Consider the following 71,012-nt stretch of genomic DNA (forward strand, 5'->3'; position numbering starts at 1 on the left):
CATGTGTAGCCCATTATGCTGTGACACTGTGTCCAGCATGGTCTCCAAAGCAAATGGATCTCAGAGAACAAAGCTGGTGGCTCCCCACTTTCTGCGGCAGGGGTGGACACAGCTTTATAGCACCCCAATATCCCTGCATCCAGCTCTGCCCTGGATGGAAAGGAGGGAGAGGGGGGTTTCACGATGGAGAACTTCTTGCAGACCACCATGGTGTGAGAAGCCCTCATTTGGTTTTTGCCTTCAGTAATGCTGAAGTAATGCACTGCAACTGGCTTCAGTGCCTTTTCTTCATTTGGAAAGGTGGGGAGACACAGGGCAGGAGTGGGGACGGAGTGATTGGGACCGTACTGCTCCTTATTTGCCATGATTTGGACTATCCAGAGCCCTGGGGAAGCAGCGATGCTCTGAGCCTGGTTCTCAGCAGCCCAGCTGAAAGCAACGGGCATATTTTGACCACATCTCTACCCCCTAAAATCATTGACCTTGGCCACAGGGCTGGGTACTGGGTGGGATGGGGGGAAGGGGTGGAGGTATAACACACCACCACATTGCCTGAGGCTCAGAGCTTCCCCAGGGTGACTCTAACTATATTTGAGTCTGATGGAAAAGAAGCGAGAATCTGGCTTCCAGCCCGCGTGTGATCACTCAAAGAGAGGAAACACCATGGAAGTCCACGTGATGGCGAAAAAAGGGTAACTGGAAAGAAAGGTGGTGGCAGCAGGGGGGACTTGCATGGCGTGATCCCTGAGATGGTGGAATAAACTACATCCCGTGGGCAGGAGGCATTCCCAGGTCTTGTCTGTTATTTCAGACAGTATCCAGACGGCAGATAAATGCCAGGCCCACTTCTAATTAAGGAAACTGAGGAAGGGAAATGTGAGTGGCTCATCTCGGAGGCGATTTGTTGAGAGGAAACGCAGCTGAAGGCTTCTCAGCTATCCCGGGCGCAGCCTCGGATGCCCAGCCCAACCCAAGCCTGGTGAGGTCCCCACCTCTTGCTGCTTTGCTTGAGTTACTCTGATCTGGGAACGAGTGCCAAGTATCTGGTGGGGAACCCATGCAGGACTGGCAGCGAGGGATGAATGAGATGACCTCATGGGTATTTTCCTTCCCTCTCGCACTCCTATGACTCAACCACCCCGGCTGAGTTGGAGTCACTGCCCTGGAGAGGTTTGGTTCATGCAGTGAGACCTCAGTGAGCTGGTCAAAGTCCTCATCTCTCTAACAGGAGCTGCTTGGAGGGCAGATGGAGCCTGGCTCTGTGCTGCAGAGAAGAGCACCTGGAGCAAAGCCATAGAGAGGGAAGGGGAACCCCAAGCAAAAGAGGTGCCGGGTTTCCTGCAAAAACCATAAGGAGGATGGTGGTGAGGGCTGCTCTGGGGTGGGGAAGCCTCTGGAGCGATGCAGAAAGGCTGAGCCCTGCTGGAGAGCTGAGTCATGGAGAAGGAAAACTTGAAGTCACCCTCCAGATCCTCCTGTGGTCTAACGTGCCCGGGAAGAGCCTGACGGGGCGGCCGCAACAGCCTTGTGGTGTCTGAGGATGTCCCGTTGACTGTGGTCACTGGCTGTCATGGGTCGGTGTCACCCATGGGGCTGGGAGGCAAGGCTCACCCCGGCAGTGGGCACAGGGTGCCAGACCCATTGCTGGGACCCTCGCAGGTCGCTCCCTTGACTTCCTTGCACACAAAAGCCCGTTACGGAAGCACAGCAGTGGGGTTGGGGTTAGGGGGAGGATGCAGGGTTTCCACTGATGCCAAAGCAGAGGCAGGTCTGGCAACAACTGCTCTGGGGTTCCTTGCCCAGCATTAGGATTGCACCCCGACATCTTCTTTCAATCCTAAAGAAGACGGTGTTGTGCTGGCAGTGGCACCATTCCCTGGTGAGGTTATGGCCCTTTGAAATTGTCACTCGAAATGCCAAACTCCCGCTTGGCCGCTTCGCTCTGGCTACGGTGCATCCCCTCCATCCTGGATAGAAACCACCCTGCTGAAAAATGCCCACTTAAAAAGCCAAGCACACGCCAGCGTGTCCACGCTGCCCGTGCCAGCACAGCACTGCGCCTATGTGGCACTGCCCTCTGCTGTCGGTGGCTATGGGGACACCGGCCAAAGCCACCACCACTGAGCAGAAACACCCAGCTTTTGTGTCACCCTGGGGACTGCTGAAGGACTGGGAAGGACACAAAGCTGCCTCGGGAGGATGCTGTGCCCAGGACCGGTGCACGGTCCCCAAGCACGACAAGCAGCATCCATGGGCAGCAAAGCCCTGGAGGAGTCAGTACCCGCTTGGGCTTCCCTTTTCCCCCGGCTGAAAGCAGAAGTGGTGACTATTTTCGGTGCTGTCTCACTTCGGAAAGAGTCACGCACTCCCCGGAGCATCACCCCGGCTACGGCACCTTGCTCCGGGCAGAGGAAATGAGTAACGGCGAGGGTCGCGCTGCCTTTCCATGACCCTGCCCCGGCTGCGTGTCCCGGAGCTCTGCCTCGGGGATGCCTGGAGTAACCGGAGTTTCCTTCCACATGCTGGGCACACCGGCTCCTTGGGGATCCGCCTGAAGAATGACTCTTAAACTGTCTTTTCCAGCAGAGAAACACTCAGGCAAAGCCTCCCGGTGATATATATACATATACATATGTATATATAACCTTCCTTGTCCTTCCCTCCATCCGCGGTCCTTTACTGCCTTTTCTCAAGCTGGAATTGCTCGGGTGGGAGGATGAGGACACCCAAAGTGATGCCAGAGCTGGTCCTCGTCTCCCAAATTCTCCTTAATGAAAGGCCTCTAGATGGGGCTTTAATGCAATATTGCTGCTGGTCTCTGCCAGGCTGTGGTTGCCGGCTCCTCACCTTCCAGCACCCATGGGGACGTACGGGGTGGTGGCACGGTGCCGCTTTGCCCCAACCATCGGGATAAGGGAACGGAGGTATTCCCAGACCCTGGTGAATCACATGGATTTGAGGAAGCCTTTTATTTGCTGGATTGGTTTTGATACCCCCCCCCATCCCCAGCATGTTTCAGTCCCCACCCCAAGGGGTGTTGAGGTGTGTGATGCGGAGCCGCACTGGGAGCCCCCAAACCTGTGCACGAGTGCGTGCAAAGCTTTGGATGGTGCTTTTCCACAAGGATGTTTTGCAAAGGGACTGGGCTGAGATGTTTTAGACGTTAAAAATCAAAGCATCTCTCTTCCCTCCCCCCTCCCCCCCCCCCCCCCCCATGATTTTATTCCGAAAAGAAGCAAAACCCAAATATTTTGCACGGTGCTGAGAAGGCTGGAAATGCCCAAGTGCATGGCCAGTGGTGAAAATAATTCACAAATAAGTGAATTTATTCACAGTGTGGCTCCAGGGGCTATTCCAGGACAAAAGGTTCATCCCCATTAACCCACCCCCTGAGTGGTTCCTGAATCGGTTTGTCCACAAACTACCGGGGTCAGAAATGCAGACAAACCCCACCATGGTCATCCGAGGGTCTCACTGTCTCGTCACGCGCCCAATTGTCACCTGCTGGGCACAGCTCTGCGGAGCTGAACACCTTAAAGCCCTGGGGACGGTGGCTTTTGAGATGAGAGTCCGGTGCCAAGTACCCGCGTGTCCTCCTGTCTCTGTCCCCGCGGGGACACGGGGTGGTTCAGCAGCATGACACACACGCACGCTCAGGAGGGAAACCTTTTTGTTCTCAGGTGGCAGCGGGTGCAAGAATTGCCTCCAGGGTGACGTAGAGAATGACAAAGAGTGACGTAGACTGAGCTGGAACAACGCTGCCAGCGGGCACCAGCCTGAAGGGCTGACATTTAGGGCATTAACTACTTCCCAGCCAGGGTGTTCATCGTCCCGTCCATGCACTGGGGTCCCTGTGCTCTTGCACAGGGCTTGGGAGTGTGTGCACAGGAGTGTGTCACGCCTGTGCCTTTCCACGTCCAGCCTTTGCACCCCTGATCAGCTCTCGCCTGCTGGATCAGCCCCTGCCCATCTTACCTCTGCATGGATGCCTGCCCATAGCACGTCCAGCCCTTGCACACACAGCCCTTACACATGTCTGGCCCTTGCACACTCACCCCTTGGCCAGTGGCCCAGCCTTGGCACATCCAGCCCTTGCACAACAGTCAGGCTCTTGCCTGGCTGCCCAGTGTTGGAACATCCAGCTCTTGCACGCTCAAGCGCTGTACGACTACCTGGCCCTAGCATAGCTGTCCAGACCTTGCACACCTGAGGCTTGCACATCCAGTCCTTGCACAACTGCCTGACCCTTGCACAGATGTCCATCCCTGGCACATTCAGCCCTTGCACGACTGTCCTGCCCTGGCACATCCAGCCCTCGCATGCCCAGCACTGGCATGACCACCCCTTGCACATCTGGCCCTTGCATGACTGCCCATCCCTGGCATACCCAGTTCTTGCACACCCAGCCCTTGCACACCCAACCCTTGTATAACTGCCTGACCCTTGCACAGCTGCCCATCCTTAGCACACCCATCTATCCATGGCATGAGTGCCCTGCCCTGGCATATCCAGCCCTTGTGCGATTGCCCAGTCCTTGCACAGCTGCCCAGATGTGGTACACCCACCCCTTGCACGTCTGGCCCTTGCACAACTGGCCTTCCTTGGCACGTCCAGCCAGCCATTGCCTGATTTCCCTGCCCTGTCACATCCAGACCTGGCACACACAGCCCTTTCATGACTACCCAGCCCTTGCGCAGCTGCCCAGATGTGGTGCATCTGGCTCTTGCACAACTGCCCATCCCTGGCACATCCAGCCCTTGTGCACCCAACCCTTGCCTGCCTGGCCATGTTACACCCATCCCCTGCTCACCCAGCCCGGGGACACCCACCCCCTGCACACCCCTTCCCGGGACACCCAGGCTGTATCACACCCTCTCCCTGCACAACTCTCCCCAGGACCCTCAGGACATCCCCTGATCACCCATCCCTGAGATGACCATCCCTGGGACACCCATCCCGGGGACATCCAGGCCGGGGACACCCATCCCCAGGACACCCCTCTCGGGGACACCCAGGCCAGGGACACGCGGGAAAGGGACACCCAACCCCTGCACAACCCTGCCCAGGACATCCAGACTGGGGACACCCATTCCCGGGACACTCAGGAAGGAGACACCCATCCCCGGGACACCCAGGCCGGGACGCCCCTCTCCCCGTGACACCCATCCCGGGGGACACCCAGGCCGGGACACCCCTCTCCCCGCGACACCCATCCCGGGGGACACTCAGGCCGGGGATACCCCTCTCCGGTTCACCCCTCCCCATCCCGTCTCTCCCTGCCCCGCCGCTCCGCTGTGCCCCCCCCCTCTCCCCCCCAACCCTCCCCCTCGGGACCGTCCCCAGCTCCCGCCTCCCGTGGGCGTGTCCCCACCGCCTCCCGCCCCGCCCCGCCCCCTTTCGGCCGCGGCCCCGCCCCTCCCGCCGCGGCCCCGCCCCGGCCCCGCCCCGCCCCGCCGCCGGCCGCTCGCTCTCCGCCGGCCGCGCTATAAGAGGCCGGGGCGGGCGGCGGGGCCGCAGCGGGCGCGGCGGGGGAACGAGATGAGCAGCGCCGGCGCCGCCGCTGCAAGATGCTGGATGGACACGTCCTGCTGGGATGGCTCTCCTCCTGCGCGCTCCTAGGGCTGCTCGCCTGCGCCCCGCGGCCCTCCGCCGCCTACTTCGGGTAGGTGCCCCGCGCCCCCGCTCCTGCTTTGTAACTTTTATTTTTTATTATTATTATTATTATTTTATTGGTTTTTTTTGTCCGTCCTGCCTGGTTTGGGGATGCTGTCTGCACCCTCCTTCCCCCTCGGTGCGGGCGGGCATCCCCTCCGCCGGCGCTGACAGCCGGTCCGGGGAGGGACAGCCCGATCCCCGTGTCTCTTTTTCCGCCCCCCGTCCCGCCGCTCGGAGCCGGGCCACCCTAATCCCCCCCCCCCCCCTCGGCGTGCGCCTGGCACCGCTGGGCTCTCCGCGACCTTCCTTTCCCAGGCGGAAACTCCGCGGGCTGAGGGAGAGCTTCTTTTCTCTTTCCCCTGGCCCGCACGGAGGGGACCCCACGGAGCGGGGGGACCGGGGGGGGTTCCCTGCTGTAACCCCCACCAGCATGGGACAGCCCCGAAAATACTCTTTTTTTCCCCCCAATTTAAGCCCGTGCTTCAATATCAGGTGCTGCAAGCGGGGCCCGGCATCACCGCGGCAGCGCTGTTAATTTTATTTTTAAGTTTGTTTTCTTTTTTGGGGCGGGGTGGGGGGGTGCATGCTGCCGTTCCCGGTCTGGGACGGTATAAAGAGGTGAGACTTTCCGCTTTGGGCTGAGCGCGGAGAGGCGCGGAGCCGCCGCATCCCGCGGAGCTCACCTGTGCGCGGTGCGGAGGCGCAGCCGGCAGGGGGAGCTCCCGGCCCGGTCCGCACCCGCGCAGGTGGATCCCGCTCCCTCCCATCGCCCCCCGGACCCTATTATGCCCCCTTTATCCCACTTACGGATTGGGGGGCGGGGGGGTGTGAGCTGGTGGAACCAAATAAACCCTCTCTCTTTAAAGCCCCCAGCGAAGGGTCCGCCGCCTTCCCATCTGTGCACACACACCCCCCCCCCCCCGCTTTGTTTTTTTGGGGTGTCAATGGAACAGCTTCTTGCCTTTTTATTTTAGAGATTTGCCCCCAAAATGGGGCTGGGTTTGCGAGGGGAGGGGGATGCGAGCACCCGGTTAAGACGTTTCGCTGCAAGTTTGCTCAAGAGTGATGGTTCTTGCTGCTTTTTTTTTTTTTGGGGGGGGGGGGGGGGGGGGGGGGGGGAAATGTTGTGTTGTGACCGCTGGTAGGAGCCACTGGACCAGTCCTGGAGAATGTTTTAGCAGACTTGAGGTTTCTCTCCACCACCCCCTCCCAACTTCTTTCCAGTAAAACAAATCCTGGTGTTGAGGCTTGTCCATTGCTTGTGGTCTGGCAAAGTTTTCCAAACGCTGCTACTTACATCTTCTGTTTCCAACTCGAGAACCATTTAACTTCCTGCTCCTGGGGCTGGTTTTATGAGGAAACGGCCCGTCCCCCCGTGCGTAGGGTTTTGGGAAAAGCCCTCTTCTTCCCCAGCAGCACAAGGAAGGCTGCGCCGAGCCCCGTTGGCTCGTGTGGCCGCCCAAGGACCACCGGCACTGTGCAGTTCTACTGTGCCTCGGGGACTGACGGGGCTTGTAAGGAGTTTGGCTGTAACTCTCCTATTAATCCGCGCGGTGCTGGGACCTGCTTTCGTGCAGCAGGTAACTCATTCCAGTTGCCGGCTTCTGGGATTTCTTTCCCGGTCTCGTGTGGCTGGTGTAGATTTTTAACTTCGGCGGGAACACGTTGAGCTGAGGGGAGCGTGCTGCTAGGTCTGTCCTGACCCCTTTGGGTTATTCCCTCCGTCTCCGTAGGGCTGCTGTTTCTGATTTGAGAGACTCCCTCTCCGGCAATAAGGAGGGGAGAGGAGATGCTGCCAGATGTGCGCCCAGCCAGATGTGCGCTCCGGGGCTGCTGCGGCGCGCGGTGAAGTTTGCTTATGCAAAGCATCCTGCTCTCTGGTTAGAGCCCCAGCGAAGGAGCAGCATCTGCTGCTAATCTCCTCTTTGTTCTTCCAAGAGGCCTAAAGCAGAGGGTGCACTTGCTGAGTTGCTGGGGACACGTTGCGGGGGGTGGTGGTGGTGGGGGGAAATAGTCACTGCTGAGGTCCAGGGTCCCCGTTAATTCCCCAGTGATACAGGATCTAACAAGTGTGTGTGGAAAAGCCGAGCTCTCCTTGCTGTGGGCTTCTGGATATTGATAAGGAAAGAAAATCTGAGCTGATAAAAGCTGTGGGTTCCTGCAGGGCTCTTGGTGCCTCTGCAGGTGCCCCGTGAAGGCTGGTATTAGCCCTTCTCGCTGAAAGGTAGCCATGGAGGGACTGCTCCAGGTGGGGAAGGACATCTGTTTATTCTGATAAATCTTTCCTAAAAAAATCGGGATGCATCACCCTTTGCTCAGGGGCTGAACTGAAATACTGAAGTGGGCTCAGTTAATGCAATACCCTTTCTAGGCAGGTGAAGGGACGCTCCTTCCCAGTCCAAAGCATCATCAAAGCCACCAGGACATCTCTTGGTGGCCGGCTAGACTCTGCTCCGGGTGTGAACATCCCGGTCAGAGGAGGTGGTGGGGAGCAGGGCTCAGCAGGCGGTTGTGTTAAACAGATGTCACGCTGTAGCTGCGGCTTCACCGCTCTGTTCTACGGCCTGGTGGGGGACAGGGACAGCTGTGGATGATCCCTTCCACTCCATCCCCAACGTCTTATTTCAGGGAAAGAATTCAGCGTCTCCAAATGCGTGGCCCGGGGGGGAATTAGTGCTCGGGGACGGAAATCGGGCACGGTTACATGATAACAAGGTTGTGTCAGCGTGTAGTTATGTCTGTGTCTGCCCCACTGGGGCAGCTCCCGAGTGGGAGGGGGATGCTGGGGTGAGGAGGCCATGGCTGGGGGCTGCTGCCTCTCTGTATGTCTGGCTCCGGTGTCTTAGAGGGATGCACAAGCAGCCAAAAATGATGAATGCCCTCTGAGAGTAGAGTTTGGTGTATGCAAAATAAAGCGTTGGTGCGGATGAGGCTCTTCCTGCTCGCCCCATCCCCAAGCTGCCTGGTTAGGACACGTGCTGGAGGTCACAGTTCGCTGTCTGGCGTGAAGGGACAGGCTTGTCCCTTGCCTGGGGTCACTCTGGCAGCCTGGGTGTTGCTGACCTCCTTCCCGGTGCCTGCTTGGACGTGTTCCTGTCCAACCTGCTCTGGGTGGACCTGCTCTGGCAGGGAGGGTTGGACTAGATGTTCTCCAGAGGTCCCTTCCGACCCCATATCGTCCTGAGACCTGGAGCAAAGACAGAACCTGAAGGGATGCTGATAGGAATCGGTGAGCGGGGCCGGGTCCCTGTAGGCACCTACTCAGGAAGGGTCTGAGAGTGCTAATTACCGGGAAGCAGCTGAAAGAGGCTGGTTTCAGGCATGCAGTGATGCTACAGCTCCTAAGCCTTGTCTGATAGGAGACCTCTCGGTGCTAGAGAGGGGAAAACGTGCCTGCAAAATGGAGCAGGACCTTGTGGCTTGTGGTAAAGTCACCCATCAGGATGCCTGATGAGGATGGGTGCGTTTTGGGGTAGGAATACGAACGGGAGACTGTTATTGGCTGAGTCCATACCAGAGGGGGAAGCATTGCATTGAGATAAGCGTCAGCCGAGCCTGGCTTGTTGAGATGCACTGGCTGGTCTAAAAGTGAGCCTGCTTTTATGTTCGCCTGTCTCCTCCGCAGCTGGGCTGTCTGAAAACTAATTTGCACCATATTACAACTGGCTGGTGGGGGTAGCTTGGAGCGGCCCCAGATCGCCGGGATCCCTGAGAAAGCATTGCATTTCACTTCTCTCTCGGCTTTTCTCGAGCCTGACAAGCTTTGGGTGTGGGTACCTCCCCTCCCTCTCCCCTTCCTCTCTCAAATGTGACGAGGGGGTGGTGGAAATGCCATAGCGGCATCTGGGAATTGCGTTGGGTCTTGCACTACCGGGCTTTGGAAGTGGTAGATGACAAGATTAGCCATGCTGGGGTGACAGGCAGGGCTGATTAACTTCGGTCCTGCTGTGCCCCAGTGCTAACGGGACCGGCAAACTGGGCTGTGAGAGCTCGCCGCTTTCCTGGTCGGTGACTCCAAGGTTCCAACCTGTCCCGGCCATAAATCGTACTCCCTCTATTTCTTTCTGGGTGTTCTGATTTATAGCCTGACTCAGTTTTGATGCACCCTCTCCTTTTTTTTTTTTTTTTAATTAGAAGTGTTTTTTTTTTTGGAGTTTGCTCGGCTTTCTCCCAGCAGCTCTGCTCCCTCCCCAAACACTTGTCAAGACAGTAGTAACGTTACAAGCGGCTCATGCTTACATAGTGTTTATATTGACAGATTGCAATGTTCTTCATAAACGTAACCGATCTGTCCGCTGCACGCAGGCAACAGGAACCCTTAAATGCTTGCGGAGAGGGGGGGGGAAGAGGGAGGGAGGGGAAGCATAGCTTGCCCTAATTTACCAACACATCGCTAGGGAGAGCAGGTTCCTCACTGCGTGGTGTTTTTTTTTTTTTTTCTGGTGTTAGAAGTGGAATATATATTTATTTATTTTAATATATATAAATATATATTAAATATATAAACAAAATATTTTTTTCCCCATTAGCAGGTGCAGAATAGGTACCCTGCTACCCTATAGATCCTGCTGGGGTGGAAATATTATAAGCCCTGCAATCCAGGGTGTGATTCTGCTAAAATGACTTCGGAAAGATCTGAATAGTGGACTCGAAGGGATATTCTGGGGTTGTGACCACCCCGATGGGGTGGGCTCTGAGAGTTAGCGTGAGTTCCTGCACTCTGTCCCTACAAGTGTGTGGCATCGGCTTGAATGTCGCCTCCAATAAAAGCAAGCCCACCGGGTGCTGGCAGGCTTGGCTGCCTCTTTTTTTTTTTTTTTTTTTCCCAGCCGGTGGGATACTCTAGGTGCTAACAGGGCTGTTGCGTATCAAGGATTTCTGTACCTGTCACTTGATGGTAGTGTGGGGCCACATGCCGGCGGCTGCCGCTTCGGCCGAAGGCGTGTGAACTTCTCGGGAAGCTGTTGCGTAGCCAGGCCACAGCGTGTTGGCTCTCCAGACACACCAGTCGGCTCTGGCGCGTGTGAGATGGAGCAGCTGGTTCCCAGCGCAACCCAAAAAAACAAAACCTGGACGCGGGTGGCGAGGGAGGAATGTGGCACGCAGGCAAACACAGCTGGAGCGTAAGAAGGCAGCTCCTGGGACTGGGAGGGTGGCTTTGCCATCCCACCCTGGGGTGTTCTGCCTTTTCTAGATGCTGATACTGGTTTTTAAGGTGCTGGATTTCTGGTTTTCCTTGTAATAGGCAAGGTGTGCCCGGCTTGGTTTGGGTTTTGGGGTTGTTTTTTTTTTTTTTCTTCCCCTCCTGCTTTTGAGCTGGGTGAATTCTCACGTAGAGACTGATCTGTCTGAGTTCTGACTGGCTTCTCTCCCAAAGTTGGCCTCTCTGGGTCAATTAAAAGCAGTGTTTAACCTCCCTTCCTTTGTGAAAGGGGAACCCCGTGCCCAGGAGAAGCATTTGCTTTGTAGGTGTTTGAAGGTGGCACTGGAATTAATGAAGTGCCATAAGGGTGGTGACAAACCCAAGAAAAATGACTGTGCACACAGCTAAGGTCCACCAGACCTGCATCTTCAGCCCTGGGGACTGGGATTTATCCCAGATCTGGCTGGGAAGTACCTGAAAGCTCCTTCCACCCGCAGAGAGCTTGGTGGATGGAGCAAAACTTTATCCAGCCGGGGATTAATAGGACTTGGACTCAGGTACTGGCTCAATCATGTGGCTTGAGACTTGAAGACCACTACTTTGTGCCTCAGTTTCCCATACTTGGAAAGACATTGGGGCCATTTCTTTCTGAACTCAATTCAATGGTGAGCATTGTATGTGGGCTCTGTGTCTAAATATTGCATGGTGGTGTGTTTTTTTTTTTCCAGGGGTCACCAGTGCTACAGATGGCTCCCTAGGGGGAGAAGATGGCTCGTTAAGAGAATATTAGGTGTATACTGGGCAAAGCAGGAGGAGGCCAGTGACTTTCTTTAGTGTGACCGGTGATGCAGGACTAAAGACCAGGAATCTATAGGACTCTGGTCTCCTGGTGAAATGCCTGGTCAATGATTAACTTGCTTTCTGGAAGCTGCTAACAACAATAAAAGGGAGTCCAGCCCCACAACCCCAACACAAAAAGCCCATGAGTGTTTAATAATTAAAGGCCTTGTGCTTTATCGCAGGGTAATGAGAATCGCCTTAAGGCTTATTCAGTGGTTGGTAATTGAATTAGGTTGTGGGATTGGGAAGGGGGAGGGTTAAGTGGAAGGTCTGGGAGACTGCACAGAGAAGCTGATGTGATGCTCCTTAGCTTGAGTCTCTTTGACTGGACTGAGTTTTGTCAGTCTTTGTTGCTTTCGTCACTTTTCTCTTTGCTTAATCCACTGTGCTTGCAGACTTGGTGTAATTTGCCTCCTGGAGAAGATGTTCCTGTCCCAGGGATGCTCCATTCCCTTCATTTAGGGAGATGTTCACAGTGTTTTTATTCCTGGCATTTTCCTTGGTGAAGTGTTGGTATTTAAAGACTCATTAAGACTTTGGTGGAAGAGCCAAACCAGAAGATGCTGCTGAACTCAGCTGTTTGTATTTTTGGAGGGGTCTGACCAACCAGAGGAGGTACCAAACCAGTGAACATCACCAGTGTTTCCACTGCATGAGGGAGTTTCTGGTGCAGAACTGACCAGAGCTGCACAGAGGTGATGGGACCTAGAAAGTTCAGAATAGCTGAAGACTAGACTTGCCTGCCCTGTCTCCCTCTTATGTCCCTGTTCATGGCTACTTTCTAAGATAGACTTGGGTTGGAAGAGGGGGTTTGAAGCTTTTCTTGAGACTGAGGAGGTGCTACACTGGAATATCCCTGTGGGAGAGATTGTCTTGAACATGGTCTTAGGCCACCATGGGTGTAAGGACTCCTGTTGCTGGAGGCACCATGTAGATCCTCTGCTCCAGTTACATGGAGCAATGCGACACCTCCAAGGCTTGGGTTTTCTGGTCATTTGAGTTTCTGTAGAATACAAATGGGACAGTTCTTTTCCTAATGTTTGCTGAATGAGACATTTGAGAGGAGAGAGCTCAAACTGTCCAGAGCTGCTCTCTCCATACCTAACCACACAGCTTACTGCTACCTCCTGGCACAAACACTCTTGGGTGGGATGGCACTTGTTTAGTTCATACTAAAGCCTATGTTAGACACAAACTTCTTTACCCCAAATTCCCTGAGTGTCCAGGTAGGAACCTGCCAGCTTCCCTGAAGGTGTGTGTTGAAGCAATCCAAGAAGTCTCACATACCTGGCTTTCCAGACTGCAAACATCCCATGCCTCTGGCTTCCTTCCATAATGAAGCAGCCTTTCCCTCTGCAGCCAAAAAAACCCAAAGCTCTCTAGTGGCTTGTAGCATGCTAATGCAATTGGTTTCTCAATCTCGGCAGCTCTCAAGCAGAGGGACCAGTTACGCTGTTAAATGCTGATGGGACACTGCTGTTCCTGCAGAATGTGGCTGTGGGGAGACTGGTGCTGCAGGTCCTGGACCAGCACATGGTCTGGCTGCAGGTGGGGCAGGTAGGATATGTTTTCCTGACTTATTGGACCCAGAGCTAGACATTATTAGGATGTTGGGTAGAAAGGGTTAACCCTTTGGAAGCTGATTTTTTTTGGGGGGGCCTAGTCTCAAATTTTTTCTCTTTCCCTGTTTTTAACTGTGCTTTTTAAGGTTCCCCCCCTGATTGTGGCTGTAAGTGCTAATGAGTCTTATCTCTTGAGATACTGTCATAAAATACACTTATGAAGTTTATCAGCTCAGTAAGCTTTACATTTTATTGTAATGGGTGTTTGCACTGTGCTAAGTGGAACAGGGAGTATTTTGACTACATGGATAAACATAGCAGTTACAGGATTTGCTTTAGCTGATAGAAAAAAATCTATTCTGACTTTCTTTTTTTCCTTTAGCTGTTGTGGAGAACTCCATTTCAAATGGATCAAGCAGCTTCCGTGTGTGTTGCGTGGTCTTCCAGTCTGCTTGTGACCTTAGATCATTCTTCTATAAGGTGTGGGGAGTATTTTGTTAATTCGGTTGCTGAAGGATTTCTTTTGGGGGAAGGGGAAATGACAGGTTAAAAAAACTTGAACTCTTCCTTTGGAAAGAACACAGAGCAAAACAGCTCTTCTATACATCCACTAGAGAACATGCAAGCTCAACAGTATCTGACATTAATGCTGAGTCTGTGCTGGCTCGGAAGGTAGCATGGAGCGTGCAGTCCATGTTGATGGGATGTCAGGCTGTATGGGTGTTGGCATGAGTTTTATGAGCAGATTCATTTGGCCTAGCTCATTAAAATAGCATTAATTGGATAGCCAGATGCTTAGGGAGCATGTTGGGGGGGAAAAACTAACTTGCTCTGACTTCTGCATTTGCTGTGCGCTGGATAGACAAGTTTCACAATTGTAGCAAAAGTTTCCTTTCTTGGAAAAAAACCTGTTCTGAGTCTTCCAGAGGCTGAAGTAGCATAATTGGCCATTTACCGTGCATAGCAGGAGGTAGCTTCTTGTGCTGTGGAGCAACATGTGATTTCCCCTAGATGTGAATGAAGTACTGAGATGCCTATAGGAATATTTGAGCTTTGCTTAGAAACCTGTCAGATGGCTCTGTGTGGCTAAGGCAGTACTGGGAGGAATGGGCAGAAGTTTAGCCAGAGCCTTGGTTCTGCCTTTGGCAAAGAAACATCTCTGAAACCAAACTGAAGAGCAGCCTCCCAAAGCAAGTAGGGTCAAGCAACTCCTGCTTTCAAGACCAAGTGGTTTTGGAAGAGGTCAGCTGATGAGCAAAGGAATTGGCTTCTATCTACTCATGGTCTACTTAATTTTCCTCCGTTGTTAGTCCAGCAAAATTAACAGTTTACTTTGAGATACACAAGGGTGTGTCTTGGAGGCATCACCCATGGGTCAGACTCATGTGTAACATGCAGGTAGGCGAGACAAGCTGTCAAGATGAGTTACTTTGATGCCCAGAGCCCATGGCTTGATACTGCGTTTCTTGCTTCTGTATCATTAGAACCTTTTAACTCCCCCCAAAGGAACTGGTCATGACTCTGCTCCAAAAGCATGAGCATCTGCTGAGGTGGCCTCGCCTGTGTCTTCCAGAATACCTGCTCTAACTTCCAGCTAGAGCAAGCTATTACCCTTTAAATAAGGCACTTTTGTGGAGGTGGAATTTATGTTCCCTGCTGTCATCAATCAGCTCTATGTGACAGCTTCCCAGCTCTGCGGGTGGGAGTGTGTGGAGTGTTGCCACAGCCTGCGCAGGAGTGCACTGGTGCTAGCTGACCCCTCCGTAGGCTTGGCTTGTCTCTCATGGTCTCTGTAGACTTCCCCACCTGGTTGCTTGAAAGAAACAGCACCGAGCCATTGCTGTGCCCTAGTCCTCATGGTTTGCCTACAGCTAATTCCCAGTGTAGATCTTGCTATGCGAATCCCTGCTGAGTTGGGGGCATTGACTGGCTTTCACTGTTAGGGTGAGCTCAGACTAAACTTTAAATATCCTCATTGTAATGTCTTCTCTGTGGGCTGATTTTAATTTTTATTTTTTATTTTTGATTGGTGATCTCATGCTTGGTATGGCAATGAAACGAAGGCAGGCAGACCTGGTGGGGGCAAAACTGCACTTCTGTTAGAGATTATAACTGAAGATTGTAGGTGAAGCTGGTCCTTCATGTTGCAGAGGACCTCTTGTGGGGTTTTCCGGCTCTGTCTTTTAGGATTAGTGTTCGTAAACACCTTGTTCTTTGAAGTTGAAGAGTTCAATCTTCTCGGTGTTCAGTCTTGGGTATGCCTGAAGGTGAGCTTCTAGGGGCTTCATTTTACCCTGGTGACCAACACAATGCTTCACTTTGGATCAGTGTGAAGACCTCCAGTGGCTGATTGCTGGTAGGGTGTGTTTTTTGGTGGATCTCTACCCTGCTTGGCCTTAATACCAAAGCTCCTCACTCTGCCTGCAGGAAGGGTAGATGTCTTGCCTGCAGGAGGTCTGCCAGATCCTTTCCTGGATGGCTTGCTTCCCAAAATTTCTTGCTTTGACTTCAGCATCTACTGATTCCCATGGAAAACCAGTCAGCCCTGTCTGCTGTGGGTGCCAAGCCTCTCCTAAGGCAGTGCCTTTTACTGTAGGTGAGGGCACATCAGATAAAGCGTTGCAAAGTACTCAGGCAAGCAAAGAAAATGTGCTTCTGCTTGAGTTTTTCATAGGAAAGCCACTGTGTATTTTGGTGTTTCTCAGCTTATTTACATCCTACTCCTCTCCAGCCTCAAGCACAATTATCCCAACCCACCTAGATCTGAAGAGGCCTGGACACCTCCATCTTTCAATAGTCTCAAAGGAGACTCCAAGTGTCCCCCTCTTTAGGGGGAGGACCCCACTGATGTGGGGCATGTCACAGCACTACATGCCACTGCCTCTTGTGGTGAGACTGCTTGTAGAGCTGACCTTCTACAATGTCTGGAACCAGCTTTGGCCTTCCTCAAGGGTGTGAGTTGTTATGAGTGAGCTGTGACCTGTGCTATGACGTGGGAACGTTTGGAAGCCAAGTTCAGCTCAGGGTGGGGTATTCATCTGGGAGCCAGGGCAGCTGGTGGGACTGGGTACCTGGGAGACAGCTGAGTGTGGTTGCACTTAAGATGAAGATCCAGCTTGGGCAAATCCTTTTGGGCTGACTCCATTGGTGTTGGCTACAAGGACCTCTCCCAGAGCAATCGATGGCTTCAGTGGAGCTTCCCCAGCTCAGTGGCAGAGTTCAACTTACTCCACTGCTGCAAGCCCTGCTCTCCAGGGCTGTCCATCTCCTTTGATGGGAAACTCTATCCTGGAGCCCAAACCCCTCTGGGGACAGTTTACCAGAATGGATACTTTATTTTAAAAGAACGGACTTGTTTTGCTTAATCTTGAAAAAATTCTTTTCTAGCCCTAATCCTCTTCCAGTGTAAGGTGAGATCTTGAAATACCTGGCAAACTCGGAGCATAGCTCTCTTTCTGCATCTCTGGGCCTCTCTGTAATCAAAGGTGGTGGTGGTGGGGGGCAGGGATGTTTTCAGCCCTTGCCAAAGATAAATCTCCTGCTGGGAGCTCGCGGGGAGCTATTTCCCAGTCTGTGGTTAGCAAGTTGATCTGACAGGCCAGAGGTGAAACAGCCACTTGAGCTGAATTACAGGGTCTAACCAAAGATCCAACACTTCCTTTGGCTCATTAGCACGGCCGTGTTGCATCCCTGGTGACTATTTCTATCTTCTGGCTTGTCCCATGTTGACTCTGGAAATCCAGAGGCTTAGCATGAGTTTGAAGAGAGGGCTGAAGCTAAAGAGCTGCTCTTGGGAGAGCGTGAACTGGACTAAAGAAGGCTTCGAGCAGTCCCTGTGGTCAGTGTGACGTGGCTATTCTTCTTTTTGCCTGATTGAAGCCATAATCTCCACACTGGTTTTGGAGCTGATTAAATCCAGTTTATAGGCAGAGACTTGTCTCTGCAAGGTGCAGGACAGATGCTGGGCCAAAGAGAGAGCTTTTTGGAAGGGAGGGGTACCACGCATAATTCCATGTTATTCTCCTGAGCTTGCAGAGGGATCAACAGCCATGCAGAAACAAATCTCAATTGCCCTAGTGGAGATGCCTTGAAACTAACTGCAGTTTGCCTCTGGGGAGCTTGTGGTCCCAGTCTTCCCTAGTACATGGACTGGGTTCCCTGTGGGCTGTCCCAGATGCTGCATGTGGGAGATACCAGGGTAAGAGGAGGGCATCCTCCTGCAGCGCTGCAGCCCTTGAGGCACTGGCTTGGGCTGCTGCAAGGCTCATGGAAAATCTGAGAGCTGGAACTGGCACTGGGGGGGGGGGGGAGGTGAGCCCAAAGGCTTGGCCTCTTCTGACTCATCGGAATTTGGGACTGCACCAGACTTGATGACCCGGTGACACTGGCCATATTTTTACCGTGTCCCCTAGCAGTTGCCTGGGTTTGGATGCTTTCCCTTGCAGACCATGGTGCTGGGGGCGGAGGGGACGACACCTGGTGGCAGGGAGGTGGATGGTGACCCCATCTGCTCCCAGAGGCTGTCTGCTCTGGTGTTGAGTGTGGTGAGCTACTCTCAGGGGTGCTGTGCTTCACTTGCTGTTGGATGGATCAGCAGCACAGGGGTGGGTAGGTAGCCTTGTTCAAACAGATGCTCTGCGTGCTGGCGTGGGGCTGTTTACTCTGTTACCAGAGCTCTCTGGAGCACTCATGTCAAGTGCTTTCAATTGAAGTGGCTCTAGAGCTGGTGTCTGATCTGTCTGGATGTGTTCAGAGGCCATGGGTAAGGTTTTGTATTGTGTGGTGTGTTTTCTTTTTTTTTTTTTTTTTTTAACCTCATTTCTCCATGAGGGTGAAGGGAGCAGAGAGATTGCCAGGCATCTGCGTGGCTTTGGGCATCTCCGCTAGTCTCGGGGTACTTCAGCTTGTTCTCCAGGGGAGCAGGCTGTGAGCTGACTTGGTGCACATCCCTTGGCTCTTCTCAGGACCCCAAAGGGTGGTTGTACTAAGGACCATACCTGGAAGTGTCTTCTATAGGTGCTTGATAAAGCAGAGCCCTCTGGGTTGGAGTTTCTGCTCCTGTGGTTTCCTGCTCCATGGTTTCTCACGTCCAGTTTCTCACATCCTGTTGCAGCAATAAAGTGTGTGGGTGCAATAAGGACAAATATATGAGGTATCTACTGAGGGCTTGGTGGTCTGGGAAATCCTAATAAGTAGGAAGCCCCTGCATGATCTTGCTGCAAAATGAGCCTTGGTGCTGAGGCTTTATTTGAGGGATGCAGTGTGGCACCCGCTCGCCTTTCCCAGAGCCTTGCTGCGAGATGCACAGCTGGATTTTCAGTGCAGCTGCTTCCCTTGCATAAAGCACTAGCCAGGCATCGCTCTTGCTACTGTCAGCTGCCCCAGCACCTCTGTTTATGTATCTTAAACTTGAAGGCTGGAGAAGGAAGAAATCTGACCAGTGCAATGGAAACCTTCAATTCCCCGCGGTCCCAGGAGGAGAAGAGTAGCTTCAGGCTGGAGTGAGGAATGAACTTCATTTGTACGCTTGCCTCGCCTCTCCAGGAGGATCAGCCAGGAAAAATATCAACAGTTCCATTAAAAAGTCTGCTGCTTTGCTAAAGTAGTGGAATAAACATACCTGTAAGGCATAACGGCCTGAACCGCACAGGAAACATTAACTAGAACGAACACACGCAGACTTGCTCCCTCTCCCCCTGTACATCTACCAGATAAAAAACACTGTGTGTCCATGGTAATGTGTAAATCAAACAGCAGCTGGGGGGGGAATTATTCTTAGCCAGGGCAGAACTGGTTTGGATCAGACAGAGGGGCTCAGTGCTTTCCTAGAAAGGCAAAACCTGTGCAGGGCGCTGCTGCCTGCTCTGGTGGTGGTGGGGGCTGCGGTAGAAATTGGGGCAGGATGGGGTTTGGGGTGGTTGGTAGCCCTCTCTTTGATGTTTGTTGCCCCTTCTTAGCTTTCTTTTCCCTATTTCTGTGGGAACTGTGTAGGGTTGAACTGGTTTTCCTCTAACCTGTTGAAAAGCTGGGCTGGAAACTAGTGGGATGTGGGTGACATCCTGGGAGCTCGCAGAGGAGCATGATGGCATGAAATGGGGGAACCAACCACCCCCAGCCATTGGTGTGGGGTGGAGATGGTCCCTTCAGTCCTCCTCTGAGTCCACAACACATCCCCTTGACATCTCTGGGACGGGGGAGTGGAGACCTGCAAACTTGTATTCCGTATTTCAGCGAGGGGATGTGAGCTTCAAGCGTGACTTGAATGAGAGATGCTGCCAGCGCTTTTTGGACCAGCAACCTGGTCCCGGAGCTGCCCATAAAAAAAACAGCTTCCCCCCTGCTCCGCTTTGGCCATTCCCAGCGTATACGGTATGCACAGAAAATACATGTGGAAAATGCCTTTGGTAGCAACCAGATGGCACCTGTCAAGCACAAGTAGACATTTCTATTAGTGTTCGTATTTGAGTGTCTTGGACCACTCCCAGGCTCTGCAGAGCAAAATAGCCCTGCTGTAGCTGTCCTCCCAGAGCAGCCCTGGAGGCAGATTGATGTGATGATTGCACGCTAGAGACCGTCCTGGTGCTCCCAGGCCTCATCTTGCACAGCCACTTAGCACAACTAATCTGAACTGACTTTTAAAGTGGATTAGTTCAATTACTCTTAACTAGCCCTGGTGGAAACACTCTTCTAGGGGCTGGGGCGGGGGGGAGGGATTAAAGATCCTTAATTCACTTTAACATACATGATTTCAATGCAAATCAGGCTAAACTGAATTAAGGGCACCTTAGAGCCTTGCACGGAGGCACTCCTTCAAAAGCGGTGCGGTTTAACCACCCCACTTTGCATTCCTGTGCTCAGTTCGTTCCAGTTAGCATTGCTGGAGTGTCCCCTTACAGATGACTAATATAGGCAGCCTCTCGGATCTAAAGCTGCAAACGCATTACCTAGGCTAATGTGCGAACCAGCTCCTGTGAAGAGCCCCTGCCTCTGCTGATTCAGTGCTTAAAAGTGCCCAGCCAGAGTATTTTAGAGGCGTTTGCTCTGTTCTGTTATTTTCACTCTTTTTTTTTTTCTTCCTCCTTTTCCACATCTTGCTTTTTTTTTTTTTTTAATTCTTCAAACCAAGCTGTTTGCTTTTTCGCTCAAAAATGCAGGGCAGTGAGTCACGCCCCGGCTTTTCTCTGCTGTCCTTAACTCGCTGGATAAAACGGGAGGACTTTCACCAACAGTGCGCTCATCCTCTCAGCTCAGTAATTTAACTCCCCGTCGAAGATGAGCTGTGGTTGGGAAAGAGATTGGCCTCTGCTTCCCTGAAGCTTGAGCGAAAAACAGTCATTGCATGCGATGCCCTGGGTGACCGGGCAGGATAATTCTTGCTTTGGAGAGAGTTGGGTGGGACAGAGGTTTTCTTCTGTGTTTTAAGCATCGGATGATGTGTGTCTTGGGGAGAAGAGGCGAGTCCTGCCGGCACCAAGTGAGGGGAAGGTCCCTGAGCAGGGGAGAAAAATTATCACAATCTATTTTTTTTTTCTTTCATACTGACCCTAAAAACTTCATCTCTGCTTTCCGAAGAGGAGAGGAGGTAGCACTGACCCCTCTGTAGATGAGGCTCTCTGTCCCCTTCCCTGTATCCCTGCAGTCCATTTACTGATTTTAATGCTAACCTGAGCCCGTGGGCTTCACCTGAAACCCCTGTTTTACTGCTCTGGGTTTAAATTTAAGCCCCGCTGAGCGGCTGCCAGCAGGCTGGGGAGGGGATGGCTATTTGGCACAGCTTTGCCATCTTTCACAGGGATGGTGGCTGAGGAAATGAAGGGTTAAACCCAATCACAACCGAGTGCCAACGTTGCTCTTGGTACTTCTTCTTCAGCCTGCCAGAGCCAAGGTTTATTTTGCTAATAGCCCTGTGTAACTTCACTCTCCCCGTCTTGCATCTCCCCCTGCTTGTGATATTTCAGCTCCTCTTAGTTTAGCATCGTTTAAGAAATAGGTGAGCAGTTTGGGTGGTCACAGGAGCAGCTGGAAGCTATATGAGTTGGGGTTTTTTTTCTTAGGGGGAAACAAACTATCAGTTTCTTTAGATCAGGTTTTTCATGGCTCTTCATGAAAAGTCCCCTGGTGCCCCGCAGGCTGCAGAGAAGGGAACAGGGATTGCACGCAAGTGGGATGCAGATGCTGCTGCCGTGCTGGGGCTGTGAGACCGCTCTGCGCTCCTGTGCTGCAGCTCTGAGATCCCTCAAAGGACCCACTGTGCCTCCGTGCAAAGTCTGTCTCGCTTGTGGTCATGGGGATGATGGAGAGACACACTTAAAGCTGCTAGCAGTTCTTTTCTAACCCAATATTTGGAGGTGTTCTGGTTCTGTTAGGTTTTATTTGGGGATGCGGAGGTGGAAGAGCACAGCAGCCCGCTGTGGCTGGATTATAAATTGGGTCTGGAAATGCCCCTATTTGTAAGGGTCTGAGCAACCACTGGCAGACACTTTCCCCCACCAACCTTTCAAATGCTCAATGAAAGATGCTCTCCTGTGAGCCTGGCTGCTTTCATCAGTGCTTCGCTTCCTAGCAATGAAGGTTTTCCTCTAACAGGTGATGGATAGTTCTCTGCCTGAACCATAAAATGATTTAATCTTACTTTCTTACCACCAAGGAGCTCCTCCTTCCCTCTTTGTAGCAGCTTGTGCATGGCTGAAGAACATCACCACGTTGCTCTTCAGTTCCCAGCCTTCTTCAGTTTTTGTCATGAGGTGGGCACAAACAATGACAACGTGGGCATTTGCTGACGTAGTTGTGTATTAAATCTGGTTTCTCTGGCTAAGTTTCCTAGAGTAGTAATGTAAATCAGTGGTCAGGTCTTGGGAGGCTTTTTTTTTTTTTTCCTCCTATTCTTGCTCAAAGAATACCCTCAAAAGGAAATAATCAGAGTATGTGCTACCAGTATGGGTGAAAAAAAAAAAAAAAGTCCTATAAATTTATTATATCCTTAGGTTTTTAATTATCTGGGCCAAAACCTATATCTAACCACAAGGACTGGTTTACGGGATACCCAAAAGAGAAATTTCTTTGCAGGCTAAGCTCTTGTCCGGGTAGATGATGAGGCCAATGTCTTCTCCGACACTTAAAAATACACCTTTAACAGAAAGATGGTGTTCTTTTAAAAAGAATTGAAAACTCTTAAAATCAATACAAATCCCTGTTGTGGGATTTTTATACATCCTGCTTAATGGGGTCAGACTGGAACTGTTTCTTGATCTCTTGCTGCCCTGTTTTCAGCAGCCTCTGGCCACCCTGTGGCCTGTTGCATTTAGATGCCGGTATAATTTGGTAAGGATTTGTCCTTTTAAATGTTTTTTTTCCCACCTCACTTTTTAAAGCTGCTCTAATTCCATATTGCCCTAATTGAGATATGCAAATTTTAAAAGGAAAATCGCAGCCAATGTATTTTAAGATCCTTATGGGCAAGCAAGCTCCCTGCTTAATGTGATAAATTTGGACAGCTTTTCTCACTAAGGAAAATAAAAAGCCTTCCAAATCAAGAAAATTATGTAAGCAAATCCGATGTGTGCTCTAAAATTAAACCTGCCTCACAAGCTCTGGGGCCTTGAGTGTGAAACCAATGAAGGTTATTTTGGGGAGGCTGTAAAAGCTTGCCTGGGGGATGTCCAGAGGTGCCCTGAAATTTTCTCCCTCTGTTGATCCATTTGTTGTGACCAAATGTGTAGGAACCTAACCAGGGACCATCTTTGCTCAGAACCAGCTCCCCAGCATCCTCAACGAGCCACGATAGATATTGAGCCCAGAAACTTTGCAGAAGCACTGGAAAACTTGTCCCCTGCCCTTGTGCAACTCCTGCCACGCACCATCGTAGTTGGAGGCATGACTCTGTAGCACAGATGTAGCTCAGTGTGGCTTTGCTGTGGTGGAGCGAAGCGATGCCTCGTCTGTGACCAAAGATGTCTGGTGTGAGCTTCCTAAGCCTGGAGTTTGCAGGCACTCTGCAAATGATAGTTATTCTAGGATGAAGTTGGCAAACTGAGTTAAGAAGGCTTTTACTTGTTTTGCCATGAAACTCTTGTCTTCCTTGTTTCATGTGGATTGTGAGGAGCACTGCTGTGTCTTCATCCTCCCTTCCCTCCTGTTGTTTGACCTAAACTCTTCTCCTCTTTGCAGTAGCATAAAGCATGTTTTTCTGGGGTATGTGGCCAGCGCTGCATTGGAGACCTCCCTTCCCATGCCGTGTTTGGAAAGGGTCAGCACTATCCTCCAAGGATTTGAGTGTCTCCGTGAGATTTCCCCATGGGGACTCTGGTGCCAAACTCCCTTCTGGTTTGGGATGGGAGAAGAGAAGATCCTCATCTCTGCACATGGTTGCTCGCGCAATATCTCCAGCCACAGGGGGATTTAATTGACTGTCTTAGCATTTGTGCTGAGATGGCTTTGGGCTGCTGATGGGCTGGGGTGATCTTAAGGGGTTCATGGCACTTCTGCCTGAAGCCAGATATGAACACCTGGAAAGTCTTACCAAAGATCACCTCTCATCTTATGCTCTTAGTTCTCGTTAAGCCCAATAGATCTGTCAACTCAGCTGCACAAGGTATTTCCATCTGGGGAAAAATCTCCCCTAATTTTCTTTCACTCTTTTATTTGCAGACTGACAACAGGTTTCTAGCAAACATAGAAAAGATCTGTTAGCGTTGCTATCCTTTCCCTTTGCTGGAGTCATTCTTTCTTTCTTGGCCTTTGGTCCTCCTGAGCTCTTCCAGCCAGGAGACAGTGAAATCACAAATGCGCAAAATACAAGATGGATAAACATCTTAATCTCATGGATACTTCAATCTAAATGTTTTCCGAGGCCCTCCTTCAAGAAGGATTAGCCGGTAACGGCGTCTGAAAGGTCGTAGCCTTGCTTTGACTTGCTCCGCTGCTCAAGATGCTAAACGTGTGTGAAAGCTTCAGCAAAAGGCCTGAGATGCCATCAGTGTTCTCTAAGGCTCTGGGGAGCATCTGTGTGTCCTCTTGGGCTTTGGACATTCATTTTGGAGCTCTGCCTGCCTGCATTAGCCATTGTGATAGCGTTGCCTGGAGCGCCCAAATGTGACATGTATCAACTGGCATTTTGGCTGCACTAAGTGTAAGATTTTTCCAGTGTAGGTTTATATCTGTGTGTTTTTTTTTTTTCTCTCAAGTGTGTGCATATTACTGTTATGATTTATTTTCAGGCTGTAACTTTGGTTTTATCACTTGAAATACTTTGGAAACTTGGAGGGCTTTTTTAATTAGTTGCAAGCCCTCTTTAACTTAGAGGAAAATTCCAGTGCGAAGAACGCTTTTGATTCACAAAGGAATTATGTTGTAGAGCTCTGTTAGAAAGGTTTCTTCTCATCTTTGTGTTGTGTGGGTCCTACTTTCTTCTCTGAAGCTGCTGTTTGCTTTGATGAAGTTGACTTTGCTTCTTGACAGCTCCAGAATAGATCAGAGTCTGTTACTGAAATGTCAAGACTATCAACATGGAAATCCTTCAGCAGAAAACTGAGTGGGAAATCATGAGTCTAGGAAAGTAGGTCTTGAGTACTTGCATAAACTCTTTGACACAAGGTGGAAGAAATTAATGCAAATAGTGGTTTTAATGATAAGTAATAGTGATAGTTGTGTGCTAACATGGGTTATTCTTGCTCCTTCTGCCCTGAGACCTACTAGTCATACTGTAACAACAAAAAAAAAAGTGAATGTCTCCTGGTTGTTCTTTTGCTACAAAATAAAATGTCTTTCCCTGATTTTAGTTTCAGTATTGCTTACTGCTCCAGCTGTATGCAAGTTATATGCTGTTGGGGCACTTTCAACCGCTGCTATTTTGGGGCTGGAGAGGGGTAAACTAGAGGGATTCCTTTCTCCACCACGGAGAAAACAAACGTTACTCTGGGGAGAGTGGTGGAGAGAAAACTGGCAAAGCAAGCGAGATCCTGCCACTCTTGTTCCTGTGGTTCAGCCTGCAGAATTGCAAGTGGAACCCACGCTCGTGGGGTTTCAAGGAAGTGAGGTGTGAGACTTGTGGGTTAGCGTCCCTCGGGGACGGAGGTCAGGGAATGCTGGATGCCTCCGTAACCTCAGGGAGGGCTGGAGGGAGCCGGGGAGGTCGGTGGAAGTCTTGGCAGAAGTCATGCACTCTTGCAGGGATGAGAGACCATGCCCTGGGGGTGGGACAGTTTTCTTGACGTGGAGCCAACTAGAAAGTCTCAAGCACAGACGAAGAAAGGGGAAGGGGAACGTGATACCGTCTACCAGGGAAAGACGTAAAACCGAAGAGAAGGACGTAGCCAAGTTTTGTGGCAGTGCTATAGGGTTTCAGCTGCTGCTTCAGCAACACTGTTTTGCAGTGATTTGCTTAAAACGCTGGGAATTCTAGTTCAGGTTGGTGGAAAAGGCCAAAGAAATATCTCATCTTGGTGTGTGTATCTGTTTAAGACTTCCTTGAATCTCCTAATTATTTCCCTTCAACTTGCATTCATACCCCTCCTCTCAAATTCTATGATTCTATAAATGTGCTTTGCCACAGGATCCAAGGGAAAACATAACTTTTGCTAAATTAAGGTGCAAGTGGGGTACGACTGGTGCTTCAGCCAGCTTTTAACTTCTTTCACCCTGCCTTTTGTCTTCTGCGTGTTATTTAGCATTGAGCGGACTGCTCTGGTCCGGCTTCTTCTGTATGGTGAGAAAACCTGCTGGGGAGACTTCTTCATAGGCAAGTTGTTTCTTTTCTCAGGAACACAAGTCTGTACTTTTGCTCCAATATCACTATTCGTAGATTTTGAGATTTCACTGTGTAGCTGAGCACCTTTGTGACACTTACAAATTAAGCTGAACTCTGCTGATTTTATTTTATTTTGTTTAGCTCATTGGCTCTAAGGTGGTTAAGTTCCATGTAGTTGTGCCCTGTATTATCCCGGGAACGATGACTCAGACCCACTGAAAGAGGTGGGATGTGGGAATTGTAAAGCAAGCCCACATGCGTTTTGAAAACAGATGGATACTTCATTTCAGGCTGGGGCTGCTCTGGTTATGAGCAGCTCTAATGAGCATCTGTTGATGGAGTAGTCCAGGGAGGGGGTTCTCGGTGTTCTTTATTACTGATCATGTTAGGATATGAAGGGCTAAACTGAAAAGGAAGATAAAGGTTGTTCGTGGAGATTCACAGCAAAGCTTACAAAATATGCCCACTGTGGTTTTTAATTTTTCTTTTCTTGTTTGTAGTATTTCCATGTCAGACAAATTCCACCTGTGCTAAAGCACTGTCACAAATAGCTTTATTATTGGATTTTTTTATACATGCCACAAGATTCCCCTGATGGATATACCCTCAGGTACAGGCTGGAGTCCCTGGAATTTGCTTGTCCCTTGTAGCACTGAACACCATTTCTGGCAAATGCATGTGAAAACCGAGAGTAACTACTGAAATGCATCTGCAAGTGAATCCAGAAGCAGTGGGATTTAATGCCAGTGCCTAAAGCATCTGGAGATACCTTTTAATACACAATTATGGCTAGTGTAAGGCCAGTTTAATTTAAGAAACTCAGAGGCGAGCTGTATGAGTAACTGAAATCATCTCCTTCGTGCGTGCCACTGCAATGGAATTTTGTTTCGTGGTTGGATGCAAGTTTTGTTCTGCAAAATCTTTGCCTCTTTCAGTGAATGGGCAATTGCTAAATATTTCTCTTTACCATTCTCATTAACTGCATGGCCCTGAGGCTTACTTAGAACACATTATGCAGGGTCTGCTGTCAATGGAAAACACATTTGGTTCCTCGTGGGTGTTTTTAAGATGCTGTGTGAGAGACAGAGCTCAGAGAGCTATCAAAAGTCCACTTATCTACAGCATCCCTTCTGAAGCTGACAGTCAGCTTTCTTTTCATGACTTCTGAGTATTTAAAATTATTATAGGTCATCCCATGTTTAGTCGTCATCACTAGGGAAACCCAAAGACTCAGTACCTGGGAACTGAGGTGTGCTAATGACTTGTGAAAAACTGTAAAAGCTGTTTGACTGAATTTGCCTGGTGTTGTGGACCTGCTAGAATGGACTTTAATTCTCCAACACGATACTCATAAGATCATAGTTTGCTCTTTCGCTCTTCCTGTGGTCCCCTGCCTCCTTTCCACCTAGTTATCCTGAGGAAATGAAGACAAGATGGGGAATTTGGAAAAGATTATCCATCTCATTTGCAGAATGTGGTCACATAATCTTTTTAGATAGAAATGATTTCCTAATGCATACACATAATTACGCTGATGTTTCCTGGCCCTTGAGCAGCTGAATTGCAAGTCATACGTATATAAAAATTTTGTTCTTTTCACTTCTAGTTCTCAAAGGAGTTCACGAGGAATAATTTAGATACAAAATTTTCAAGTCTCTTCTCCATCTCTGCTTCACAGATGGACTCTAAAGCATTCTGAACTCTAGAGGACTTTAGGGATATAGATTGTAATTATTTCAAATGAGATGTGAGCTAAATGCCTCTGAATCTGGGAAAAACTGATCATCCATCCCTTGACTGGGAGGTGGATCATGTATTTTTTTCAGACCACACGGACAATTTAGCCAGTAAGACAGAGTATCAACCGGGGTCATTCTGGTAGAGTTGAGTGCTGAAAGTGCACTGGTTGGTTTTGGTTTGTTCTTGTTAGCTTTTCTCAAATGTGTAGATTAACAGGACATCTCTCAGTTGGAGCTTCTGACCTCGCTGTAGTTTCTCACAGTCAGTTGGAACCTTATGCCATCAATTCAGCTGTAACTTGATAATCTTTCAAAAGGAAAAGGTTCAAATCCTGCACTGTAGGTTTGTTAGAGTGGACCCAATGATGTTTCTGGGGTCTAAGGAGTAAAACTATTGAGACAAAGGGAAATGGGAAGTATTTTCTTTTTTCCTCATGTTCGTTGGGGCTGTTTAGTGCATTAGGTACGTGGCCACCATCTTCCCCTTCAGTCCTTGGAAATGGCCCTTATATGACATATGGAAAGGACATACTCAGTGTTAGCCCATGGCATTATTATATATGTCTTAATGGAATTCAGTAGGTGGAGACAGGGCATCATGTAGTGTGCACCCATAGATCTCATAGCTTACCTCCATGGTGGTTTTGGGTTCAAGGACTATCTTTCTGCTCTGTTTTACTGGCTGTTGTTGGGTGGTTTAGAAAACGGGAACTTGCACAAACTGGTTGACGGTTTGGATGATGTTTGAATGCTGGCATAACTCTAAGCCTGTGGATCCTCTTCCCATGAGAATTTTTTTTTCCTCAAGATACTTTCTAGTATGTTTTTTTGCACTTTTTACCTGGAATTGAAAATGTTTCTCCCCATAGATACCTGTAGGCACTGAGAAAGAGTAGTGTAGGGATTGGTGTGGAAATAACAGGGTGTAGCTCTGCATTTGTTGGGACTTTCTTGTCAAGCGTGACCCACTTGCAATCAAATGGCTTCCTCAACTGGTTTGCTACTTCTGAGGTCCTATTTTACAGGCAGTGGTTGTAACTCGAGGCTTGCTCTGAGCTTCTTCTTGGATTTGAGGTGAAACAGTCACAGCTTCATGAAGCATACATCTCATGGAGCTGGGGAACAGTTCTCTGCTTAATGAATATGGATACAGTTGTGGCATCCCACAATGCTGCACCTTTATGTCCAGTCTTAGTGAGGCTCTATTTCCACCCCCCCCAAAAAAGTAGCTTGAAATCTGTCAAAATGCTGAAGAACAGCTTTCACATTCGGTGAGGATTGGGCTGGTGAGATGCAGCGTGATATAATATGTCTTTGCCCTCTGTAATCTTTTACCCCTTCCAACGTCCAGGCACACAAGAGCCGATTCAATTCTTAATCTTGGTGTAACGAAACCACCTCGTGGTTTCTGTATTTGAGTTGATCTAAATTGGGATGGCAGGAGTCCTTGAATCCAACAGCTTTAGGCTATTTTAGGTGGTGAAAATCTGCCATTGGCACTATGGAAGGCATTTATAAGTAACAACCTAATTATGTAAAATGCACACTGTCCACTTGTTAAGATCTTCTTAAAGTTTCATAATCTAATCAGAATTTGCTATGTATAACACTTGGCTTGTTGTCCTCTCCCCTGCCTTTTTAATGCAACTTAGTTGGGTGGATGGATGATCAATACAAGAAGGAAATGCTCTCCTTAATGCTGGTTGGTTGTGTCCCACATCCCTTTAATACAATGCATAAAGGATTTTTATTTTAATTACTGAGAACAAGCGAGTTGCTTTGAAGATGGATGATATGCGGTTCCCACTGCTCAGCAGTCCCCATAGAACAAAGCTTTGGGTCTCCCTGGGCTATAGCATTTTGGTTAATATGACTCTTTGTTCATATTGACTCTATATAGTATCATAAAAAAGATGTATATGCTGAAGTCACCAAGTATTCTGAGCGTATTCACCTGAAGTGTTGATAGAGGTAGGTCTGGCTGAGGTCCTTGCTGATATTCTGTAGTCCTTCAAAAGGTGAGTGAGGATCCTGCCAGCAGCACAGGCCTGTTAAAGACATTTTGGCTATCAATATAGATTTACTCATTACATGTGATTAACCATTGATACAGAGTCTACTTTCCTTCCCCAAAACTGTGCATGGATTCAATCCTTTTGAGGAAGGGCTGCACCATTCCTATAATGATGTGGGACCTGGGTCTTTCTTGGTGGTGGAGAATGGATGTTGGGAGATTGATGGCCGGTATTAACATTGTTTGTTCTTTCCCTCTTCCTTTTGCTGGGACAAATTGTGGTGTGAAGGAATGGTGTTTTAGGGTGCTGGGGGAGATCAAGGGAAAGAGAGCAATGTTGTTCAATGGATGGCGGTGAAGGAAGGACCATACGGTGCCCTTGCATTTGGAGCAGAAGGCAGTGTGGTTTGTGATGTTGGTTGGCTTCGTGGGAACATATTCTAGGGTACATAAGCAAGAATGTAGTCTCCTGCACTGGTGGTTTATCCTTATCCGATGAGTTTGAAACCTTCACCAGAGCTCCTTTGCTTAACTGGAGATCTGACTGTTGAAGTTCCTTTTGAGGCTTGTAAAGCCTCAGGACTGCAAAACTGCTTCAGAAAGACATTAATGAGCCACTTTTTTTTGTCATGGAGTGACCTTTATGCAAGAGCCTCTGAGTATCCTCGTGTTGAGTTTTGTAAGGAACCAGCCTCTATGTTCACAGTTCATTCCCACAAGCTCTATTGGGGCTCAGAATGAGGAAAAGCTTCTACCATCCCATCACCATAATGTGTTTCTCATGCATCCTGCTCTCTCCAGCGCTCAGAAAGTTTGTTTTTTCACCTGTTTAGTTTTTAAACCTGCCACGAGGATAATATGACATTAGAGTGGAAAAGCTATCGCTGTTGTGCAGGGGAGGAATTGCAGAGCCGTAAACTGCTCCCAAAATAGATCAGATGATGTGTCAAACCGCCCAACCATCTAAATACTCCACGAGCTGACCTCCGTGCGATATAGAATAGGGGCTGGGTGAAATGTTTTGGGGGGAGGAGGAGGTGAAAGCCCCCTTCTGCATGAATCTGCACGCTTGTTTCTAGAAATTGTCATTTGTCCAGAAGTTGGTTAGGAGCTTCTGCTTCCAGCTGGGACCTCCAGGTCTTGAAATTAAAAGCTGGAGCTGGGGAAGGAGGAGGAAGCTTATTCTCCAGTTGTTTTTCTGTCCCAATGAACCTGTGGAGCTCTTTGCATTCACTCTGCTTCCCTCAAAGGTTCCGTTTCAGCTTTGTGTTGCCTGGAGAGTGACCTTTCTTTTTCTCTCTAGCTGCTGGGCTACTTCAGTGTGTGTGTGTGCACAGGGATATCTCCAGGCAGTGAGGGAAGCTGCTGCATTGGCTCCAAGGAGTTTCTTCCCTGGCTGCCAATCTCTGTGGTCTGGGCAAGGGCAGCAGCTATGTAACTGCAGCATCTGCCGAGAACAGAGCGGGCAGTGTTCGGGAGGGACAGCACGATTTATCCGACAGACGGGATGGGGAGGGGGGAAAGGAAGAGGCCAAGTCCTGCTGCTGGATGATGTGTGCTGGGGAGCTGTTAAATTTGGGAGATAAAGGCTTAACAAAAGAGCTGGCTGAGGTGTTAGGGAGACAAACGGGCGATTCATTACAAAGTCAGATGCGTTCCCTGGCAGGGGCGGCTGGGAGAGACTGACACTAACACATGGCTGGCCAGGCCATCGCTGGAGCCATCTGAGGCATGCCCACGTCCCGGTGTGCTGAGGGCTGCCGTGGGTGGGAGGCTTGCTGGGGACATGGCAGGAATGGGGGTGCTGAAAGCGAGCGCGGCAGCGATAACATCTCCGAGGAAAGAGCAGGGTGCTCCAAGGTATGAATCCATCGACCTGGTGTTGCACGGTGTTAGTGTGTGATGTGCTCAACACCGCTGGGTCGGTTATTGCCATCATCCAAAGGGCTGGAGAGCGCAGGTGGGTTAAATCACAGAATGGCAGTGGTTAGAAGAGACCTCTGGAGATCATGTAATCCAACCCCCCTGCCAAAGCAGGTTCACCCAGAGCAGGTTGCACAGGAGCGCGTCCAGGCGGGTTTTGAATATCTCCAGAGACGGAGACTTTACACCATGTCTGGGCAGCCTGTTCCAGGGCTCTGACACCCTCACAGGAACGAAGTTTTTCCTCATGTTGAGATGGAACTTCCTGTGTTCCAGTTTGTGCCCTTTGCCCCTCATCCTGTTGCTGGGCACCAATGAAAAGAATCTGGCCCCATCCTCTTGCCACTTGCTCTTTAGATATTGGTAAGCTGCAGCTGAAGGAAGGTCCTGCAGAGCATCTCTTACAGGTTCCTACCTCGGTGCTGAGAACATAAAAACCACCATACAGGGTCGAACCAAAGGTTTCTTCAGCCAGGCATGGACATCTGGGGAAGCCAAGGAGAAGTGGGACAAGTGATGTGTCTCCTGGCATGTCCTGTTCGCTCCTGGCAGCCAGTGGTTTAGAGGCTTCCTGAGCCAGAGGCTGCCTTCAAGCCCTCATATTTCATCACCCACCTGGGTGAACCTCCCTTTCCTGAATCTGTCCAGTCCCATTTGGAATCTCTTCATATTTTTGGGCTTCACAACATCCGGTGGCAATGAGCCTTGCAGTTTAATGATGCGCTGTTTGGAAAATGAGCCCCATTCTCAGAATGTCTTGCATTTATTAGTATTTTTTTTTTTCAAATGCTGAGCCTGGCCTGAATCAGCAGGTTTGATCCCTGCGTTACCCTAGGCGAAGTTCTTCTTGTTGAGCCCCCAACCCTGGGCAGATCTCCTGGATTTTCTTTGGCTTCATGTCAGCAGTTTGAGCTCTAGAGAACCAGAAGGACAGATGGGAGGTGTTTTGGGAACTGCCCTTGCGAAGGAGTGCCCTTATCCCATGCGTGATGCTTTCTGATCCCTCTTTCCTCAATGTGCTGGAACAAACATAGGGCAGCCCCGGTGCAAAAAGCACATGAGTAAAGAGCTATGGGGTTTATCTGGTCCTCTTTGTTTGGCTTTCAAATGCTAAATATCCTTTGCTGTGTGCAACTCTCTCCAGACAAGGAAAGCTACTGAGAAAGACCAAGAACTTGGGTTTCCTTTGCTTGGAACAGAAACCCAAAACTAATGCTGCAGGTTTATAGCAGAGATGACTTTCTGGTTTTTAGGAATTTGGGCTTTACAGTAGGAGCTGATGTAACAGAGTTTGCATACGGTTCAACATTTTGTTGTAAGAAAATCATGCCATTGAGCACCTGGCCTGTTTCCTCTGGTCTGCTGTCTTTAAAATCTGGTATAAATTATTCTGCTGTATTCCTTTGCATGATCCATTATACCTGTGGTCTTCTCCTGGTCCTCAACCCCACCAGAAAGAGTTCAAAAGCAAGGTGGGGGGTAGGGATGGTTACGTATATTTTCTGTAAATGTGATCCAGAAATGCCCCTTGTTTTCTAAGTCATGCACCAATTCTAGATTAAAATGAACTACTCTAACTCCATGTCAGGGATGGAGCTGAGCAAGTTTTTATTGCAGCAGGGGTCGGAGATCCTGAGATGAGGAGGATTTTCAGCAGCATAAAAAAAACAACCTCTCAAAAAAAACCCTTTTAGCTCTCCATGGTGTGGGGGGATGAAAGAAAAAACACAGATACGTGGTGCATGTGTGTATCTCACCAATTCATCCTATCATGGAAAATATTCTGAAAAGCTCTCTCTTTCATCCCTCCATGCCATGGAGACCTAAAAGGGTTAAAACAAGACTTTTTGTTTGTTTGTTTTTTTGTGTTTTTTTTTTTTTTTTTTCCTCTGAGCTTATTTCTTCACCTTCTTCTACTGCATTGGTCCCCATTTACTGCTTCCCTGCACCAAAACTCACAGCTACACATTGCCTCCGGTCTAGTGGGACCCACGCCAAAAGAAATGATGTTAAGCTGAAATAAATAAATAAATAAAAATTAAATACAAATAAGCAGTGGTGGGTCATGGGGTGGGGGTCTGGGACCTGTCCAGCCATTTGGGGGGTGTTGGCGGGGGGGTAATTCCTGGCACAGGCTGCCAAGGGCAAAGCTAATGCCGTCTTAAATCGGGAGTGAAAGCCCCTGTTGCCCGTGCATTCCACTGGCACCGCGGTTCACCGGCCAGTTTTAAGTTGGGTTGAAAATCCTTCGTAAATCTCGCTGATTGCTGTTTCATTCTTGAGAGGATGAAGGGGAGAGAGGAAACAACGTTGCCCTCCTCTTCTCCCCCCACCTCCCCGCCTCCTTTCTCCACCTCTGCTCCCTTAGGGACAAAATGGGTCATTCCAGAGGAATTAGGTTGCAGGAGGCTCTTGGGACCTCCCAGCCAAGGGCAGCTAATAGTCATTGAGTTGTATAAACTGAACACCCCTTCCTTAAAAATCCAGTGGTGTTTCCTAAAGGTGGTTTGGAGCTGGGAACTGTTTATCACAAACCATGTGAATTGCAAGGAATATTGTGAACGTCCTGATATTTGCCCTCTCCTTGTGTTTTTTCTGTGCTGGTGGCTCTTAAAGCTGCAACTCTGAGATATTTGCCTCAAATAAAAATGTCTTTTGCTCTGGTGGACTGGAAATCTTCCTGAATAAGACTTGTTGTAAAGAGATCAGGGTGGGGGGGGAGGAAGGAGGAGAGGTAGTTCAGCCTTGTGGTTCAGGCACAACACCAAGGGCTGAAAGACTCAAGTTTGATTCCTTCCTCTGTGATGGGGTTCCTCTGTGATTTTGGGTCCCCCTCACTGGGGGAAGGGAGGCAGAAGGGAAGGCAATGCTTCCTTACTTCGGTGGGGTGCTGTTAACTGTAATTCATAACCTGTGCAGGTCTTCTGCCTTGCACGAGGGGGAAATGCTGCACTATTTGCTTGAGGCACTTCTGGTCACCACAGTGCGAAAATAGCTGTTCCTTGTGGCACCTTGGGTCCCATAGGTCCTATGCAGGAATTCACCATAACAAGAGTATCTCCAGCCCTTCACATCTGAACTGAGTCACGTATTCCCTGCTCATTCACTGAAGTATTTTTCCTTTGGTTGCTAAATTTTGCCCTCATATACTATGTGGTGCCAAATATTTTTTTGGTAACTTGTACAGGAGAAGTTGAGGGCATGTTTTGGCAGGAAATTACATGGAAGCTTATTTATACATGCAGCAACCGTCCTGTATCTGGGAGGAAACCATCTGTGTCTTGCCCAATTCACCGAAAAGTCCCTCCTGAACTGATGTGACAACTCCGTTGTAAGGGTGTCAGGGTCCAGGTCTCATCTCAGCGCAGGACAGCTGGCTTGGGGAGACTTCACTTTCTTGGACCACTATATTCAGCAGCCTGGGAGAAGTCCTCTGACTTCTGTGTGAACTTCAGCTAAGGCTAAAATGGGAAACTCAAGCATAAATTATCTCTGTGGTAGCACCTGGGCCTAAAAAGAGCTTAATGATTTGGGATCAGAGTGCCTGATGTGAGTGTTAGAAATGTTCAGGAGAGCGGTGTTGGAAAGAGAAGAGCTGGAGATTTGAACCAGAAAAATCATTCTTCCAGAAGTAGCTGTTATTTCTCTTTTTGCTGGATGCTGGACATAACTCTTGACAGGACCTGAGAGCCTGGCAGGTATGTGTAGCAGGATCCTTACATGCCCACTCCTCCATCCCCTTGCCCAAGATGCTCGAAGAGGCCTAGAGAAAAGCACTGTATAGATCTATCTAGGCAGAGGAGTGAGTGAAGACAAGCTTGAATGACTGAAGCCCACAAGAATCTGCACCTCTTTGTCTCCTAAAAAAGGAAAACCTATTTGAGCATACTTCATCAGGAGTCTGATAGAGACTGATGCTTTCTTCTTCTGTAAATGGGATCTGTTGGGTTGGAAATTCCGCTGCGCTGTAGCTTTTCTCCTCTCTGTCCTCCTAATTCCCACCACTCAGAAGCAGAACAGAGGACTGGAAGGTGTTCCCCTCTGAAACGTGTGCTCTTCATTGGAGCATGAGTGTAGGGTATGGCTGTTTCTACCTGCATGGAGTGACATGGCAAGACCCTATTGCCCGTACCACATGTTGGTGAAAGCGTGTAATGTTGTGGTGGTCTCTGTGGTGGTGGGGCTGTTACTTATTTCTTCACAAGCAGATGCTGAAACTGAGATTTGGGCACAACTGACTGATGAGGAAGGCTGTTTTTGAGGGATTGCCACCTAAAGAAAAGCTCCGAGAGTGTGTACCGTGCTATTGAGAGGAAGATAAAGATCAAAATAGCAGTTGAGACATACTTGTGATGAGGACAGCTGTATTCGTTACTTGAGTTTCCAAACGTTGTTTTGCTTTGTTTAATGGTCTCCAACAGCAAGACACCATTGTTTGTCTAGGATGATATAGAGAGTAGAAAGGAAAGGTGAGCACAAAGCTGCACTGAGTTGGTTGGGAAGGACCTTGAAGGAAAAGGACCGGCATGTGTATAAGGGGCAGTGCTCGGTGGATGATGGCAAGGAGAGGAAGCCTTGGAAAGGGCTGGAATGGACAGAGTTTTAGCAAAGCTCTTCAGCTCTGTCCTTTAAACCCTGGATGGCCTGTGTTTTCCCAGCCCAGAGAAACATTTTTCCTCCTGTCACCTTCTTGGATGCCCACAATGTCACAGCACGATGCCAGAGGATATTGGTGGAAAAACTACACTGAGGAAGGGTTGAGCTAGAATTGGCTAACTCTAACAGAGTAATCTTCATGAGGGGGCTGACATGGTAGAATATTGTGGAAGCTGAGAAATCCTTGCTGAAGTTTGGAGAATACTTCACGTTATTTTTTGGGGTAAGGACTCAAAGGAATATGGGAAATTTTTTTTGCATGTGTATACATTACCCAAATTAGGAAACATTTGCAGCTCAGTGAATGGCAGTGGATTTTGAAACAATCATGTGTGGCTTTGTCACCTTGCTTAGACCATAAAATCCAATAGACGTTGTGCCTGAGTCCTGGGGTAAGCACTGCGTCTTGGAGCAAAACCACTTAGTTCTGACTTTGAGGCATAGAAAGAAAATAGAGAACTAATTATTTAGTAGCAAAGAAGAGGAAGACTTCTCTGATCCCAAAGGATTTGGGAGTCCACCAATGCTTCTGACAGCTCTGGGAACAGCAGAAATGAGGTTGGTGAGCACTCCGCAGATAGTTTCCTCCAAAGGACATTGAGTTAGTGTGAGCACAATGGTGGCACTTGTACCTGTGAACACTTAAAAAACAAACACCACAGTGTAGAATGAGAGAGTTGATTCTTCAGTGGCCAATTCTTGCTCAACCCTTCATCGCTCACCATGGGATTCACAGAGTTTTCTTGGACTTATATTTCAAATAGCAGTTAGCCTTTGTGCGATGTGGGGATCATGGTAGATCAATTTTGGAAAGCTTCTTCACAGTGTGGGAGTGTGATGGTGGGGAAAACAGAGGGCAACCTCCACCTGAAGGTTGTTGGATGCAAAAAATAATAATATAGGCCTGGTGTCCACCATAACTCAGTCTGGCTCCTTGAGTTATGGAGTCATTAATTTAGGTATTGCAGTGAAGAAGGTTAGTGTGCAAGTTATTGACTTTCTGTTCAGAAACTTTTAAAAACCCTTAAATAAAGGAAAGAAGTGGTGGAAAGAGGAGAAAAAGGATTTGAAGAGTAGCAATACTGCAGGAGAAATATTCATGTAAAAAGTGAAAATAGAATGAATTCGGCCTTTGTACAGATGTACCAAAGATAAATCTCCCGGCAGAGAAGGAAGCGCCGGGGTAGGAATGCAATATTTCAGCAGGCCTGTCATTCCAGGCGGGTAGACCAGAGGCGTTTCCTTGCAGGAAAGCAGCTCACCTTGGCTCACGTCTCTGGCGGCACTTGCAAAGGAAACTCTTGAGCATGTCAAAATACAGAGTGCACTCACAGGTCTATGCAGGCGCCTCACTTCTGTCTCATCCCCCTCAAATTCTCATCAGGAAAGTCCCCAGTTAAATAAAGGAAAATACAGGGACATTATGTGAGGTCACGAGGCGATAAAAACTCTTGACTTCTAAGAGGAGCTGAAAACAGGACCCATCTTGAACTGCTTCTCAAGAATTCCATGTTGCTACAGATAAAACTTGGCCATGCAGCTATCAGTGCAAGTTGTGCAGTGGCAGGGGCTGTGTTTGGGATCTCTCCCAAGTCTGGGTGGTTGGAGTCTGAACGCCAGGAGAGCGAAGCAATTAGCAACGTTTGACATGAAGTTCACAACCAAGGCAGCCGAATGCCACCAGTAGCGTATGTGCAAACCGGATAGGTCTTTCTATTTACAGCTGATGCTAATAAACCTTCTGGTTTCCTGGCTTCAAATGAGTGACAGATTGAACTGGAAGGACAATAGTGGAAATGGTGTTGCAAAGGTTCCTCTCAGATAGGTGGGTATGGGACTGAGCAACCAGGTCCTTCCTGAGGTCTGAGCAAGGCAAGCATGCCACTTGGAGCAGAAGTCAGGCAAGGTGGACAGAAGATTAGGTCAAAGTCTGAAGCAGAAACAGTTTCTTGACTTTGTAGATTCGTATTGCTCCCATAGAGGCCAGAGTTAATTTCCAGAGAGTTAAAGCTTCATGGGTTGTGTGCAATGAGATGTTTGGTCTCTCTCCAGGTTCCAAGTGGGCAAACACACCTTCATCTCATGCTCAGCCCCCTCCATCCAAAATAATACAATTACAGACTGCTAGCGGGCAGTTTAATTGTAACAGTTATGGATTGTGTGTTTATAAAATAAAATAAAAAGCACCCCCCTTCTCCCCTATCCTTAAAAACTTCCTTGGAAGGAACAGCTGGGTCTTTGTGAGGAGCTGAGAAAGCATCCGACTCTGACACCGTTGCCTTACGGGACCTCACTCAGCCTAGGTTGCATAAAAGGGCTTTATAGGATTATAAAGGTTCCATGCAGCGGCAGCTCCAAGGCAGCGTTTCAGGTGGGGGCACCGGCTCTCCCTGGCTCTGCCTGCAGTTGTTTATTATTGATGCCACTTTCTGAAAAGTGCCACCTCGCCCTTTTTCCCAGGGCTGCTGGAATGTGTGTGCATCGGTCCGTCCTCTGCTGAAGTGGGCACAGATCCAGCACCAGGGAGGGAAAACCTACATATGCTGCTTCTGCTCGTGGAGGTCTTCACCTGGAAAAGCTTCACTGCTTGTTGGTTAGGAAAAGCCAAATTTCCCCTAAATTTACTCCTTGTCTTGTTCTGGAGGTGCTTTCTGAATTCACTTGCGGCACTCTGATTCAGACCAGCTTTAAAGCCAGTGAGATTAGTCCGAGCCACGAGCCAGGCAGTGATGGATGGATCTCTTCATTCAGTGTGCGCATTGCATGCCTTGTTTTCCACCAGTCTGGATTTTCACATCCCCTTTTCCCTAATGGGTGAGGACAGGGCTGAGCTGGGGCAGGAGAAAGGTGTTGTTCTGCCTTCCCTATAAGAACATCATGTTGGTGTCTTGTCTTTTGGGTTATTTTCTTGGGAAGGGGTGAAATGGGTGTCTGCATGCAACCCAGCCTTCTCAGCTCACCGTGGCTGCTACCCACGTGTCTCAGATATTGGAGGTGGTGACCCCCTACCTCAGACTTTTTCACAGAGCAGTGAAAATGGACATTGCTGACAATTTTCTGTTGTTTCTCAGGACTTTCTGAGTGGCTGCTGGAGGGCGGTCCTCTTGGACTGGTAGACTTTTTCTACCTTCTCCCTATCCCAGGCTCTTTATTTTGGTTTTCTTTAGCTGACTTTTATTGGGACCCACTTTGGAGACACACACAATTGGGCTGCACTATCAGCAACTGCACTTTGAAGTATTTCAAAGCCAAGCATCTAAAGGGGAAGGTGGGAAAAGAGTTCAAAACCACCAATTGCTCTGCGGAAATCTTGGCCATAGGATCAATTCCTGTATCCCTCCTCACTGCGAATAGCAATCTGCTACATGATACTTGGAGCTTATCTTTCCCAGAACAGTTGAACTGTACAACTTAGTTGAACAGTGCCTGCTCGGTTGGAAAGGGAAACTGGGGAGGGGGAACTGTAGAAAATGCTTTTATGCCTCCCTCTCTCTCCTTTGCTAACTGTGAAAGCTTGCAGGAATGGATCTTCTGAGCAGAAGAATTGATGAAAACCAGGAATGAGTGTCCTGGAGATTTTATTTACTACTGTGAAGCTCTGACCAAGCCACCTTTCTCATGAACAAGCCCGCTCGGACCCTTGGTTAATGAGGCACCAGGGCTGAGTGATTTCCCATCTCCTTGGGGAGCAGTCAAGCCCAAGTCCACGCTCTGTCCCAGTCCAAACAGAGCAAAAATATAAGGGTTAACATTTGTCAGTGCTTCAGATGGAGCTTGCTGCTTGGCCTTTTGGATGTTTTTATCCCTTTAGGGGAGCAGAATTTGGGGAAAAAACTATTTTTTTGGGAAATTTACACTGGGTTACACTGTTTCCCACAAATCACTCTGACTCTTTGTTTTTTACCATTGCGGTGTTATTTTTTTTTTATTTTTTGAAATCCTAATACTTTTGAAGGTAACCGAAGGAGAACGTTTCCCTGCCCATCTCTTTGTTCTCCAAAAAAATCCAAGCTCAGCCATTTTTTTTTTCTCCCTCCTCTAGACATCTGATGTTAAATCATTAGTAACGATTGGATCTGTATGAGATGTTGCTGGCAGCGGCTCAGGTCAGGATTTTGTGCCCGTTGTGCAAGGAGATGGGAGAGTTGAAACATCCTAGCTGCTTGCCCTTTGGGACCACGCTCCTTTCATGATCTGTCCCACTGATTAGAGAGAAATCCTTATGAAAAAAAAAAAACCCAGAAAAAAAAAAAAGGCACTTTTCCTGCAGAGGAGGTGGGGTTTTAGAGGGTTTCTGGGACCTCTCTGTGTTGAACAAAGGAGGTGAGCGTGTGCTCCCCTCCACTTCCCACCACACAGGTGGTCCTGCAGTGATGGAGATGCCTGAGCCTGTGACCGACCCCGTGATCTCCTGTGCAGGATTACAATGTTCCAGCATGTTTTCAATCCTGGCTTTAAGCAGTTCTTCCTTTTTGGCTGGGGGAAACGTGTCTTCAGGTCCTTCGAGAGAAAAAAAAAAAAAAAAACAAACCCTACATAGTGATTCCCATTGACTGCGTGGACTGGCACCTGGCCGGAAAAGGGCAGAGCCAGGAGAGTGGGGTGCAGGCAGCTCGGCCAACAAAACCGCTCATGAGCCCAGCAGATGTTCCTGCAGCCTCTCCGCTCCTCGGGGCCGATGCCAGCCTGGTCCTTTTCCAGCAGCTCGTCACTTGACACCGGGAACAGTCCGCTGGCTTCTTTTGTTGCACATTGTACAAGTCAAGGACCTTGTGCTCGGAGAAGGCAACGGGACACGTATTTCTTCAGGTCGTTTTTTAGTTTTTGAGCTGGTTCTTCCTTGTAAAAACTTTTGGCAGTATCGCCTGTCAGAGTGTATCCTGCTTTCGAGCCTCAGGCTGTGCTTCACTAGGTTTTATGTAAGGATCTCTTCTGCTGAGGGCAGAGTGTCTGTACTTGCTTTCTTGGTGTGTCTCCTGGGGTCTGGTGGGACGAATTTCCCTCTATCCCTTCCCAGGCCAGTTCTGCTTGATGTTCTAACGTTATTCTTTTTATTTTTTTTATGCACAAGAGAGTGGCTATAGTGCTAGTGTTCATCTTTTTGCTAGTTTCCTGAGTTTATGTAATTAGGTACCTTTTATTATTTCTTCCCTATTTCAGTTTTCAACACAGTCTTGTGGTAGAGATGATTGCTAAGGTCTTATGTCCAAACAAGCTCTGTAAGAGCTCATAGAGGATATAAATCCAAGTATTGTTTCTTACGCATTTCTTCTTGCCTCCCGCCTTGCACACACACCAGAGAACCTCGCTGTAAAATCGCTCCTTGCCCAGCCATCAGCAAATCCACCTGGGTGCTTGGCCAGGGTAGAGCCCGACCCCATTTCTACCACAGGCTGTATTTTGCGGTCCTCATCGCTGTGTCCCTCTGTTCCTTTGCAGGCTGACGGGGAACGAACCCCTGACCATCCTCCCTCTGACCTCAGAAATGGAGGAAGCTGCCGTCAAAGCCCACTACAAAGTCTGTGACCGCCTGAAGCTGGAGAAGAAGCAGCGCAGGATGTGCCGGCGGGACCCCGGCGTGGCCGAAACCCTGATGGAGGCCATCAGCATGAGTGCCCTGGAGTGCCAGTACCAATTTCGCTTTGAGCGCTGGAACTGCACCCTGGAGGGTCGCTACCGGGCCAGCTTGCTAAAGAGAGGTGAGCAGGGTGGAGGGGTCTGTGGGGGGTCCTGGCATCTCCTGCACCCATCAATTTCCCTGGCATTTTGCAGAGTGGTCATCCTGGCGCATCCTTTGCCAGCGGTGGGTCACCACCTCCCCAGAGATCCAAAAAGAGCTCATAGAAGAGCTTAAAGATAAAGTCCAGCTCAGCTCATCCATGAAAGCACACAGCAGGCAAAGGATGTGCTGTATGGCAGTAATTTATGTGTTTGTATTAGCAGTAGCCCCTGTCCACTTCCCATGGCTGGCCACAGTTCCTCTCCTTGGAAGCTGGAGATGTTTGTATGTGCATCTGCAGCCAGTAACTACAGTTCCTCCTCACTTCTGCTGGAAGTTGTGCTGTTGCTGGAGCAGAAGGTGTTGAAGTTCCCAAAGCTGTCCCCTCTTTTTTATTATTTCTTTTTTTTCCCCCTATTTATTACGTCAACCTTTCAGGAAAGAAATTGAGAAAAAGCCTTGTTAAGGGAAATAAGACAAAACAGACTGTTCTGTGCTGTCTTGTTAGTAAGAGCAAGGGGATCCCTATCGTCAGGGGTAAAACCTGTAAATGTGTGTCCTGTTACTGCTCTACCCAGGGAAAAGGTCCTTGGATGTCACTGGTGGGTCATTCCCTCACCCCTTCCCAGCAGCTCAGGTGGAGATGACCAGAAGCTGAGAGAGAGTCTTGGAGGAGCAGGTGGCATTTATCTTCTTCCTTTGTGCTACCTCATATATTGCAGTTTCCTGCAGCCTTCCCAGTAAAATCCAGTTCTTATGTCTGGAGTGAAGCTAACGATGCAGCAGGACTGTTTCACAGACAGCTTGCATGGGTCTCGAGGGCTTTAGTGACTTCCAGAAAATCCCACACTCGATGATAAAGCTGGATCTAGAAACCCAAGGTCCGATGTGCTCAAAGAGAAGAGCAGAAGAGGTTTGCAAAGCGCCCTCCCTCGCTAATTAGTGAGAAGGAGTAATTCAGAAGTGCTGGGGCTTAACTAATGCACTGTCACTGGCTGCGGTGGAAACAAGGAAAGTCCTTATGAAACCCAAGAGGTCCAGCCAGAGCTGCAAGACATTTAAAAATATCCCTGCATGCCAGAGGAGTCCCTGGATTAGTGGCGCCTTGGGAAAGCCAAGCACTTTCTCATGCTGACACCTGGAGGCCACAGCTTGTTCCTTCAGATGTGCCTGCCCCCGTGGGCAACCCTCGGCAAGGGGTATTTCGAGGCAGCCCGAAGTTGAGCTGCTTTAAAACACCTTGGAGAACCCACCCCTCCCCTCACCCCTTGTCAGGACCCTGCGTAATAAATGGGAGCTCTGAGGGTTGCAAGGCTCTGCCTGCTGTCTCATTCTTCCATGTTTTATGCCCCTGCAACATCTCTGCCCTCCACCGATGCTGTAAATCCTTCAGATGTTGTTCCCGCGGCATAACACACTGCCCTGTAAATCTTTCTCCTTCTCTCCGGGAGCTGCTGGTTCCTGGTTCAGCATTGCGGCAAGTGATACCCCGGGGCAAAGGGGCACATGTATCACCCACTAAGACACAACTATTCAAGTCGGTGTGGGCTTGCTTCCTCTCCTCCAGGACCATAAAGAGGAAAAAAACAAAAAAAGGCAAAAAAAAATCCCCACCTTTTTGCTTAAGAAGAATTTCTCCCTCCATTTTTACACTTGGTCACCAGAAGTTGGCTCCTGGTTTGTGATTTGGGCTGATGCAGCCTGTTTCTTAAAGTAACCGGGGACTGTTTAAGGGACTTGTTATCCTCTCGGGATACTCGCGAACAATTTTGGAAATGGCTGAAACTGGATAGCTGCGGACGGCAGGCTGTCGCTGCACTGGGGGTTAGAATGCCTGCATTGATTTAAAGCTCATTATCTTGTTACAAAATATCTTGGTGCAATCAAATAGTGCATGGCGGAGATGGCTTTAAATCTGGCCAGAGCCAAATGTCACATGGACTTGCTTGGAAGCCGCCTGAGCTGCCTGTGGGCGAGATGATACCCGTGCTGATGGGCACTGGGAATTTGTGAGGCTTTTAGTGATGGAGAAGGGGAGGAGTGGAGCCAAAGCTGGTGAGGAGACTGATGGAGGGGGAGAACCTGGCACACGAACCATTTCTTCTGGCTTTCTGTCAAACCCAGTATGAGTTGTGGTTGCATGGCGCTGACTTTCTGCTGAGATTTCACAACCGCTGTGAATTCAGTGCTTCAAACCAAGAGGCCTTCAAGCAGGTTGTAGATCTGGGCGATCTACTAAACTGGACCACATCCAGGCTGTTTGCTGCTAATTGCAATGTCTCAGACTCTCAGAGAAGAGTTTGCATGCCCTGTTCCACCGAAGCCCTTCTCTTAGCACACAGGTGCTTCTCCGTTTCATAGCACAAGGAGTAGCAGTGGCAAGAGACCAACTCTACAGCTTAGGAGCTTGGAGGCTTGGGAGCATCTCTGTCTAGTAGTGGCATCCCTCTGATGGGCCTGTGGCCAGTTTGACCTAGGGTGTAACCTAGGAAAAGCTGAACCAGCCGACAAAAGATGAAAGCTTCTTGTATGGCATTTTCTTCCCAGGGAAGTTTGGTCTGCATTCCCATGAGTTTTTGTTGTGTGAAGTAAAGAATTCTCCCACCACTCCCAGTGAGAGAGTTTGCAATGCTGAAGATGTTTCTGGGGTGCCAGAGAACACGGTCTAACTTCAGGGAGAAAATAAAGAGGAAAAAGACGAAACAAATTTGGTTTCTCAACCCTGGTCACTCTTTATGGTATCCCTAGTGAGTGTGGAGTTGAGCACTTTTTATTTTAACCTTCCTTCCAATGAGGCAAAGGTTCCTGCTCCTGTCTTCCAGGTGAGCAGTAGAACAGTCAGACAACTCCTACCACAATCTGGTTTGAGTCAGCCCCCTTGGGAGGACCAAACCTCAGCCTTCTGGACTGGACTTTCATCTGTGTTCTGCTGAAGTTCAGCGTTGTGCACCTGGGAGTGCTTTGGGAAGGCAGGCTCTGGGGATGGGCCAAGGTAGCACCCCATGATCTTGCTCGGACTACCATGAACCTCCCAAGGAACAGTTCCAAAAATGACCTGGCAGTGTCTCTGCATGTCCTTGGTTGACACACCAGCTTACAGATATATCCACTACTGTCACCATCCACTTGTGTTATTTTTGAGTGGGGGATTTCTTGAGTCGGATCCAAAGTTGTTCTGGAATTGCATCTCAAATATGCAGTCGTTTACGGCTTCCATAGCTGGAGAATGAGGAGCTATAAATACTGGCATGTTTGCTTTTTATTTCTGGCTTTATCATTTGGATCAAAATTACGGGTCTCTCTGGGCCTCAGTTTACCTATTGTGGGGAGCGGAGGCTGTGGCATCCCTGCAGGTGAGCATGGAAGTGTAAAAAAGGGTTGTGTGTGAAAGGTTTGAGATCTAAACTGCTTTTTGAGGCGTTTGGGTGACAGACTGGCTACTGTGTGCTTCCCAGTCCTCGGGTGCCTTTTGTTAACAATTTTGTTGAAGTAGAACCCAGTGATTGTTTGTTTGTTTGTTTGTTTTTTTCCCTCTGGGGGAGAGGGAAGAACAAGGAGCCCTCACGATTTCTACCCCATCCATGAGACTGGAAGTCTATGCTGGGTTCCTGCTATTTGATGTCCCCTTGATAGCAGTATTGCTGTACCATGGTGGTGGTCCTGGCTTGTCCAGCTCTTGCTCACCTCTTTCTGTTTTCAACCAGAGACTGCACAGTGACAGCCACAGAGCTGGCCACATTTCACTTGCATTCTTAAATCCTGCCTTGTGCCACCTCTATCCATCATTCCTTGCTCTCCACTATGTCCTCTTCACCACCAGAGATGCGTGTAGAGCTTGACATGCTTTGACGTTGCTCAGTCTCTTCTCACAGTGGGTTTTGCCTTGATTTCCTAATTTTTTTTAATTTTTCTTTTTTAACCATTGCTCTAGCTGCAATTAAAGCTCCTGCCTCCTCTCTCCTGCAGGTTTTAAGGAGACAGCCTTCTTGTACGCCATCTCCTCAGCAGGGCTGACACACGCCATGGCCAAGGCATGCAGCGCGGGGCGGATGGAGCGTTGCACCTGCGATGAGGCCCCCGACCTGGAGAACCGTGAGGCTTGGCAGTGGGGCGGCTGCGGCGACAACCTGAAATACAGCAACAAGTTCGTCAAGGAGTTCCTGGGGAGGAAGCCCAACAAGGACCTGCGAGCCAGGGTGGACTTCCACAATAACCTCGTGGGCATGAAGGTGCGTCGCAGGCAGCTCAGGGCGGGTGTTTACACTATTGTGGGGTTTGTAGGGGCAATAAGGTGCTCTACTTTGGTGTGGAAATAGGAGTGTTGGATGAAAAAAATGCATGGAGTGATCCTTCTGCTGGAGGGGTGAAGTCTTAGTTATGGAACTGCACCCTGGTTTTGTGACTGTGCTTCAAGAGTTGTGCCAAAAACATTGGAGGAAGACCAAAGGGAAAGAAACAGGAACATCCAGGTCTAGAAAACATGAGGTGGGGGGGAAGATTGCTGGTTCTCCACAGGGAGGAGAGGGCCTTACCGTGCAAAGGGATGGAGATGCAGGTTCTCCAGGCTTGCACGAGGTAGGACAAGGAGGAAGGGATTTATGCTGCCACAGCACAGGCTTGAGGGATGCTTTTCTTGCAGTAGTTCAGGAAAGCATGGACAGTGTAGCATCACCACAGCCAGGTTTCTTTAAAACTGGCTGGACAAACACCTGGCAGAGAACCAGGGTGGAGATATCCTCGCTGACTTACCTCAGTCCTAAAAGTCCCTTCAGCCTTCTCTTCTGGCAGCCTTCCACTCTGCCTAGAGCTGCTGGGTTTGCAGCTGACAGTGCTTGGGTGTGTAGTCCCTCCTATTTTATTTTTTTTTCCTTTTCTCTTTTCTTTTCCCATCCTTATCCTCTCAGCTGGAAGCCTTTCAGCTCTTTACCCAATGTTCCTCCCACGAGGTTTTACTCTTCTGCCTAGGGGCCTCCCTGCAGGACTGATGTAAAGGACAAAGTGTCTGCAATTGCTGGCTTATCCCAGCAAAAGAGGGGGAAAGAAGGGGCTTCCCACCTTCTCCTGTAATCTACTTGGCTCTACCTAGCCTAGGGTTGCTTGACCACAAAAATCCCTCAGATTGGCCAGCACAGGTGCCTAGGATCAGTGTTTCATTGCGCCAACCTCGAAGGGGGACATACTGTAAGGCTATAAATAGCCTTCCAGCCTTGTTATTGTCCGTGTGATTGGATGGAGGGTTGGGGCTGGGATGGGAGACCTAGGTCTCCAGTTTCCCAGGCAAATGCAGCCCAGCCAGTTGTGCATTCTAGGAATCACCACCCCAGCTCAGTTGTTCCTGTGTGTATGCATAAAATGTCATTCCTCGCGACAAAGTTGGGGCATCGGAGAATGCCACCAGCGAGTGCTGGCCAGCAAAATGTCTCCCCCTCTCCCCACCACCAGATGCTCCTAGACAGCGCTGAGATCAAGATTAGAAATATCCTGGATTTAGCTGGTGTCTGGCTTTGGCTGACAGCTTTTCTGCCTCTGGATTAAAAAGCTCAGTGCCTCTGAACTCCTGTTGCAGCTCTCTGGCGTGTGAAACAGGCTTTGCAGGGTGATGAAACTTGTTTTAATTCTTGTGGTCTGTTGTTCCCAAGGGCCTGTCCTAACTCTCTGGAGTTGTGTGTGTAGCAGATGGGACTAAAAATGGAGAAGGTGGTCCATGAAGGCTGTGATTTCATGCTGGAGATTGTTGTGAGATGTCCCTTCTCTCCCCCCTTTCCAGAGTCATATAATACAGTCTTGTCAAAACCTATAAGGCTGTGGCTTCACGTACCATGGACATGTTCTTGTAACTCCATGAATATCTCCCCTCCAGAAGTGGTGAGGCCAAAAAACTTGCCCAAGGGACTTGACCTAACTCCCAGTGCTCTCCATCCCAGTAGCTGCAGTCAGGATGCCCATATGGCTGAGACTCAGTCTTGGATTTAGGTTGGGTGTCCTTATTTTTCATCTCTACTCTTCACTGTCTACGTGACTTTGAGGTAAACAAACTCCAGGGATGAGCTGGACGGACTGAATCTCCCCTTTCTGCCTGCCCTTTCTTGTCCTGATTCCACCATGAACTAGTTCCCAGTGGAAGGGGAGATGTGAGAGACTCTCTTGCATCCTGTGCCTCCACTTTACTTGGCACGGTCAGGCCCTGGTTATTGGCAATGGTTTCTAAGCACTATCTGCAGCTAAACAGCTGAGTAACAGTTGCGACGGTTGTCCAGATACCGAGTGCCCTCATGGCAATCCAAGTCAAAGACCTTTGCTGCAGGTCAGTGATCTGGTGTTCCTATTTTCGTCCACCCACGCCGTGTCTGTCGTGTTGGTATTGCTGTCTGACAGCTTTCCTTGGCCATTTGCAGCCATGGTTGAAATAATTTCTGTTTATGCTCCTAGAATAATTGTACCTTAGCCTGGTTGAAAGGCAAGCCAAGCTGTCCACCAGATTCTCAGTACCACTGTGAAACCAGGCGGAGAACAAGAGAACTGCATGTTGAGAGGGAAGCTTTTAGGAGGATGGTGGTTCAAGATCAGGAGAACATACATCTATATAGGCAGGATGTGTGGACCTAAACATCAAGGCCAGGCTGGATGGGGTTTTGAGCAACCTGGTCTAGTGGGAGGTGTCCCTGCCCATGGCAGGGGGGTTGGAATTCGATCTTTAAGGTCCCTCCCAACCCAAATGCGGGGGGTGATTCTACCCCTCTACTCTGCGCTCGTGAGACCCCACCTGGAATATTGTGTCCAGCTTTGGAGTCCTCAACACAGGAAGGACATGGACCTGTTGGAACGGGTCCAGCGGAGGGCCACGAAGCCACGAAGAGGGGTGGAGCACTTCCCCTATGAAGACAGACTGAGAGAGCTGGGGTTGTTCAGCCTGGAGAAGAGAAGGCTCTGGAGAGACCTCATAGCAGCCTTCCAGTATCTGAAGGGAGCCTACAGGAGAGCCGGAGAGGGACTCTTTGTCAGGAGATGTAGTGACAGGACAAGGGGTAATGGTTTTAAATTAGAAGAGGGGAGATTTAGATTAGATATTAGGAGGAAATTCTTTCCTGTGAGGGTGGTGAAGCACTGGAACAGGTTGCCCAGGGAAGTTGTGGATGCCCCATCCCTGGAAGTGTTCAAGGACAGGCTGGATGGGGCTTTGAGCAACCTACTCTAGTGGAGGTGTCCCTGCCCATGGCAGGGGGGTTGGAACTCAATGATCTTTACGGTCCCTTCCAACTGTAACCATTCTATGATTCTATGATAAACCATTGGCACGATATGGTGGTGTTAAGAAAATGATCAGAGATGAGGACCCAGGCTGGCTTGTGGAATTGCAAGGTCAAAACTTGCAACGTTTGCTTAAGATCTTAAAATGATTTGAAGCCTGAGCATTGACCTTCTTGGTGTGGGTGATGGATTGTCTCTGGCGTTACTTACACTTGGGTGTAGATTAATATCAGGTTCAATCTGCTGCTTTCCTCCTGGTCCCACTGCAAGTACAGTGTTGGAGGGGGATGAGAGCTGCTCAGCAGGCAGTACTAGGTTCCCTTGCTGAATTTATTGATATTTTCCTTGAGGAAGACAGCAAATTAAATACGAAACTCAGTGTGTTTCCTCTACTCATCTTTCTCTAAACAAGCTGCCCATCCACTAACTACTGCCTTGTAGACTTGTCAACCATTGAGTAGCAAGAGATGTTAACACAGTGGCTGTGACAGTCTGAAATGACTTTGAACTAACGTAGTCTGGTTATTTGGGCAATAACTCGTATGGTATTTGATGTGAATCAAAAGCACTATAGAAGGAGTGCAGATAGCCTTGATTTGTAACATTTTGGAACTGAACAATTTTGAACCGGAGTGATCATTATATAATTAAGATGGTCTTATGGCCTCTAATGTGTTAAACATCCCTGTGAGTTCCCAAAAGATGATTACGGCCGTTTTGAGTGGGAGCTGAGATGCAAACTCAGTGCCTTTCCCCAGGTTATGCATCAAGCCGATGATGCAGCAGGAGACTGAAGCCAATTCTCCTGAATTCCTGCTTGGCACCCGCTGTGTTTTTCCTCTAACCAAACCGCAGATTTTATGTCTATTAGTGAACCCATACGTACATGAACCAAGACCTCTGCTGCACTTTTTGCTGGGAATGGACAAGGATACTCTCTTTTTCAGTATTTTGCTATGGGATTTCCCTGGGGTATGTTGATGTACTCACAGTGTACGTATGGATGTGCACACGTGTGTTCACTGAGGGGATGGAGGAATATCTATTAAAGACATAGCACAAGCTTGGTGGTCTCTCACTGATTCTTAACAGCATATAATCCTTCCCATCTAATTACCCCCAATCATGGGCAGGAAGTTTAAATAGTCCCTTGAGACCCAACAAAAAAAAGGACCTGTGCTTAATTGACTGATTTGGCAACCAACACTAGGTCATCACCGCAGTTTCTCCATGTTGTCACACTAGCAAACAATCTCTGTATTTCTGTGAGGGTGACATTATCCTATCCCACCTAGTTTTAGTGTCCCTTGGTAGACATTCCCATTTAATTATTATTTTACTTCGCTTTTTTTACAACCTTGATGGGCCAACTGTAATTTCGCTGCCACCAATGAAATAATCACTGAACATGTTGTGCCCGTGATGGCTCACAAAGTTATATGATATGACCTCAATCGCTAATGAAAGGGCGAGCTTGTCTAGCGTGAGGATGAGGTAATTAGACCAGGACTTCTCCAGCCTTCTCTTTATTGAAAAGTAGGAGCTCTGAATAGACCACTTATTAAAAAAGCAATTTCCTTGCCTTTGCCAAATCTACTCTCGCTCATTCAGCTATTCTTTCAGAGGGGTCTTGGGTGGAGAGGGTGTGTGTTGGGGGGAGATGTGTGTATGTGTCAAGGGGATGGGAGGCGGCGGCGGTGAGAGAAGTCAACTGCATTAAAGCTCCGTTGCCAGCAATGAAGTTTCTTGGTTATATTAAACGAAGCACAGGCAGCATTGCTAAAGCTCTCTTCTTCTGTATATCCTCCCCCTTTCCCCCCCCACCATGTACACACAAGTGCAGCCCTCTTTTGTAACCCATTAATGAAAAGTTGGAATATTAGAGCACTCAATTAGTTCCACTGGGCTTGAGTAAGTGATGTTTTAATTAAATTTGCCTAGTTTCTCAGCAAAGTATCATTAAACATGACTTTCCAACTCCCTCTCTGGAGCGTTGCTAAGTTTCTTAATCCCAGGAGTGCTGACCTCTTCCAGAGGTATGTCTGGTCAAGCATATCTTACAGATCCAAGGGGCACTATTAAAGGGGGCTGCTGTTACCCAAGAAAAAAAAGAGGAAAAAAAAATGATTGTCACGGTCTTATTCCCTTTATCCTTCCAGAAGGAGGGACACAAGCAAGCCTTTGCCTTCAGGACCCTGAAGTCAGTGGTGTAACCACAGTCTCCTTGAGAGCCAAGAGAGTGAAACTGTGGGAGCGCAGTAGTGGAGAACAGGAAAATTCCTCCCCTGAAAGGTCTCTCTTTAGGCAATATCCCCCTTAACAATTGGTTCCCTTCATGAGGCTTCCTTAATTATTTTTGCACAGTATCAACTCATATGTTTTGGTCTGCACAGCCTATATGCACATTCCTGAAGGATTCTTGTCACCCTTTTTGCTGTCAGGTTCAAGTCCAGACCCATCCTGAGACACGTTATGCCTGCATCCCTGAAACCGTACAGGATGCTCTGGAGAGGACAGTGGGAGGTGCATAGACTTTTCCTTGCTGTTGACTTGCTTGTTTTGGAAGTCCATGCAAGGAATGGCTTTTCCCCTTAGGCGGTGCTGGCAGAGATCTATCTCAAGGGCTGAGCGTGCCTCCAGCGCTGAAGACGGACTCTCCATATCAGGTAGATGTTTTCCCAGCTATCATCTGTCTGAGGAACTTCATGAGCTATCACATAACATGTTATCAGAGCATGCCACCCTCTTCATTTCTCTATCTCCATTTTACAGGGGGGAAATTGAGACCCAGAAAGATTAAGTGGCTTACTAAAGGTCACACACAGGCGTAGCGAAGCAGAGACTTGTACCCTGGTCTCCTGTTGCAGAGACAGTGTTTACAAGCACTGCCCATCCCATCTCATATGGTTCCTATTGGATAACATGACTCCAGTCAAACTCCAGAGTTTGTCGAACAGGCAAGCTTAAATGCTAATCCCTCTGTTTTTCTGCACCCTCAAAAAGTGTGATAATTTCTCTTTTTGGGGAGAAAAATCCATATGAGCCTACTAATAGAGTTGGTGCATGGAGAAAAAAAAAAGAGATAAAGTGCATCCTTTAGTTTCTTTACGGGGTGTGTTTGCAGCGAGAAATCTAGCATCACACTTTTACTGCGGCACAAATCAAACCTACCAAATAGCAGCCTCTCTGAGACTTAGCTCTTGACTTTGTATGCACAGATCAGTTTTCCGGGCCACCACTAGTATTAATTGCTCCGGGTTATGACAGGTAGGAATGCATAAGCATGCTCTCTGGATTTTTTTCCCCCTTCTTCTTTCAGGCCGAGATTGGCTAAGCCAAAGTTTTTCTAAGGCCTGGAAATCAACACTCTGGAAAAAATTGCTTGCTGGGTCCCATAAGTAATTGCAGTTAGTTGTTTATGTGGAGCTTTCTTAGCGTGTGAAGCACACTAGGAATACCGAAGGGGAAAAAATTACTCTTAAAGCTCTCAATTTAAAGTGGGGTTATGTTATTCTATGCTTAAATATTTGTATTTTAATGCATATTTCACTAAAATATGAGTGTTCATATTTTTAAAGTGAGAAGAGAAAACTGCTCTGAAAAAACAGTTTGAGAACAGACTCAAAAGAAAGACTTTTTTTTAAAATGAGATAGAACTAAGAAGGGAAGAAAAAAGAAAAGAAAACTCCTAACGTTCTGTGAAACCTTTATAATTCAACCAATGGCAATGGCTGGTGTTAAGGGACAAGTCTGGTCTTCTAGTCGTTTGAGCACTGTGAAGAAATGGGGACCATGACTGATGTCCAAACAAACATTAATGCTTGAGCTGAGAGAATAGCTAAGCCTATTTAAATTGAAGGAGGAGATGTATCTAGACGATGGAAGAGATTTGGTTTGTAAAGAAGCATCCCAGAGCCCTTCCTGAAGTTAAGACTAAGCGTGGACAGGCTTTTCCCTGGGTGAGCTGACTCGAAGGAGGTTCATCTGCTCCCTCCTCTCCCCCAAACCATAGCGAATGGTTTGAAGCCTTGGAGCCGCAGACCAGCCATGACGACAGCAGAGCTATAACCGAGGAATTCCCACGGCTGCACGTCCGCTTCGGACTGCTGCTGCCCAGACAAGAGTTGTCTGAAAACCACCGCCAGAGCCCCGTGACCCAGCTGGGAATGAATGGGAATCTGTCCTCAGCGTTTCGGCTAAAACACTGAGAAATTGTGCGTTGCAGCATGTCTGAGACTGATCATTACGGGGGCACTTAGTCTGAGCTTCGTAGCAAACCATTGTTGTGAGGAAGGATTACATGTTGCATAGCAATGCTCTGCTGTGATCCCTTTTCCCTATGGCTCTTGTAAAGCCATTTGGGCAGGCGGTCCTGCAGCGCTATCTAATTTCCTCTTAGCAGCAAGCACCAATAAAAACGGTTCAGTCTTGCTCTATCATAATTGTTTTCCTCACTGTGCCTTTGTCAGTATTTGGTATTCTCACAGCAAGACCAATGGGAGTTTGTGTTCCGAAGTCAAACAAACTAATTTTCTCAAAGGGCTTTATTTTCCTCCCAAAGTACTCTGCTATTTATGACTACATGATCAAGTTGTTCAGGGAAGAGTGGGAGGACGTAATTTTGATGTGCGATGCTATCCCTGACCCACTGGTTGTCTTCGTTCACTTTCATGGTAAAAGTTCTCTACAGCATATAACTAAATCCTAAAATAAGGATTCAAACGCGTCCTTGTCTCGTTACTCCTGAGTCAGTATGACTCTGCTGATGTGTGGTAACCATGGCGTTTTAGGCCACAGGGAGCACGAAATGTTCTGTGCTTTGGATTTAAGCTAATACATTTTCCTTCACATTTGTGACAAGATAGAAGCGTGCACGTGGTGACTTACCATGGTGTAAATGAAATATGATGATTATTAAATAAGTGGTGATGCCATGTGCGTTCAAGAGAGGTTCAAGTCTATGTAGGATGGAGGCGGATCAGGCTCTGAACTGTGTGATGTGCCTTAAAAAGAAAACAGGAGCTACCTATGGCTCTTGAAATTACAAGCCTGTGTTAAAGTCATCTTCTGCCTTGTGTACCCTTGACATTTTTGGCAATAAAAGCTAAGTTATCCTATCCTGGAAGCCTCTCTAGGTTTGAAAGCATGATCTAGACATTTACCCATTTGTCCCAGGGCCCGGCCAAGAAAGGTTTCTCCAACACTGCTCAAAGCAACCTGCTGACTTGGATAAGTCTTGCTCTGCTTCCTGGAGGAATGAGGTGGATTTAAGTGTCTCTGACAGGAGCCTGCAACAGGAGGAGGAAGGTCTTTGTGGAAGCTGGGGAACGAGATGGGAAACAGAAGGGCTTTGCCAAGATTCATTTTGGCTCGTGGGTGGTTAGGGGCCTGTAGGCAGCAGTTCTCCATCACGCATCGCCTTGAGTAGCTGCATCGTGACTGACAGCAGCAGGGGAGGCTGGCTGGGGAAGAAATTTTTGTAGGATTTTCACTATAGCTGCCTCGTAACATTCTTGAGCCCTTCCCGGCCCTTCAAGGAGAAGGTTTATGGGGCGGTTGGGATGCACCACACTTGCTCACTGGCCATATGAAAACCCACATGCTGGATTTCATGAACTGGTGCATTCATGAGAACGGGGACAATGGAAACCTTTTATGCATTGGTCCACCAGTGCATGACATCTAAGCTATCCTAGTCACTGCTTAATGAGAAGCTAGAAGTGGGTCAGGAAAAAAAACAGACTGGGATTCATTAGGGACTTTGTTCATCACTGTTTAAGCACAGACAAGGTGAGTAGGATTTGTCTACCTAAATACACTCATTAGTGCCCTTTGAGAGACCTTTCTGCTCCTGGAGGGGCTGCTGGTGATGAAATGCAATGTTTTACAGTACCTTGAATAATGCAACGTTAGATGCTGCTATTTAGACATCTGAATTCTGCCCAGAGGGTGGGATTCTGCTCACGTGTCTAAAAGAAGGTGCCTCCGTGTGAGCTGGGTCCTGAGGCTCCTGTTAGTGAGTAGAGATGTGGTCAGTACAGTTGGTGGAGTCTGGAGAGCTGTTCAGTTGAACGTCTGCAGGTGTCTGCTTCACTGCAGGATCCCCTGCCTGCTTTGGCTCTGCTGAATCAGATGGGAGTTCAGAGGTGTTTCTCAAATGTAAGCATTTAAACGCAAAAGTCTGCCTCAGTGAGGTCAGCCCTGGCTGGATGGTGTGATTCAGGTGCCTAAACCTACATGTCTATTCCTGGCTGAAGGTCTGCTGCTAGTACTAGGTGCCAATCCATCATGGTCTGGATTTCCAACATGTTATGCCGTATCTACCAGACCCATGTGGATGCTTTGGATATACTGCACCTGCAATGTCAACTCTGAGCTCTGGAGAGGCAGCTCCTGCTGAGAATGGCCCCAGGTCCAGGTTCCTTTCCTGCATTTCGTGACCATGCCTTGTTCAACCAGCTCTAAATCCGGCCAAGGCTGTGCACAGGAGCATGTCTACCAACTGAGCCAATTCCTGCTGGTTTCTTGCTTTCCCATCTCCTGTACAATGGTGGTCGTCTCCTTTTCCAGGTGGAGCAGATGCGAATGGGTTGGGGGGAGGTGGAAGTGTTGAGAAAAGCCTGGGCTGATGAATGACTGCAGTGTGCAGCCCTTCTGCAAGTATCTCAGCAATTTTACCCAGTTCACTGATGGTCTGGGCGTGAAATCAGGTATAGGAGCTTTGTTTCACATGAACTCAGCTCTCACTTCTGGACAACCAGTGAAATGTGACTTTACATGAGGGACAGTATGGGTGAGAAGGTTTGGGTTTTTTTTTTTTTTTTCCTTGGTGTTGAAATGTGTTCTGTACGCTCTTGTCTAACATTGTGGGATTTCTTGCAGAGTTGGCTAGACACTTTGGCACGCAAAGCGTGACAGCCCCTAACCAAGCCGACCCAGCTGAGTACTATAAGCAGTAACACATCTCTTTCTGTAACCCGTCACTTGTTTGAATGCTACTGTGTATTATTGGATTGCATTTGAAAAGGTCTTGGCTGTCGCAGGAATGAAGTGTGACCATTGGCCAGGCTTCGCTGAAGGCCGTATTATGCATAGTGCCTTTCTAAAAATGTCTCTGTAATATCAGGATTGGGCCAGACCCCAATTCTGAGTCCATGACCTATTGCACATTTGCACATGGTGCTCAGCAGGACTCAGGCAGCCAAATAATTAAGAACCGGATGGTCAGGAAATGGACTGGAGCCAGTCCTCTGCTGTCATGAGGCTGTAGTGTAGGCAGATGCCATAATGGGCAGAGGGGGGAGATATTTTTTTTCCTTTTTCAGATACCGTAGATGCCCAAAGGAAGGGCACTTTCAGTAGTACCTTGACAGGAGGCCACTCTATAAAACAAACTCTGTTCTAACTTGCTATTTTAAGGGGTGGTTGTACCTTACCCATCCAAAGTCAAAATGTAACCTATTTTTGGGGAAGGGGTGGGGAGGGAGAACTAGAGCTATAAATATCTGTTTATAATCTGTGGACAAATGCAGGTTATCTGTGACTGTCCAAACAACGTATCTGTTCTCGTGTTGCCCATGGAGGAGTCCTGGGTGTAAACCCATCTCTGGGATAAGGTGGACAAGAATATTTGGATGTCATTTATAAGGAGATGGATATGCTTTTGTGCCATGAAGCACCTTTATTGCAGTCTGATTCCAAAAGGATGGGTTCCTTTGTTTAGCATTGGTCAATTTATGCGTATGGGGTCCTTTACAGCACTTGGTGGGCTGTTACCACCTATGTCTCTTTCTAGGATGAATAACCATTGACTCTCTCTTTTTTTTTTTCCTTCTCTTCCCTTCCTGATACTCCTCCTCCTTCCTGTGCTGCTTTTTCTGTTGAAAATAACTTTTTCTTTCCATTCCCTCCATCTCCTATGTGAACACTGTGGTTCCACTGGCTCTGCTCTTCCTCCTGCTTTTACACTTTGTGGTGGTCTGAAGAGAGCTATTCCCATGCAAGCTATCCCCAGGCAAGGATTGGACATCTTGCTATATGGAGACAGACTTTCTTTTGCTTTGGGAATAAACCAAATATACACATTTCCTTTCTGATATCTTGAACAAGTTATTTCCCTCCTTTAGGGATTGGTGAGATGAGTCTTAATTCTCATTACAACACCCACTGCAAGCGTTTGAATTTTAAAATAAAAAAAAAAAAAAAATTTAGAAGGGATTTGAAGCCGAGCCTTACCCTTGATAGTTGTAGTCCAGAGGCATAAGCAGGCATAAAGTTTGACATGAAAGTCCTAGTGTGGAGGGGAGAGAATCCACTTGAGTTTCCAAGAGCTTAAATGCCTTCCCTTTCTTTTCCACATTGAGTTTGAAGACCTTCGTCATAAGTGCTCTGCTTTTTTTTTTTTTTTTTTTGTTGAGAGAATAGACTATACATTTCCATCCTGGTTGAAAACACCTCATGGAAGGTTCTGCCAATACATTATAGAAGTTATGCTAGCCTAGGACATGAGCCTTGCAGCCTGTTTGTCCCTGGATGGTGCCTTGTGTAGACAACATCTGGGCACAGCAGCCCGTGAATGCCTGTGTGATGCCGTTTCCCTTTATTCCCTCACCAGAAGCCCTAAACAGCATTTAGATAAGTGGCTTTCCCACCCCTGGATCAGGCTCTTTGTAAATACTTGTGGCCTTGCTCAATGTCTTACCTGGCCAAATTTCAGGACCCACTCACCCAGAGATGCTTCTGGAGCATCAAGGCAGCAGTTGATGTTCCTCATCCTGACATGGAGCAGCTCCTGTTTGCTCATGATGGGACAGATGGTTCAGCCTTTAGTACAAGTGGTCTGTTCCCATGGCCAGAACTGGGCAGCCTTTTTACACTTTACTGCTATCATTTACTAGCCAATAAAGTAATGTTCTGGTGGATAAATGTCATGTTCCTGGTAACAGAGATGCTTACAAAACATGTATTTCCTGTAGCCTGTGTTTTCTGTCCTCTTCCAATGGATAGTTTTTGTGTTGTCATCAGCTTTGTGTTCCAGGAGTGTCTTCTAGCAGTTTTTTGGTTGTTTTTTTTTTGTTTGTTTGGTTTTTTTTGTTTTGTTTTGTTTGGTTTTGGTTTTGGGTTTTTTTTGTTTCATTGTTTTTTGTTTTGTTTTTTTTTTTTACTCTGTGTCTTGATTTCTTTCCCCATAACTGACTTTCTTTTGGGGCTGTGTGTGTCTGCAGGTCATCAAAGCTGGAGTTGAGACAACCTGTAAATGCCACGGCGTATCTGGATCCTGTACTGTCCGAACGTGCTGGAGGCAGCTCTCTCCATTCCATGAAATAGGGAAGCAGCTGAAGCAGAAGTACGAGACATCGCTCAAAGTGGGCAGCACTACCAATGAGGCCACGGGAGAAGGAGACATCTCCCCACCCAAGAAGTCCATCCCTGGTCACAGTGATCAAATCCCAAGGACTACGGATCTTGTCTATATTGACGATTCCCCAAGCTTCTGTATGATGAGTAGATACTCACCTGGGACTTCAGGAAGGAAATGTTACAAAGACAAGAACTGCGACAGCATCTGCTGCGGGCGAGGGCACAATACGCAGAGCCGGGTGGTCACCCGTCCGTGCCAATGCCAGGTCCGTTGGTGCTGCTACGTGGAATGCAAGCAGTGCACCCAGAGAGAAGAGGTTTACACCTGCAAAGACTGACGCGTCTTCTGCTTGATGGCAACCCTCGGTGACGGGCGATGGCGATCTATGAGAACTACATACGGAGACAAACAGGGTTTGAACGACCTTCTGGGATCTGAAAGCTATGTTGAGACATAAGCACTTTGTAGGGTACAGGTGACCCAGCTGTGTTGCTGTTTTGTTTTTGTTTTGTTTTGTTTTCCTGTAGACTGAATTTTAATGAGGTCCAACCATGTGGAAATAAGTGCCTGTCACACTGGGGTTAGACACCAGTTGACCTTCACCTTAGTCATCTACGCAGTTTGACAGATCATTTATCCTTGGAACATCTTGATTGTTTCACCAATCCTCCATGAACTCCTGGGCTAATATATTCTCTTTGGCATAAATAACCTGTACTATATTCCTGAAGCTTACCCAACTGCTTAGAGAGCTAAGCAGATACAAAAGAAACATCTTTCTGCTTTGAATGCGGTGGTACGGGAAGCGGTCAAATTTTTTCCCCTTCTAAAACCAGAGAGAAGTGTGTAGGGTAAAGCAGGAGCAACCCTGATGGTTCCTCTGGTGGAGTTTCTGCACATTGAGCAAAGAAGGCTCTGACAAAGAGACCCGCTGGGAGGGTGAGCTTTTTAACCACAGTTCCGTATCTGCATGCTTTGATCACCAAGTACAGCTCAAAAAATGTTGGGTCCACCATGTCGCAGACAGAAATATATCCAAGAAAGAGGTTGGGAAGACAGTAGAAAACCAGAGGTGCCTGTCCCCTTCAGTCCAATTACATGTTCTTTTTTTAAAAGAACTTCTTCAAATGCAGTTTCTTTAGCACTATCACTGTCTTTTCTTTTTTTTTTTTTTAAACCACTAGATACTTTTCTTTTTATTTTCACTTTGTGCATGATTTATTTTTCTCTCCTCTTCCCACCTCTTGATGATCGAATTCACCCTGTGGTAACTGCTTCAGAAATCTAAACTGGAACTTTTTTAGTCTTATACCAGCTGAATTCGGACGTGTGTTTCTGAGTAGGACAAGAGAAATTCGAGTGCATCTTGGAACGCAGTGCTGTCTTGCATTGTATAGCAGCCGTTTTGGACTGGATCAGACCTCTGGAGGAGTTGACTTTTCTTTTACTAAGTCATCATTCCATTTACTCTAAACCATGGCAGTGGTACATGACACAAGCTGTATGTAAACCCTATGACCTTAAGATATATATGTATTTTTTTTAACCACTAGATCGAGAACTGTATTTTAAAAATACAACTGCTAAATGGTAACCAACTATTGGATTTGGAACAACCAATTGACGCTGAGACAAACTATCAAGTGGCCAGAGCAGCCAGAAATTGACTGCAGAGGTAAATCGCTCTGACGCTGGGAAACGGATGGCAACGTTCAGCATTTCTTTTTTCCTTTGAAGAGGATACTTACAATCCAGGACTTGATGCGGCAATATCCTTCAGTCACGTAAAAGTGGATTGGAAGCAGCCAGCGAATGCCTCAACGAAGATTTCTGAAGAAATATTGGAGAGCAGAGGGCATTTTGTTTTATTTTTGGTAACGATTTTTGATTGTCCAGTAGTAGCAATTTCCACCTATTTTATGTAAGCCATTGATTTGGTTCTTAAAAGAGGAAAGCTGGCTGGAGTTTTTCAGCCAAGCAAAAAGAGAGTAGTTTTCCAAGATGGACCATTATTTTTTCTTTTCTTTCTTTTTTTTTTTTTAATTTTTTTTCCCCAAATAGTAGCCACTAATATTTAATCTGTTCATGTGCATCTACTGGGAGGAGAAAAGATATATATTTTTTTTTTTTTTCTTGGTAACAAATACCTGCAGTCCAGCCTGGCTCGTTGGCGTCAAATCTTGAGGTGGGGGCATGGGGAGGGACAGGATGTTATGGTTAATAGCGCTATGGTCCTGCAAAATGAAGCACACCATCTCTTTTTTTTTTTGATGTTTGCTTTTTTGCTGTACAATTCTGGAGGTTGGGGTAGTGCTGGAAAAGGAGGAACCCACGCAACAGTGTTTGTCCCTTCCACCACTGCAAATGCGTGGTGGCGCATTGGACGCAGAAGGTTTGCAGGAAGGTCTCGCGGCTTCTGGGAGATGCACCGCTTTGAAAGTCACCCACGAGCAGTTTTATCTAATGGTTTAAAAAATAAACTGACTAGAAACATATTATTCAGTGTGCATGTGTGTATATATATATACACACACGCTGACACATAAATATATATATATAAATATTGAATGAACATTTATTTATTGTAAAGCCCTTCAGAAGGACCTTCTTATGGTTTCAATGTGGTATTATGTTAAATTCTCTTTCTCCCTCTGTCTCTCTCTCTCTCTCTCACACATATGTGCAAACTCACTGTTACATTTTTGTGTGTGTGCTAGAATAGCTCTTCCCCTCCAAAGTAAGGCCGGATCCAAACCTGCTCAAAACATGAGGTGTTTTGGGTCTGAATTACTATTTCTGGCTCCATTCTTTTTTTAAAAAAACTCTATTTTTTCTTAATTAAAGAGTGGGCCGCAATTTATGTGCATTATTATTATTATTAATTATTATTATTATTGTTATATTTAAACCATGGGCCTCATTTTCCTTCTTTTCACTGGTGTCTCTGTCTCCGTTGACCTCGCTGGAGTAGCTCCACATTGCACTGGTGTGAGAGGAGAATGAGGCCCTAGATGCAGAAGAGAGGGCAGCGTTGGCATCGGTATCATTGCAGAGAAAATGACTGGGTCGGATGGGAAACGGTAGCCCGGTGTATTTGGTAGCGGAGGGGAGAGAGAGATGGGTGGGCAGTAAGGCAGACTGTCAAAGCTTGACTAGAAGAAAGAGGCAAAGAGTGAATGAACTACTGAGTGAAAGAGCTCTTCTGTGTATTATAACTCACGCACTGAAGCCTGGATGCTTTCTGTAAGTATTTAAGAAAAAAAAAAAAAACCAACAAAAAAACCCCACAAAAAACAAATTGTATTTATGTTAATGTGGATATATTACTTGCCTGTTATATATTGTAAATAGCAAGGTTTATTCTCCTGTGGTTAAAAAAAAAAATTATAAATAACTAAATAGTAGCGAGGCACATGTGTTAAATGTATAGGCAGTGTATAAAATATACTAACACTCTGAAATCAGGAGAACTTGTCTTCTTGGCCTTTTGACCTAGGGTGGTAAAACCTATGTGGGTTATTTTTCTTCTTCCCCCCCATCGCGTTGCGTGTGTTTTGGGTGTGGGGTGGTGTTTAGTTCCGGCGTTTTCCAATGTTTGCCTTATCTTTGAAGAAAGAATGGGGGGAAAAGCCTCATTTTGGAAAAATCCAGTGGAGCTTGAGTAGGATGAAACAAGTAGCAGCTGGTAGAAAAGATGTCCAGCCCTCTCAAGTGCTTGATCTGGGTTTTCTGTTGGTGATAAATGAGTTGGAATCGAATTAACCCATGGAGCATGAGCTTCTGCTACTCGTACGTGAGTTCAGAAAACCCTAGATAAGAGACCCTGAAGTCCTCTATAAAACATTGGGTAGTGTCCTGTAACTCCCTTTTTATTGCAGCTGTATGAAATTGGATTTTTCCAGAGAGGCTGATTCTACCACCACACCATTGGATCTCCAGTGTAATTCAATGAAATTGCTCATTTTTGTAAAACTACTACAAGAGTGGATTTGGGTCCCTGAATCTTTCATGGTGTCATTTCATATGAAAGAAAAAAAAAAAAGGTGCAAAGCAACTTTTCCCCTTTTTCTTACCCCCAGAAAAATAGGTTTTTGCAGCAGATGTAACTGGAGAAGGATGGATGGGTGTAGGGGACGTCTCTGGTTTCTGATCCCCTTTCAACCCCTGTTCCCCCAAAAACGTCAAAGTGTTGGTTCTCCTAAGCTGATCCAGCAAGACTTGCAAGATCAGTTTTGGGGCAGGGGGTGCAACCATTATTTATATAACTTTTTTATTAATTTTTTTTAAAAGAGAAGTTAGCTGATGGAAGAATATTTTTATTGAATAGTGCATTTAGTTATGTCAGAAATATAAAAAAAAATATATATAATATTTTTGTAAACAAGGCAAACTGAAAATGTTTGCTGTTTTATATTAGAATTTTCTATTAAAAGAAATAAAAACCCACACAAATAATTGTTGCACCCGTCATCTGTTTTTTAACAAGCTTCTATTCTGTGTGACTGACTCATATATGCCGGATGTGGAGACATGCAAAACAAGTCCTAAACATTACATTCTCATTGTCTTCCAGCTCTCAAAAGACTCCAGTTGGTGAAACAAGAAGTGTTTAATCAAAGGGGCTTTTTTTTAAAAAAAAAAAAAAAAAAAAAAATTCTTTACACTAAAAACGAGTTATGAAGAATGAGTAGCTTGTAATTAACATGCAAAAAACTACCCCGAAACGTCAAGCTTACCGTTTTTCAGTGGTGCATCCTGGTCTTGAGATGGCCCTGGATGGAGGAAACCCAAAATTTATTCACAATAACTAGATATTTACCATTGATCTCAGTTGGCCTGGGAAGAATGACTTTTAAAAAGGTTATTGGTGAAAAAAAAAAATAAGGTCAGCACATGGGAAGGTTTAATGGAGAGGACCAAATTCCAGGCTTGATCTAACACAAGCAATTTTAATCTATTTGAACAGGACAGTGTAAAACTGGGGAGCTGGGAACTCGGTGTGCTGCCGTTCAGGAAGCCTGTTGTTCACCTTTGGAAGCAGGGGATGAGTTATGGACCATCTGTTTTCAAAAGAGCTTTTGGGATTGCTGTTTTGGAGACCTGAGCAGGGGCAAAATAATTTCTGAGGATTTTTTTTTGTGGTTGGCCAGCTCGTACACATCTGCCTTCCTTCAGCCCAGGTTTTGAATTTCTTTGTTAATCGTTTTTCAGCTGCCCTATTTTAGCCAAGACATGAGGAGAAATTAGGTTGGTTTGGCTGTAGTAGGGTTGGATGAGAACCCAGATGAAGGGACAGATTTCTCAAGGGTACTTTCATGGAGTAGATGCTGCTTAAGGTAATTTTCTGGTGGATTATAGTGCCTGTGAAAAATTCCTCAGTTGATGTTGCAGTAAAATTAGGTCTGTTCTGTACTCGATAAAACAGGTGCAACAAAGCTCTTCGTTCCTGGTTTATTTGGCTCTGTGCACATCTGTTGGGTTGAGTCTGCCTTCCATGGTCAGCTTGTCCTGGCTTTCGCTTTTCAGGATGCTAAGTAGGTGATGACTTTTGGAGAGCAACATTTTCCCGTAAGAGAAATAGTGCCTTTTATGGCCATTACTGCCAGTGTATCTTGAAGGAGGCTCAGTATGGCACAGGATCAGGGCAGTAGAAATCTAGTCCTTGCTAAAGCAGTTAAGCTTAGGGCCATGAATATTGCCACTGAATAGCTTTTAAATGTATTTTTCACTGATGAACATTGGATTTGACCAAGTTATTTACAGGTTCGAGGAAGCTCCAAGAAACAGAATATTTCTGAACCAAAAAAAGGGGAATCTCAAGTATTTGTGGGTGGGAAGGACAAGAAAATGGATATTGCAAGCACAGCTTAGCTCTGGCATCATGGTAGGCTTCCCGTAACTAAGTTTCCTCAGGGGCCGGGAGTGAGGAGGGTGTAATTTAACACCATAAATTGTTCAGACAAATGAAAATTCAGCAGGCTATCAGGGGACACATATGAACGACGCAATGTTCTTAGTCGTTACTGAAGGTTTTCAGAAATGCGCAAACCTCTTCTCAGCATCCTTTGCCCAGGGGACCCAAAAGGACAGGAGATTCCTCTCTCACTGAGTCCTCTCTTTCATCAAGGGGTTGTTCAGGAGAGTTGGGAGAGGTGCTGACATGCTTGGCATAGTAGGACATTTGCAAATTGCCTGGAGTCATCCCTGCTTAGATAAGGAGCCCGTGGTGCAGGCTCGCTTGCCCAGGCTCTGTCTGCAACCAGTGTAGGCATCTCTAGAAGGTGTTTTGGCCCATGTGGAGGTGCCAGTTTCTCCCTGCTGACAACAAAAGGGGATAAGGACAGGCACCTAAGTTAGTAGAGGTGGGGATTGAGTTCAGGGCTAAGCAAGGTTGTGTGTAGATAACCCTGCCGGCTCCCCTTGGACGTGGACCCATCTGAAACAGCAATCACCAAAGTTAACACAGGAATTTCCCCTTATTCCACCCCACCCCAGTCTCTAACAATGCCTTTTGAGGCCTGAATGTGAAGTCTAGGATTTGTTTTGCACACTTGGGATGGCATTTCCTTTTAAAGGGAGGTGGGAATACTAACATGAAGGATTAGTATTTTTCTTTTATTTTTCGTGGTTTTTTTTTTTTTTTTTCCAATGTCTTATGGGAGCCTAAGTTATTTTTCTCTACCTCATATGTACAGCTTGTAGGTATAAATCTGATTCTGAGTGACTGTTGAGAATGTATTTAAGTTATTTAACATCTTTGTATAACAAAAAAAGCCAGAACAAATGAAACAATAAATGTATTTTAAATTATACTTGAAGCTTGCTCCTCTTTCTTTGCATCTGTTGAAAAAGGTCTACATTCAGTGGTTGTGGGAGCTCCTGTGCCTCCCTCAGCAGTACTCCTGACTGCTGGTCCTGGAGCCAGCCTGTGCCTGTGGCTAACGTAAGCCTCAAAAGACCATAAAGCCTAGTAAGATGGTGAAATGATCCGCATTGATTGATTGGGTGGTGGAGATCCTCATCTATTTGGTCCTGTTGCAGTCTTTTCCTCTTTCAAAGCTCCTGGGCTTTCAGGGGAAGGGGTACTCACAACCTTCACAGAAGAACACGTTATTCTTTTCTCTCTGCAGTAATTCTGCCTGCAGGAAGCAGAGTCAACAGCTCAGGAAATGTGTCCTTAACAAGCCCAGCCTTGGCAAAAACTGACCCTTGCAAAGGAACTCTGAGATCTGTCCAACTTAGGTCCTTGGGCTGGCCTTCTGATCACAGCCAACGTAGTGCCTCAGAAGTTTAAGTGTAATTGTCCTCGTAGTACCATGAGCTGGAGAAATATCTCTACACCAATTTTGCATGACCATGGAGTGACCTGTCTACAGCAAGGTGAACACCCCCAGATTCTCTCCTCCTCACATCTTCTACTCTCCCAGTGAAACAGCTCACAAAGTATGATTTGATTCAGGACCGTTACAGAGTGCTCTGGGTTGGGCCAGTCTCTGTATCAGTGTTTTGAGCAATACAATGTTAAACAAGCTCGAGAGATTGATGGACTCTATCACCTTTTGATGGGATTGCATTATTCACCGTACTTTGCTGGAGAAGTGATGATACTTTGACACAATGTCACTGTCATGAAGTGATTGCAAAGATCCTCTGATCAAGTATTTAACAGGAGCTCAAAATAGGGGGGGGCGTGGCCAAATTTAGTCTGGCTGAATGACAACAATTAAAAAAATTGTCATTATCCCAGGCTACGTATTGTCTTGCCTGATCAAATGTCTTTCTTCACAAAGGCCTCCTGGAGTTACTTGGTACCTAAAAATCATTTCAGCTGAGCTTTAAGTAACCAGAACCTGTTGCTGTTCATCTCACAACCTACTCATGACTCGGACATGGGTGATTTCACTTGTGGAGATTTCCAATCTACCTGGAAATCTATGCTTCATGACATAATCTAAGCTTCATGACAGAATTCAGAATTTTTTTTCTATGCTCAAAAACACAGGATAGAGATACTTCCAAACTGACAACAATTGGATTCCTCTACCTGGACTTATGCAAAGCATTTGACACTGTCCCGCACGACATCCTGGTCTCAAAATTAGAAACTCATGGATTCGATGGATGGACCACTCGGTGGATAGGGAACTGGCTGGATGGCCGCATCCAAAAGGTTACAATCAATGGCTCAATGTCCAGGTGGCGGCCAGTAACGAGTGGTGTTCCGCAGGGGTCGGTACTGGGACCAGTACTGTTTAACATCTTTGTCGGTGACATGGACAGTGGGATAGAGTGCACCCTCAGCAAGTTTGCTGATGACACCAAGCTCGGTGGCGCAGTTGACACGCTGGAGGGAAGGGATGCCATCCAGAGGGACCTAGACAGGCTGGAGAGGTGGGCTCGTGCAAATTGCATGAAGTTCAACCAAGCCAAGTGCAGGGTCCCGCACCTGGGACGTGGCAACCCCAGGCACAAATACAAGTTGGGTGGAGAATGGCTGGAGAGCAGCCCCGAGGAGAAGGACTTGGGAGTGCTTATGGATGAGAAGCTCAACATGAGCAGGCAGTGTGCACTGGCAGCCCAGAGAGCCAACCGTGTCCTGGGCTGCATCAGGAGAAGTGTGGCCAGCAGGTCTCGCGAGGTGATTCTGCCCCTCTACTCTGCGCTCGTGAGACCCCTCCTGGAGTACTGTGTCCAGCTTTGGAGTCCTCAACACAGAAAGGACATGGACCTGTTGGAACGGGTCCAGCGGAGGGCCACGAGGATGATCAGAGGGATGGAGCACCTCTCCTATGAAGACAGACTGAGAGAGCTGGGGTTGTTCAGCCTGGAGAAGAGAAGGCTCCGGGGAGACCTTATAACAGCCTATCAGTACCTGAAGGGAGCCTACAGAAGAGCTGAAGAGGGACTCTTTGTCAGGAAGAGTGGTGACAGGACAAGGGGCAATGGTTTTAAATTGGAAGAGAAGAGATTTAGATTAGATATAAGGAAGAAATTCTTTACAGTGAGGGTGGTGAGGCACTGGAACAGGTTGCCCAGGGAAGTTGTGGATGCCCCATCCCTGGAAGTGTTCAAGGCCAGGCTGGATGGGGCTTTAAGCAACCTGCTCTAGTGAGAGGTGTCCCTGCCCATGGCAGGGGGGTTGGAACTAGATGATCTTTAAGGTCCTTTCCAACTCTAGCCATTCTATGATTCTATGATTCTATGATTCTATGATTTGGGTTTGCAAAGCCGCTGAGAAACAACATGGTGCCCCCATATGTGTGTTCATGCAATGAGACGCTGCTTCTCTGGGCTACAGGTGGGGATGGCTCACAGATGTTGTTTTTTCATGTGGATGCGGAGAATGCTGAGAAATCCACCAGCAGCCACCTGAGATCCAACTGCTCAAGAAGTTTAAATCAAACAAACCAACAACCTGACCCAAAACCTAGCCCTGGAGTAGACAAAACCTGTGGCAGAAAAGATCTTATTGAGATAGCAGGTGGTGGGTTGTTGAGTAAGAGGTTATTTGGATTAGTGGGCTACTGTCTGTTGAGGCAAGCAACCACTCACAGGCAACCTTGTCATCTTCCTAAATGGTTAATTAAGCACATTAAGATAAAGCATCTGCATGGGGTGGGGTAAGAAAAAGCACATATCTAGTAATGGTTCTGCTGGCAGGAGATAATTTCCTACCCTGCAGTAACTTAATGGCTTTCAAGCATGTGTCCAGGTTCACTCATTCTCAATGGTTTGGCACCCTGTTGTGGCAGCTAAGTGTGGTCCAGATGGTTCAAACAAGCAGACAGCCAACCCAAGTTGCTTGGCAGGCTGACTGGGCACGTGATAGAAAAACTGAGCTTAGAAAGAGCTTTAGCCACAGCTGTCCTTTCAGTGTACCCTTGATAGACATCAGTACATCACAGTTTATACTGTTTAACAAGGGCTACTGTGTTCTTGATGGCATGCTGGAGGACTTTGAAGACTCTGGCCTGTGTCTCCAAGGTGCTTCACAAAGTCAGAGTTGGTTATCCATTTCTCTCCTTCCCATGCATGCAAAATTCTTGCACTTATTTTACCTTCCAATCTCATTTTTCACTGTGGTGCAGCAATCGCATCCAGGCCTTTAACCACCCCTTTAAGAGATGGCTCCTCAATACTTTGCACCAAATCGGCATTTTCCATCCTCAAACAGAGATGACGGTATCTTTATCCATTATCATGCTGATGTCGGTATTGCATTGTGTTGTTGTACTCCTCAGAGCTTATTATCTGCAGCATCCACCCAAGGAAATGTTTACTAAATCAATGAGAACCCAGTGCAACAAAAGCTCTTTCTGCTTTTTGTTTTGCTTTGTCCCTTGTTGTGATGAGAATGAGCAGCACCAGCCTCTGAGGAACCAGGTGGACGCTTTGGCTGATGTTTGGTCCAGGTGGTTTTAAACAAGAAGAGTGGACAATTGAAGGTGGCGGGATTGGAGATGGAGGATCCATGGAGGTACCTCTGGTCTACCTCCCATCAAACCCTGCAGTGTACCTCCCTGCTGCCTTCAGCGTCCCATCTGACCTTGCATTACACTTCCTGGCAGTTGGGTAATGAGAAATCACAGGCTTGAAACCTCACAGCCAGCCTCCGCCAGACCCTTAAAGAGCTGCTAATGTGAGTCGTAAAGCCGCAGTAGCCTAGGATGTAACAGCGTTTTGACAGCTGTTCCTGCAGAGGAAGTGGGTGAAGCTAGAATGTGTATTGTAAGAATTTGGGATTAAAAAAAAAAAAAAAAGAAAAGAAAAAAAAAAAGAAGAGTATCAAATGAGACACTTCACCCCCAGAAAAATAAAATGGGTTTCCTTCCCTTTTTTCTCCCATTACTTTCCTTAGAGCCACTGCTAGGTCTTTGTGAGAAGGTGGTTTCAACCTGGATCTGTAGATGTACTGAGCAGCAGGAGAGCATGAGAACAAAGCAAAATCCAATAAACAAAAGAGGTGCCTTTAGTTTAGAAAGAGATAAGCACTCGCCTGAACCTCTTACAAGCTTCTAGCTACACATCCGAGGGATGTGTTTTCTGTAGAACTGTATAATCCAGCTACGAAACTAAAGACTGAACACAGATGAATTCAGAAGGGCGTGTGCATTTGTGAGCAAAAATAAAAGAAAAAAAACAAAAAAAAGCCAGAATGAGGAGAGAGAAAAAATAACAAGGGGACAGATTTTATACAGAGCTCCTCTTAAGTAGGCATGAAAAATGAAAATGTCTGTTACTTGGGAAAAAAAAATATAATTACCAAGAAATGAGGTGGGAGAGTGAGCTCCCAGATATTGATTTATCTTCATCATTAACATTGCTCAAGCTGTGTGGCTACTTTTGAACATCTCATTGTAGAGGTCCTAACTGAGTTATTTAAGAGATGCTATGCTTATCCTCTTTCAGTCTAAACAGAAGTACATACTCAGAGTCAGAGGGATGAAAGAGGGCTAGAAAGGAGTTGTGTCTTGCCCAAACTCATGCCTTGGTCATTTTGAGAAATGGGCCTAGAACCAGGTAGTGGTAAGTGCCCTCAACACTATTTGAGATGGGGGGGGGGACCACCTGTGACCAGGAAAGAGACAAAAGTCATGCTACACTTCAGTGTTCATATCCTGCCTTTCTGAGATGGGAAGCAGACGGGATAGTGGCATGATTCATGTGTTTCCCTATGGATTTGCTTCAAGTCTTGCTCTCCAAGCTTATGCTAGAAGCTGTCTCCTCCACTTCTGCCAATTACCAGTCTTGCAGCAGGAATCAAAGCTGGCTGGAGATGATGCTAAACATATGACTCCCTTGTGCACTGTTGGCTACAGTACTGGTGGGCTGTAGCCAGGCTAATAAAGGGTATAGCTGTTGTTAAATGCAAAATAGAGCATTTCCCTCAGGACCTGGGATACAGAGATAGTGAGTGGAGATGCTACCAGTTGCTTGGAAAAGAAGAGAAGCCATTTTACTTTCTACATCCTCTCCCAGGTCATCTCTGCTCCTGCTTCCAAGAGTCACAGTGTCAGTGTAGGGAGTGGATTGGACTTTCTGGCTACATCTCCACTAGTTAATTAAACTTAGCTCTCATGCTGATGCCTCCTGGCATTAAACGGCCTACATCCAACCTATTAAATACTCCTGCCTTCCAGAACAAGGTGGCTCTATGCAAAATGTCTCCTGGGAATGGCCCTTGGCCCATGTTAACTCTTGAACCATGCCCAGGAATTGCTTGGGAGTGTGCTTTTACCTGAGCCAAAAGCACGCCAGGGATTTTCTAATATTTTAACAATATATTCAACCAAGTTCCAGTGCCCAGGAATGTTCCTTGCCACTCTTTAAATCTGCTAAAATAGATGCAGAAATTCAAGTCCTCTACAAATAATCCTCACACACTAAACCTGAAGTATTTGTTGGTA

General features: G+C 47.6%; 1 protein-coding gene across 1 annotated transcript; it reads left to right on the top strand.

Moving 5' to 3' along the window:
• Window positions 1-5,567: 5,567 nt before the first annotated feature.
• Window positions 5,568-58,942, top strand: WNT9A (Wnt family member 9A). Its single transcript, XM_074157399.1, has 4 exons — window positions 5,568-5,662; window positions 41,717-41,976; window positions 45,963-46,225; window positions 58,469-58,942. Exons 1-4 carry the CDS (start codon window positions 5,568-5,570, stop codon window positions 58,940-58,942), a joined length of 1,092 nt encoding a protein of 363 aa, XP_074013500.1.
• The last annotated feature ends 12,070 nt before the right edge of the window (window positions 58,943-71,012 follow it).

The sequence above is a fragment of the Numenius arquata genome, chromosome 12, assembly GCF_964106895.1.
Source record: "Numenius arquata chromosome 12, bNumArq3.hap1.1, whole genome shotgun sequence".
In the NCBI taxonomy this organism is placed as follows: Eukaryota; Metazoa; Chordata; class Aves; order Charadriiformes; family Scolopacidae; genus Numenius; species Numenius arquata.

Excerpts from the sequence above, each read along its gene's own strand:
- WNT9A (XM_074157399.1), top strand. The coding sequence starts at position 5,568 with ATGCTGGATGGACACGTCCTGCTGGGATGGCTCTCCTCCTGCGCGCTC. Across the intron at positions 5,663-41,716 it reads CCCTCCGCCGCCTACTTCGG|GCTGACGGGGAACGAACCCC; the intron begins GTAGGTGCCCCG and ends GTTCCTTTGCAG. Across the intron at positions 41,977-45,962 it reads GGCCAGCTTGCTAAAGAGAG|GTTTTAAGGAGACAGCCTTC; the intron begins GTGAGCAGGGTG and ends TCTCTCCTGCAG.